This window comes from Camellia sinensis, chromosome 13 (genome assembly GCF_055761805.1).
Source record: "Camellia sinensis isolate YWXY chromosome 13, ASM5576180v1, whole genome shotgun sequence".
Lineage (NCBI taxonomy): Eukaryota > Viridiplantae > Streptophyta > Magnoliopsida > Ericales > Theaceae > Camellia > Camellia sinensis.
Window position 1 is genome coordinate 124,771,640 of NC_138973.1, and position 72,089 is coordinate 124,843,728.

At 37.1% G+C, this 72,089-nt stretch overlaps 2 protein-coding genes and 1 long non-coding RNA gene across 3 annotated transcripts in view; 2 read left to right on the plus strand and 1 right to left on the minus strand.

Annotated features, from left to right (window-relative positions):
- Window positions 1-53,583: 53,583 nt before the first annotated feature.
- LOC145806003 (uncharacterized) lies at window positions 53,584-60,245 on the plus strand. Its single transcript, XR_014348403.1, has 3 exons — window positions 53,584-53,811; window positions 54,395-54,483; window positions 60,054-60,245. It is a non-coding gene; the product is annotated as an uncharacterized LOC145806003 (long non-coding RNA).
- Window positions 60,246-61,411: 1,166 nt separating this feature from the next.
- LOC145806004 (sucrose nonfermenting 4-like protein) lies at window positions 61,412-62,729 on the plus strand. Its single transcript, XM_082901610.1, has 4 exons — window positions 61,412-61,498; window positions 61,831-61,968; window positions 62,244-62,385; window positions 62,488-62,729. The coding sequence occupies exons 1-4, from the start codon at window positions 61,460-61,462 to the stop codon at window positions 62,676-62,678; spliced, it is 510 nt and encodes a 169-aa protein (XP_082757736.1). The 5' UTR covers window positions 61,412-61,459; the 3' UTR covers window positions 62,679-62,729.
- Window positions 62,730-66,006: 3,277 nt separating this feature from the next.
- LOC145806005 (uncharacterized) overlaps window positions 66,007-72,089 on the minus strand; it is a 7,465-nt gene continuing 1,382 nt past the window's right edge. The window contains exons 3-5 of the mRNA XM_082901611.1: window positions 70,082-70,177; window positions 69,439-69,594; window positions 66,007-66,464 (exon numbers count right to left, since the gene is read on the minus strand). Coding sequence (XP_082757737.1) covers window positions 66,422-66,464; window positions 69,439-69,594; window positions 70,082-70,177 — 295 coding nt within the window. The 3' untranslated portion in view covers window positions 66,007-66,421. The remainder of the gene's footprint in view (window positions 66,465-69,438; window positions 69,595-70,081; window positions 70,178-72,089) is intronic.

The following is a 72,089-nucleotide window of genomic DNA, read 5'->3' on the forward strand; positions in this document are numbered from 1 at the left end:
CAATGTGGGCTGCGTGTTCACCATCAATCTGGGCTGTTTGTTCAGAAAATCAGAGTTTAGGGCTGCGTGTTCTACTCTCAATCAGTGTGGGCTGCGTGTTCACCTTCAATCTGGGCTGCGTGTTCAGAAAATTCAGTGTTTGGACTGCGTGTTCAACTTTCAATCAATGTGGGCTGCGTGTTCACCATCAATCTGGGCTGCGTGTTTAGAAAATCAGTGTTTGGGCTGCATGTTCAACTCTCAATCAGTGTGGGCTGCGTGTTCACCATCAATCTGGGCTGCGTGTTCGGAAAATCAGTGTTTGGGCTGCGTGTTCAACTCTCAATCAATGTGGGCTGCGTGTTCACCTTCAATCTGGACTGCGTGTTCAGAAAATCAGTGTTTGGGCTGCGTGTTCAACTCTCAATCAACGTGGGCTGCGTGTTCACCATCAGTCTGGGCTGCGTGTTCAGAAATTCAGTGTTTGGACTGCGTGTTCAACTTTCAATCAATGTGGGCTGCGTGTTCACCATCAATCTGGGCTACGTGTTTAGAAAATCAGAGTTTGGGCTGCGTGTTCAACTCTCAATCAATGTGGGCTGTGTGTTCACCCTCAATCTGGGCTGCGTGTTCAGAAAATCAGAGTTTGGGCTGCGTGTTCAACTCTCAATCAATGTGGGCTGCGTGTTCACCATCAATCTGGGCTGCGTGTTCAGAAAATCAGAGTTTAGGGCTGCGTGTTCTACTCTCAATCAGTGTGGGCTGCGTGTTCACCTTCACTCTGGGCTGCGTGTTCAGAAAATTCAGTGTTTAGACTGCGTGTTCAACTTTCAATCAATGTGGGCTGCGTGTTCACCATCAATCTGGGCTGCGTGTTCAGAAAATCAGTGTTTGGGCTGCGTGTTCAACTCTCAATCAGTGTGGGCTGTGTGTTCACCTTCAATTCAGACTGTGTGTTCAGAAAATCAGTGTTTGGACTGCGTGTTCAACTCTCAATCAGTGTGGGCTGCGTGATCACGACAAAGAGTATGAGCTGCGTGTTCAGAAATTCAAGTTCTTGAGTTGTGTGTTCAAAAATGCAAACCGAAATGAGCTGTGTGCTCGGAGTCGAGCTGTGTGCCCGAAAACGAGATGTGTGCCCAAAATAAGCTGCGTGCCCGAAATGAGCTTTGTGCCCGAAAGAGCTGTGTGCCCAGATTAAACAGAGTATTGTGTTGTGAGCTGTGTGCCAATTGAATGGAATGCTATGTCGTAAGCTGTATGCTAAGCCTTGCATTGTGCATGCATCTCCTCGCGCTATTTCGCGCACCTCAATCACACTGTCCTGTGTACTCACCTCGGTCTAGGAGACCTTAAATCCTCTAAAGGTGCAATTCCTTTGGTGTTTGTCGTGTCCGAACGACTTCCGGTGGTCTGGTATAGCCACCTGCCTGTGTTCGCGGTGAGTTCCTAGGAAACCAACTGAGACGGTGGAAATTAGAGTTCGAATGGCTTATGCCTAGAACGCAAAGGTTCGGGATTTCCGAGACTAAAGTCTGGTTTAAATACCCAGGGGTATACCCTCGGCTTGAAATCTGTATGGCAGCCCCATAGATTGAGATAGCATCTGTATGCACCTCAATTCTGGATACTGATCCAACCTAGTCTGTCACCCTGTTGGAGAATAGGGAAAGCTGCGACCATAGTCAGGGAGAAAAGTAGTACCTGTGGTTCAACCAAGAAGAAGCGAGAGATCCCCAGCACCATCAGGCACGATATTGTATGTACGGTTCATTTGAGGCTGGTGCAACCAGACGAATCGCGTAGGTATCGTATCTTCTCCGTGTGAGACGCGACGAGAATTGAACAATTCTCCGCATTCTTAACTGCATGAAATGTAGTTGTTGCTTTGCATTCTTGCTTAAAACTGTTGCATCTATTTGCGAATACTTGCTTCATTACAGCTTGCTGCATTTGCATGATCATTGCGTTACCTCCGACTCTGTGCATTTTCGGTTGTATTTTGTCCATGCCTATGGGCATGCCTACGGGCACATCTCTGTTTATCTTGTACGTTTGTCTAAGTCTTCGGCCTTGTCAAAAATGGGTCGTCTCTGGGCTTTGACATTCACTCCCGTCACTTATGACTTCCGAGTTCTGTCAAAGACGGGCAACTGTAGACACCCCATTTTTGACCGACCTTAAGACTCAGACGTCACCGATTAAGCGCTTGGTGATGTTGCATAATGTGCTCGTTCAGAAGTTTCAGAGTCGCGGCCGTAAGCCCTGCCTCCGGACTTCCGAACCCTCTTCTGTGCCTTGCCTCGGTTTGCGAACCAGACTCGGTTTTCTCTATTTCTTTTCCCGAGGGGAGGGAGAGGTCCCGTAGACCATCTCTCAGTGGCCGTGGGCTACATTTTGTGGCCGTAGGCCATTTTGCCCATTTCGGAGTCCGATTTCCGGTTTTTCGGGACCGTTGGCCGTGTGCCTCGGTTCGGGACTGCCTAACCATCTCCGTTTGTTCTGATTTTTGGCATACTTCCTTTTTACTCCCTTTTGAGGGACACTGGGGTCTGAGAAACCCACTTCGTGGCCGAATGCCACTTTCGGTGCTTAAAAGCCCGTTTTCGGGACCCCGAACTGCGTGTTTTGGTCCTCGAACTTTCGTTTTGCATCGGTTTTTGTTCATTTTTGGCGGGTACCTCTGTTTCATCACCGGGAAGGTCACTGAAGGGTGGGAGGCCAGTAATTATCTTGGCAACCAGTTATATTCCATTTTCACCCTCCGACACCCGTTTTTCTCACTTCCGAGCCAATGTTGAACACCTTGGGGCCACTTTCTTCAACCCCAAACCACATATTTGTGTTGTACACACAAGGGAGGACCCTAAAAGTTTATGGCCGGCCAAAAACTCCAATTGAACCTTTTGAACCCCTCCTAAAAATGGCTTGTTCTCTCTCCTGTTTTAGAGTTTCCAAATTCGAACCACAGGGTTGTGATGAGGGGACCTAGGAGGCCATCTTTTTGTGGTGGCCGGCCACTAACTCAACTTGACCTTTTTGACCCCTAGCCGGCCAGCTAGGGGGGGTGGCCGGCCGGCCACCTGCAGCTCCAAAAGGTGGCCGGCCATGTTGCTTGCAATACACACTTTACAGCTGTATAGCTGTATCTCCCAGAAAATATCTCAATCCGGGGGATATTTTTTGGGGGAAAACTTGCCTCATTTTCCCCCACCTTTACTCCCTCTTTTTGTTCCATATAACCAGGGGCCAACATTTGTATTAGGGGTTACAAAAAAATCCATTAAGCCTCTTGCATTATATCCCCTCTCCTTCTCTCATTTCTACCCTAAAACACCCAAGTTTCATCCCCTTTTCTTCACTACCACCTAACACCATCACCACCACTCCATTTCCAGCAGCAAGGAGGGCTTCTCAGAGGCTAAAGGTGCTGCAACTTGGTCCAAGAAGCAACCAAAGATTGGTCTACAAGAGTGAGTTGCCATTTCCTTCTTTTTAAGCCAATTTTTGCAACATTCCTTGGCCATATATGCTTGCTGTTTTGAGCTCCGGCCCTAACTGACAGTGGCCTTCTTTTGAGCTCTTTTTCACTTTTTATTAAGGGCTCAACACTGTTTGAGCCCCCCATATTGCACTTGCTTCAATATCCTTCTTAAATACCGTTATCTTGCGTAGTATTTTTAGCTTGTGTGTGATCTGTTTTGGAGCATTATGTAAACTGTAAATAGGCTTATTTTGAGCCCATCTTCAACATTGAAGAAGGGCTCAACACTGTTTGGGACCTCCATGCTATACTTGCCTTTATATTCTCTTTTGGGTCCCATTTTTGCATGTTTTGGCAGCCTATTATGCTTCGGTTTTTGGCCTTTTTACAGTACTAGAAATAGTATTATTTTGGCCCATTATTCATGTTTCATTAAGTGCCTTTCATGATTTGAGGTATATTTTATACACTTCATGTTATATCTCTCTTTTGGTCCCCATTTTTGCATGCTTTGGCAGCCCCTGATGTTGCTGTTTTTGGACTTTGGTCCGAACTGAAAACAGCCATATTTTGACCCCCTTGTCATGTTTCATTAAGGGTCTTTAGCTGTTTGTTGAATATTTTGTATGCTTTGTATTATAGCCACTTTTGAGCCTCATTTTGCATTGCATTTCTAGCATGTTTGTATACTGATTTTGGGGCTGCCATAAACTGTAAATGTGTATATTTTTGGTCCTTCTTCAGTGTTGTAGAAGGGAATTTTTCATTTTGGGTTTTACATATACCACTTGTTTCATTGCCCTCTATTTTTGCATGCCATTGTTGCCCTATCTTTGCTTGCTGTTTGGCCATGATTTGTACTGGTAAAATGATAATTTTGGGGCTGCCTTGCTACTGTCTATTCATTGCATGTCCATATTGTGCATATTTGGTATAGCTATAGGCCATTTCGGGTCCCGAAATTCATGTTTCGGGACTATTCCATGCATCGGGTGTGTTTTCGCCTCGTTCCGGGGCTGTTTTCCCCCACATTTCAGTGCTGAAATTCCATTAGCATGTTTGCATATCATTTCCATGCCATTGCATTGCATATGCCATTGCCTCGGTTTGCGTGCCTGTGTGCATGCGTTTCGAGGCACTTCATTTTCATCCATCGGCCTCTTATGTGAGTGTGGCTGAGGCTTTCTCATGTTAGTGTACGCCCATATCACATTTCCATGTCATTTACATTGCGTATGTCATTGCCTCGGTTTGCGTGCCCGTGTGCACACATTTCGAGGCACCTCTTTTTTACAGCATAGCGCATACTAGGTTGTATCATAGATCGCATTCAGTCATTGCCTCGGTTTGCGTGCCCGTGTGCACGCATTTCGAGGCACCTCTTTTTTACAGCATAGTGCATACTAGGTTGTATCTTAGATCGCATTCAGTCATTTTTCTCGATTTGCGTGCCTATGTGCACGTATTTCGAGACATCTCATTTTCATAGCATTGTGCATACTAGGCTGTATCTTATTTGCATTCATGCATATCATGCATATTGCATCGTTTTCGGGATAGGAGTTAGCCCAGGCGCGGGAAACGAGGTGCATTTCGTACTCCGAGTGACGGAATGTGTCTCAATTCCCCAGTCACCGACACTCTGGATCATCCATGATGGAGTTAGGTCTTGTTGTGTTTTCATGTGCATTCATCCCATATTAAATTGTGCAATTCGACTCCTCGGCCATCATGCATCGATATGCGTGATTGGTGGCACGAGGATTGAGGCATGCATATATTTGTGAAAATACATTGTCATGCCCCTTTCCTGCTCTCTGTTGCAGCAAAATGAAGAATCAGCAACTTTCCGAAGTTTGGCACGCTTTCTAAGAAAAATCACAAAACAGAGGCTAATCGGGGCATCCCAGTGGATTTCTGCGCAAGGCAGCCCAGACATACATCATTCATCAGAAGCAAAGCAGTCCCTGGCTTGGACGCCAGTTTTACAGTTTTCTTAGTTAATTTGTTAATTAATTAGGAATTTGTGTATTATTCGGACTGTAATATTTGGACTGTAATATTCTTTTATTCGGGACTGTATATTTATTCGGACCCTCTGCGCGAGGGCATAACTGTGATAAGTGTGCGTGTGTGTGTGTTGTATGTCTTCCAACCCCACGTCTTTCTCCCTTTTATTTATCCGCTTATGATGTTTAGATTAGGGCATATTTCAATTAGCATACAGTATGACAGCATGTTTGCATCATTCATCTGTTTTGCATGCACCGGGCTCGGCGCATCATACTAACTGCATTGTATTTTCAATTCCAAGATTGAATACATGTTAGCTGTAGCATCCCATATGTCATGTTTAGAATAGCCGAGCCTGCGATAGTTTGCATTTTTGCATGTGTTGCATTAGGCATTTCTGTATACTTAGGATTCATGCATGATTTCTAATGAGTTTTTGTTTTGGCTTGGAGTACCCGGTAAGCTTTATGCTTTAGCATCCTTGCATGCGTGTGAGTGAATGCCATGATAGCATGCTTACCATGAGGCAATATGCTTATGTGATATAACTGCCTGAATGCCTGTGGGTGAAGGTTGGGTTAGTTGGATCGGAATAAATCATCAAATGTTTTAAGCCCACTAGATAGTGGCAAAACCATCTTTTCTAAGCCCACCTGCGGGTGGCAAAATCTGCATTTTAAGCCTACTTGCGAGTAGCAAACCATCTTTCAAATAAACGAGCATGAAATGTTTTGTTCCAATTCGGGCGATCCAGTCTATACTTGTATGCTGTGCGCATCACATAGTAACCTAGGCTAATAAACCGGAATAAGAACATACAATGTTTTCAAAAATAGATATCATGGTTAGTAGAGGCCGATCTTTGATCGGGCGAGCGGGGGTGCTCACGAAGTGACCTTCCCCAATCGTACCCAAGTTTCCGAGCTGAGGCAACTTTGGTGATGACGGACACGTGGCCTTTGGCACCGAGTCAGGGTTTCCTAAATTTCCCATTAAAAAACATTTAGGTGGCGACTCTGTATCTGGCAAAGCAGTCTATGTTTGGCACTTCTTTCAAAATCTGTTTTCTCAAAACGATTTGCCGGATTTGGACTCTTTGGTTCAGACTTAGAACCGTGACAAATTTGAGAGTCCTGAGCTGTAGTGACCCCAAAATGAACGGAACGAGAGCTCGTTCCTCCCGGGGCGTTCGGGGACGTCTACAGTTACCTTTTGTCGATGAGTTGTTTGTCAAGAAAGCTTTACTTTTGGTAACGACAAATTTGTATCGACAAAATCAATTAAAAATTATTTATATTTTCTATAGGATTTATTTTATCAACGATTGATTGTGTCACTAAAAATATATAAGTCACTAACATGTATAAACTGCATATATGATAATATTTTTCTATAAAATGTTGCGCTGTGATTTGTTTTCCTTATAACCTGTATATGACATAAAAACAAATCTATATATAACAAACTATACAAACTAAACTTAATGCTATACATCGTAACAATTACTAATGTAGCCAAATTAATCTCAAATGCTTTCCAATATCAAAAATCCTAAGTTGCATTTAAATATCCAACACCAAACATAAGAATCCTAAAATGTGTCCAAATATCCAACAATCCCAAACATAATAATTCCAAAATATATTCAAATATTTAACAACCTATAAAATGAAATAAAGAAATAAAATAAATGACTACATTGTCAAACTACAAACTCTTATATCTTTAATGACCATGCCACTACCCAAATCACGAATGTCCATCACCAACTTGTCAATAAAAAGATAAGAACAAGAGTATTTTATCAATGCATTAACTTCATAAATAATATACAAATATAGTTAAAATTAATTGAATTAGTCAAACTTATTTCATTTTTAAGTGTCAAGTGTTCATACACACAAGTTTGAGATTAATTTTGAAACGAAGAGTCTTGTGCTTATTCCATGAGTTTCTACAAGTCATTTTTGTCCTTAATAAGGTGCTCAGACAAATTCCTAGGCATTTTCATAGCTATTACACAAAATTTTCCTTCGAATGCCTATTTTTAAGTCTAAGTGTTCAAAAAATACAAGTTCGAGCTTAATTTTGAAACTAGGTCTCTCATGCTTGTTTTGTGAGTTTCTATAAGTTACTATTGTCCTTACTAAAGTGTTTGAACCAATTCTTGGGTATTTCTATGGCTAATTCACAATTTTTCCCTCCGGATGCTAATTTTCAATACTAAGTGTTAAAAAAAGATGCAAATTTGAGTTTAATTTAAAATGGGAAATCCTGTGATTGTTCCGCGAGTTTCTACATTTTAATCCTTACTAAGTTGTTTGTACTGATTCCTGGGTATTTCTGTGGCTATTTTATGATTTTTCCCTTCAAATGCCTATTTTCAAGCATAAATGCTCAAAAAAATGTTTGACATTAATTTGAAAGCTGGGAGTCTCATGATTGTTCCATGAGTTACAACAAGTTACTTTTACGGTTATTAAGGTGTTCAGACTGATTTCTAGGCATTTTGTGGCGATTTCTTGATTTTTCCTTCTAAATGCCAATTTCTAAGTCTAAGTGGTTAACAAATGTAAGTTTTAGCTTAATTTTAAAATGGGAATCTTGTATTGTTCTATGAGTTTGTACAAGTTAGTTTATTTTCACTAAGGTTTTCATACTGATTCATGACCATTTTTGTGGATGTTGTATGATTTTCCCCTATAAACACTTACTTTCAAGACTAAGTGTTCAAAAAATACAAGTTTGAGCTTAATTTTAAAACTAAGAGCCATGTGCTTACTTCATGACTTTCTACAAGTTACTTTTATCCTTCATATTGATTCCCAAGTATTTCTATGGCTATTTCACAATTATGCCCTTAAAACGCCTATTTTCAAGCTTAAGGTGTTATGTTTTACAATGCTTTTAGACCCTAAACCCTGTTGCCTCTGTTTTAGAGTCAAGCTAAAAGCACCAAACAATACTTAAGATCTAAACCAACAACATCAAACCTGCTATATAAGCACCACAAATGAGCACAAAAAGACAGCAACCAAACTGACTTATTTAATTGTAGGTTGTTGACACATGTTATTCGAGTTAAATAAAATACATCAGTCTAATTAGGGATTAAATTTACCTGTATTTCAACGTATTAAATTTAAGCTACGTTGGTAGAATTCACTGCAGCTATTTCAACTGATATTCCAAAAACAATCTAAAACATTGTGCAGTCCAATGCCACCTCTAAAAATCCACTATATAAATTGGGTTTGCAGCAACAAATATATGAAAGAACACATATCATAAAAAATGGAAATAGAAAAAGATAAAAGAGCTGTTAAAAAATCTTGAGTTGTTTGTTCCCTTCATCATTTGGAGTTGCTTGGTGAAGAGACCAATAAGAGTAGTTGAATAAAAAATAGCTTTATATTTTTGAGGTTCTACATTATTGACCATTGGAAGTTATTGTAGAAGACAATTACAAACATGTAAAGTTTATAGGCACATCTACATAATGTTAATTTTAGAGCTCAATTCAAATCCCAAACAAGTGAGAACCATTTACTTGTGCATCAGAAAGTGTAAGACCAATAATGTCATTTCGAGTAATTGAGGTGGCAGGCATTGGAATAGATTTTTCTAGCATATGAAGCAACAAGAGCAAGATTTGATAATTGTAGAGTTGATTCTATAATCTTGACAATACATGCAAGTGTACTATCAATCTGCATTTGTATAGACACGTGTAATTTCATAAATAAAATTCAGGACAAAAGAACGAGAAAGATTGACAAATATTGTTAGAGACATAGATTGGTTACATCGATTTGACACCAGAAGTTTGCATCTAGCTTGTAATATTTTGAAGTCTAAGAAACATACCAGTGAATCAATGATAAAGTTTGTCTTTTCCACAAAATGCTAACACTTTCTATCTTCATTGCATACTCTTTCACACTATCAACTTGTTCATTTACTGACATCAAGTCTTGCTTGGCATGGTGGCACTTTTCTATCTTATTGAATTACAGGCAAACTCATAATCATTATTTCCTTGCTTCCCTAGGTCGTCACTTTTTTAAGAACTTCCCACATAAAAAATGCAACTCCCCTAGTTTTCTAGGTTATTTATTTTTTTATATTGCTCCAACTACCCAACAAATACTGAAGGCAAAAGATGAACATGGAGCAAGTGCAATGGGCATGCAATTTGTGAATGAACCCAGATGGAAAAAAATTGATCGAGAAAAGTTCAAAAACATTTTGTGACTCATTTAAGCTGAGTCTGGATGCTCCCCACTCCCCCTCCAACCCCCCCCCCCCCACACACACACACATTAAATGAGAATACATGAAGGAACATCACTAATGAAAATAAATATAACTTTAAAGCAAACCACCACATAAAATAGGCCCTGTTCTATGCACCAAATTTACAAAAATTAAATCTAGGGTTTCTCATGTCAAACAGAGTTGCGAAGTTGTCACAAAGTTCATTTGTTAAAACAATGCACGTAGAACCAACTGTTTACTATTACATCTCTATGCATATGCATGAAAAGAATGTACTCTACTGAATCTAAAGGCTCCTTGCATGCTAAAGGCAGGACAAACATAAATTTTTTTGTAAAAGAACTTACCCACATGGGAGTTAAATACAACGATAGCTCATCAAAAAAGGGCAAGAAAGAGGCCTTGAAAGTTTTGATCAAAGTGCCCAAGCAATCACCAACTTGGATCATATAATGACATATGATGTAAAACCAGATAACACTAGTATGTATTTACATAACAAACAAAGTAGTCAAAGTGTAAAGGGTAAATGTCTCCAGTAGATATGCTCCAATAGCATACTTGATTAAAAAGTTCCTCTTCTTGCTCATTTTCCCATGTTTTACCATGTTTAAGGTTTGATTTGTGTTGTTTTGGTCATACATGCATTGCTTTGTATAGCCATGGTTCATTCTAGCTCATTAGCCTTGAGTTTCCAAGCCACTAGCATGCATTACTTGGGCTATTCACATGATTTGGCATCATTTGTTATGTGGTTTCAGAGCATGTTTCATTGCCATGCCCTCACATTTGTCACTCTTTCCATGCTTTGAGGAGTTGGTTCTTTATGCCTTAAGAATGAGCCATTGCGTATGCCATTTCGCCTAAGCTTGTAAGCTGCCATATCAGTGTGTATTTGGTCTCATTTTGCCATGATATAACTCTGATTTTTGTTGTTGAAGTCACCTCATGCTTGGTTTTGATAGGTGTAGTGTAATACTCCTTATTAGCCATGCAAGTTCATGCTTCATGCCCTTCATGTTAGCTTGTTTTGGTGATGCTCCATGCATGTTTTAGACTCATTTTGGCATGATCTAGGACTATTTTGGGTTTCCTTGGCTATATGTTTCATGTATTGCATAGCTATGGTGTAACTCCTTCGGCTAGCTTTGAGCCCACTAGCATCATTTGTTGTTTGTGCATGATTTAGCCTCATTTGGAATGTGATTTTAGAGCATGCTTCATTGCCACACTCTCATATTTGTCACTTCTTCATCGTGTTTGAGGGTTGTGTTCCTGTGCCTAGTTGAGGAGCCATTACATGAGCATGTGTCCTTGGCCCCCTTTTGTGCCTAAATTTTGGTATGTTGGCCACTGTTTTGGACCCTCTTAGGTCTGTCCATATGCGGTTTGGTCCATTGAATATTGCATTACATAATCCTTACCATTGCATGTTTGTTTGCATATTATTGCATGACATTGTTATTTGCATGTTGTTGCATTTTCATGATGCTTAGCATGTTAATTAGATGGCATGTTGTTGCATGCTTGTTCCATTGTATTGTTGTTGCATGCTTGTTGCATTACATGTTGTCGCATGCTTGTCGTTTTGCATGATTTTTGCATGCTTGTTGCATTGCATTATGTGTGCATGCCTTGCATTGCATTGTGTTTGGATAGGGTGTTAGTCCAAACACGAGGAACGAGGGACGTTTCATACTTGAAGTGATGAAAGGTGCCTCATTTCTCGATCGCCGACCCTCTTGATCAAGCGTGATAGAGGTTAAGGCATTTTTGTGTCTTTTGTGCATTCATATGATATTGATTTGTGTAACTCGGCCTCTTTGGCCATCATGCATTGAAATGCGTGATTGATGGCTCGAGAGCCGAGCACTACACTCCTTTGAGCTTTAAACATGATAAGGAGTGTGGTTGCACACACATTTTCTTGCAAATATACTGCCATGCCTCTATTAGTGCTCTGTTACAGCAAAAAGAGAAGTTTGCAGGAAGAAGTGGCCGATTGGCTATCAAGTGTGCCGATCGGCTATCAATAATTGGCCGATAGCATCGAATTTGGCCGATGACCATTATTCTTTGGCCAATGGCCACACATTTTGGCCGACTACCCCTCAGATGGTTCCTAAAGTAGGTCAAAAGCATCATGGAAGTTAGCACAATTTTCAGAGGTGCAGAAGTGTGCAAATAGAGGCAACATGAGGCATGGTAACGGATTTCCGAGCGAAGCGATCGAGCATGCATCTTCGAACTCCTAGAACTGAGCTGAGGCTTTGTAATTTCTAATTAACTTTACTTGATTAGTTAGCTTTTGAATTTGTAATTAAACTACCTAATTTGTTAATTAGTTAACGTGTTGTAATAATTAGCTTAGTGTTAGCTAGTTATTCAATTTGATTATGTAATAATTAGTTTAATTAGCTTAAACTAGCTAGTTAGCTTCTTATTCGGACCCTCCATCGAGAGGGACAACTATTATAATAAGTGTGCGTATGTGTGATGCATGTCTTCTAATCCCCATTTCTTTCTCCCTTTTACTTAACCACTTACGATGGTTAGTTTTAGGGCATATTTCAAATAGCATCCTTATGCTAGCATGTTTGCATTCATTCATCTGTTTTGCATGGACCGGGCTCGGCGCATCATACAAACTGTATTGTATTTCAATTCCTATTTGAATACATGTATCAAGTGTTGCACTCATATGCCATCTTAGAATAGCCGAGCCTATCTTAGTTGCATTTTGCATGTGTTGCATTAGCCATCTTAATATGAACTAGGATCATGCATGATTTCTAACTAGTTCTCTTTTTTGGCTCGGAGTGCACTGTGAGTGTTCATGCTTTAGCATCTTTACATGTGTGTAAGTGACTGCCATGTCTAGCATGCTTTCCATGAGGCTATGTGCTTAAGTGATTAACTACATGAATGCTTGTGGATGAATGCTTCATTACTTGAATTTGAACAATTCATCGAAATGCGAGTTTTAAGCCCACTTGAAATGGCAAAACATCATGTTTTTCTAAAGCCCACTTAAGGGTGGCAAAATCCGCGTCTTAGCTTACTTGCAAGTAGCACCTTTAAACCATTTTCAAACAAACAAACATGAGATGTTTTGTTCCAATTTAGGTGATTTAGTCTATACTTGTATGTTGTGCGCATCATGTTGTAAGCTAGTCTAATAATCGGAATAAGAGCGTATATGTTTCCAAAAACAAAATATCATGTTAGTAAAGGCCGATCATTGATCGGGCAAGCGGGGTGCTCATTGCATGACCTTTCCCTCTCGTACCCAAGTTCCCGAGCTGAGGCAACTTTGGTGATGACGGACACGTGGCCTTCGGCACGAGTCAGGATTTCCTAAATTTTCCAAAGTAAAAACATTTAGGTGACGACTCTGTATCTGGAAAAGCAGTTCATGTTTAACACTTCTTTATTAAAAATCAGTTTTCCAAAATGATTTGTCAGATTTGGACTCTTTGGTGATTTATCAGTCTTGCATTGCACTTTACGAGATTAGATTCAGAACCGTGACATGAGTTCGAACTGTAGTAGCTAAGAACAAAACGATTCGCGCCCTCGCGTGCAGAGAGCGGAGTTCCGGGGCGGTCTACAGATGCACACAAGCAAGTATAAAGTAAAATCTCAAGAATTGGAACATTTCAACTCATGTTTGCTTTCGAAAATAGTTTGAATTTGCCACCCTCAAGTGGGATAAAATGCGGATTTGCCACCAAACATAGTGGGCTTAAAACATGATTTGCCACTTCGCAAAGTGGGCTTAAAACATTCACTTGTTGAATCATTCCAATTCAAACAATTTAGCCTTCATCCACAGGCATTCATGCAGTCTATCAAGTAAGCACATAGCCTCATGGCAAGCATGTGAAACATGGCAATATGGCGATCACACTCATCCAAGCATGCTAAAGCGTAAAAGCTTACCGAGTACTCCATGCCAAAACAAAAGCTAGTTAGATAATAATGCATGATCCTAATTATACAAGATGCCTAATGCAACACATGCAATGATGCAACTAAATAGGCTCGGCTACCTAATCATCGTATTTGCAACACTTTGATAGCGTACTTTGAAACACGTATTCAAAGAAGTACTGAAATTACAATGAAGTTTGAATGATGCGCTGAGCCTCGGTGCATGCAAGACAAATGAATGATGGAAACATGCAAGCATAAGGTATGCTAAATGAAATATGTCCCTAATCTAACCATCGAAAGCGATTAAATAAAAAGGGAGAAAGACGTGGGGTTGGAAGACATGCACACACACACAAGCGCTAATTACAACATTACGCCTTCGCGAAGGAGGGTCCGAATGGATAAGCTAACTAGCTACACTATTTAAGCTAACTATTATAACACAAAACTAATTAACTATTCTAGCTAATTATTACAACAATTGAAATAAATTAACTAACTATTCTAAGCTAGCTAAAATATTACAAAACGAATTAAACTAATTAATTACAACACTTGTATGAATGAAATAGCTAACTTATTCTAAGTTAACAAAAGCGACTAAATGGCCTCGAGGGCGAGGGATGCATGCATGCTCGGTTGATCCATCCGAAAATGTCATTGCCTTGTCATTGGATGCCTTTGCTTACACTCGTTTTGATCACTAAAAATTCTACCAACTCCCAAGATGCCTCTGCTTCAACTCAAGAGCACATTTGTGCGAAAATTCACTAGTGGCCGGTCGGCTACAAAAAGTGGCTATCGGCTACTACAACTGGCCGGTCGGCCACTAAAACTAGCCGGTCAGCCACCCCTTCCCTAGACTTCTCCTTTTACTGCAACAGAGAGCAAACAGAGGCAAAGCAATGTATTTTTAAGGAATGTGTGTACTGTTGCCCTCCTTATCATCACACAAGCTCAAAGGGGGGTAAATCTTGGCCTTCAAACCATTAATCAAGCATTTTCAATGCATGATGGCTAGAGAACCAATTTTGTACAAGGTTAATGAGTGAACAAACAAGACCAAAATAACCACCACCCTATCATGCATGATCGAGGGTGACTGTGACCAAGAAAAGTGACACATTTCATCACTTTGAGTATGAAACGTCCCAATTTTCTCATGTTCGGATTAACGTCCGATCCGAACACATGCAATGCAACACAAAGATGCCTAATCTTGCCTCTTTTACTTTGTTCATTTTGTTTACTCATTTTAGATTACCAATCCATTCTTTAATTGATTAGTCCAAAGGGTGAGTGTCCTCTAATGGAAAGAGGGCTTAAACCACAAGTACCTTGAGCATGAAAGAGGCCTCATGCTGTTGGTAATGAACTCCCGAAGGAATTAAACCATTAGGCATGAGGGTCTCAATTCCACACTCAAGCCAACAATGGGTTCGAAATCACTTTCAAAACAAATGAAAGAGTGAATAATAGAGGGGGATTGCAGAGATTTTAGTGCTGAAATGGAGTGCAAAAACACACTAAAACATGCAAGCAACTCATGTAAGTCATGTTAAAAAGCCTAACACATTAAGCTAATGAAAGAGGTTGCACCACAACCACACAATACAAGCCTCCAAGGGCCAAACTAGCTCAAAATAGAGCTAAGACCAGTTAAAACAATGACTAAAACATGCTGAGATTGAGGTACAAAATGCTAGAAAAACATGCTCACATGTTAGCTTGCAAACAAGACTCAAGAACAACTCTAAAAAAAAGCAAAGAAAGAGTAAAACAAATGAGCATGTGACAGAGCTATATATGCTGAAATTACATGTAAAAAGACACTACAACATGCAATCAACTCAAGCAAAGCATCTTTAAAGGCCTAAAACACCAAACTAGTGAAGCCATTTGCACTACAACTATGCAAAACAAGACTCATATGGCTAAAACAGCCCAAAACAAAGCTAAATCATTCCAAATCAGAGGCAAACATATGCTGAAAATAAGCTAAGTTGGGCTACAAAAACATGTTACCATGTGATGCTAACTAGGCATGCAAGTGAGACACAAGGAGGGGAGGCTAACCCCTCCCATTTTGGACTTCAAAACATGCTTTCCACTACTGAAATAACTCTGAATTTCAGTGGTTTAAAGGTCCAAAAAGTTTGATTTGAAAGCCTTGAAAGATGGCACAAAAAGCTTCACAATTAGGCAACAAGAAGGGTAGACTACCCCTTTACACAAAATGACCTCAAACCATCATGTTAAGGCTCAAAAATCAGAGTTTTTTGTAGTTGAAAACCAGGCCAAAAATAGTACAAAAAGGTAGCAAAGAAAGTAATCAAAACAAAGCCTACAAGGTAAATCTTATACCTCTTGAAGCACAGCATAAAACAGGCACAAATTCCAGCTCAAACCTCCCTCAAGAGTTCAAACCAAACCTCAAAGAACCTCAGCTCCAAGGTGAGAATGTTTGGTTAAGGGTCCTTGTGCAAAAGTGTAGAGAAATCTAACTATAAGGCACAAAATGAGGGGAGAGAGAGAGAGAGAGAGAGAGAGAGAGAGAGAGAGAGAGAGAATTCTAGAGAGAGAGAGGAAATTTCGATCCAAAATCTCCAACCTCCCCAAAAGGGGGAGAGCATCCCCTATATATAGAAAATCAAGAATAAGGCTTTTATTCATCCCTCCATACACGTGTATGGAGATGCACTTCAGTGAACAATAGCTGGCACAACTGGCAAACAAATATCTGAAAAAGGAAACAAATGGTCGTCGGCCACTCTAAGTAGCCAACCGACCACTCTAAGTAGCCGACCGGCCACTTCAAGTGGTCGACAAGAACAAAAAGTGGCCGACAAGGCCAAAAAGTGGCCAACAAGGCCCCTCCCCCTTCCAGGCAAGAGGTAACAAGGTTTGGTCTAAAAACAAGCACAAAACAAAATGGGTTTAGAGGCTCAAAGGCAAGGCGTTCCGCCGAGAACTTCGAGCGCTCAAAACAGGCACAAACAAGCACAATCATCGAGTGCACAAACGATGACGTTCAAGTCTTGAGATCGGTCAAAAATAGGGTGTCTACAATGGCGAGGCGCTAGAAGCCAATAGGGGGCGCTGAGATTTGCCCGATGTCCCTTCCATGGTTGATCTCAACCCTTAAAGAAGAAATCCTCACGGGAACGCGCAAGAAAAGCGTGTTTTTAACCCTCGCCGTTCTCGAAGCCCCAATGGGCAAATGTAAAGAACTATGGACACCTAGGGCTTGGAAAATAGAGTGAAGGAGGAAGACGAAATAATTGGGAGGATGACAGCGGATATAAAGATTTTGAAGTGCTAGATGAAGGGCAAAAGAGTCGGTAGGGTGGAAACTCGTAGTGAGCTCACCAAATCCCATCATTCTGGAAACCAAATTGTGCGTTACGTACCTTTTGGAAGTAGAAGCCTCTAGACAGGCAATTCTCAGTCAAGGTCATTGTGATCTTGATTGCATAGTTCTAGGTCTGAAAGAACGAGCTCGGAGAGATCATATTTAGAGGGAAGCAGCTATTGCCCTTCATATACTCATCAGATATCTTCTTATTATTCGGAGTTGCCCATATCAGAGGACTTGCGGACTATTCTCATTGAAAGGGCACAAAGGAGAAAGGTTGCCTGGGCGAACAACCCACAAAGGGTGCCAGCCTTGCACAGGTTGACTTTAAGGACACATGGAAGCATTGAGGTGGTAATGCCAATGCCACGATTTGCTTATGAGCCAAAAGATAGAGCATTGATGAGGTTGCAAAATGTGTCATTCTCATTGGAGATCAAGAATGCGCCTTTGCCAGTAGGCTTTAACCAACCAACGTTCACAATCTACGACGGGAAGTCAAATCCTTAATTACATGCATCTTAGCCACTTTTGACAAGTCATGGCTATATACATGAAGAAAGATACCTTGATATGCATCTTGTTTCCATCAAGTCTAGGGGATTTGGGCTTGATGTGGTTTGAGAAGTTGTCTGAAGGCAGCATAACTTCCTGAGTGCAACTTGTAGAGGCGTTTGTTACCCAGTTCAAAACAAACACCAAGACGCTTGTAGAGGTTAATCACTTGCGAGCAATTAATATGGGCCATAGAAAACATTGAAATCATACAACAACAGATATTGTGAGACATTCAATGAAATTGGTGAATGTCCTACTAACCTAGCAATCGCTCAATACAAACGAGGTCAACCAATCGGACATAGACTACGGAACTTGATGACCATGACGCCCCCTTAACCATGGAGGCTCTGATGGAAAGAATCCACCAGCATATAAGGGTGGAAGAAGATGTTACTCAACAAAGGCGAAGCCCAGCACAACAGCGGCGTTGGACAAAAAAGCATTAGCCAAAGTTAACTCGATCGGCAAGAATGTGAAGCAAGGCTGCAGGAACCGTGATAACAACCGAGTTGATTCACTTCGTAATAGTGAAGTAAATAAAGCGAGGAAGCTGAAAGTTTGCACTGCCATCACTACGGTGTTCAAGAAACCCATCTACCATATACTTAGCGAAATTTGTGACGAGCCATTTATTCGATGGCTAGGTAAGTTAGGCAAAGTACAAAAAGGTTATGAGGAAAGGTACCACTGTACCTACCATAATGAGAAGGGGCACCAGACAGATGATTGGCTGCCACTTAAGCAACACTTAGAAGAGTTGGTAATAGTAAGACATTTCGACAAATACATTGAGGGTAGAGTTGGGCCAAGCCCTCAAGATAAAGACATGCCAAACGGATCACCCCCAGACACCCCACCTCAAGGGGTGATCACTGTGATCCATGAGATCATCTAGCCTGAGCGAGTTTGTAAGCTTAGAGGAATGATAAAGAAGGCTGAGCACATGAAGGAGGTACTCATTGTTTAGCTAACTTTCAAGAAGGGGAAGATAGAGGTGAGGAATGTGATTTCCTTCTCTGACAGAGATTTGGCAAGATTGTAGAATCCTCATAACGATGCGCTGGTGGTTACTTTGCATCAAGAATTTTGATATCAAGAAGGTCTTGATCGACGAAGGTAGCTTGATCGAGATCATGTACTACAATATCTCAAGAAGCTTAAGCTAGATGAAAGAGATTTGGCACCTACAATGTCTCCCTTGGTAGGCTTCAATTCAATGCCTGAATGGCCGGTTGACAAGATTATTCTACTTGTCAAACCGAGCTCATTGGTCAAAGAGATGGAGTTTTGGGTATTAAAAGTCACATCCACTTACAACATCATCATAGGAAGAGCATGGTTGCATGCTATGCAAGCCATAACATCAACATACGACCAAGTAGTGTGTTTCCCAAATGAAGTTGGGATAATTGAGAAGGTCTTGGGAGATCAGATCATGTCAAAATAGTGCTTTGTCACAATAAATGGCAGTCGCGCCACGAAAGGATTGTTGAAAATGATTGAAGAGCCAGATGACAAAGAGGCCTAGGATGATGTGGGTAAGGAGGCTAGGTAAAAGGCTATGGAAGAGCTTGTAGAAGTAAGAGTTGATGAGAATGACCTAGAAAAGTTCTTTTTGCTCGGTTCATCGTTGTCAAGTAGCGAAAGGAATGAGATCATGAAGTTTTTGATCTCCAACATTGAAGTGTTTGCTTGGACGCCATATGACATGACTGGCATTGATCCAAGCTTTATCTGCCATCAGCTCAATCTCAATTCACATGTTAGACCGGTTATATAGAGAACTCACAGGTCAACTATGTACCATGTGAAAGTTGTGGTCGAGGAAATAAAGAACTTTTTGGAAGTAAGGGCAATCAGAGAAGTCTATTACCCAAAGGGGATCTCAAATACTGTTGTTGTGCCCAAAAAAAAATGATAAATGGCACGTTTGCATCGATTATAAAATGGTTAACAAAATGTGCCCATAAGATAGCTTTCCTTTGCCAAGGATTGATCAATTGGTAGATTCAATGGCGAGGTACAACCAGCTTAGCTTTCTGGATGCATATCGTAGATATTATCACATCGATATCTATGAACTTGACCAAGAGATCACTTTCTTCACAGCTCTAAAGAGGTTGTACTGTTACATGGTCATGGCCTTTGGCCTGAAGAATGCAAGGGCAACATTTTAAAGGATGGTCACCAAAGTGTTTGCTCCATTTCTTGACAAAACAATAGAGGCATATATTGATGATATGGTGATCAAGAGAAAAAAAAATGAGTCTAACCATCTCAGCGACCTTTCAAAGATGTTTCAAATTTTGAAGACTCACAAGTTGCATTTGAATGCATCCAAGTGTGCATTCGGTATGGAATTAGGAAAATTTCTATGATCCTTGGTGACTAACTATGGAATAAAAGCAGATCGCTCACAAATTAAGGTAATTCAAGAGTTAGAGAGACCAAATACTCCTAAAGGAATACAACATCTAGCAGCATTGGCAATCGCGTTGAACAAATTTATCACCCGGTCTTCAAATCGTTGCAAGCCATTCTTCCAGGCGTTAAAGTCTAAGTTCAGTTGAGATGAGGAGTGTTATCACGCTCTAAAGGAATTGAAAATTGAAATAGTACCTATCTTCTCCACCACTATTGGTGACCCTAATATCCTAAGAAGAACTATATCTATACCTAGTAGTTTATTAGCATGCTGTTAGTGCAGTGTTTGTGGGTGCAAAAGGAATACAACACTTGCTAATTTTTTATGTGAGCAAAACTATGCTTGGTGTTGAGACAAGGTACCTTCCATTGGAGAAACTCACCTTGGCTTTAATGATGGCATCCAGAAAGTTGCCGCACTACTTCCACGTGCATACAATTGTGGTATTGACTAAATTTCCATTAAAAGCTTTGTTTGAAAGAGAGAATTTTTCTAGAAAAATTTTAAAGTGGGCAGTGGAGTTGGGAAAATTTGACATCAAGTTCCAACCTGGAACGGTAATAATAGCCCAAGTTTTAGTAGATTTCATTACAAAGTTCTTTCCAGGAACTCATTCTATTTACCCAATTGATCTCACTGAAGAAAACGAGTAAGGGGGTAGGTACAATGGGAATTGCTCAGTTTCCCTGCCACCTTGCAACAAATTGAAGCTCTATCTCAAATGGATGAACCTGACAACACGCCATTGAGTGTGGCAATATTGGCATCTTCAACTAGACCCGATGATGTACTATAGGCAGTAAAGAGGTAGACTGAGCTACAGAGGATTCAATTCGCAATCTCATGCCTGAAAGGGATATGGTAGGGCAACCAAGGAAATATAATGAGAATCAAGTACATCACTGTTACCTGACGACGCAGTTGAAGAAGTCATTATGATCCTAGATCCAAAAACATCTTTAGATCCATCAGTGTGTTGAAAAATGTTTATTGGGGAGATGTCGAAGCTATTCGTGGATGGAGCTTCTAACAAACATGGAGTTGGGCTTGGAATCATCATTATTTCACCTGATGGTTTGACTATTGAGCAAGCAATCAGACTTGGGTTTCCAGGATCTAATAACGAAGTGGAGTACGAAGCGCTCAGTGGGTCTAAAATATGGCCTCGGCATTAAGGCTACTGAGCTAATGGTATATAGTGACTCTCAATTTGTGGTCAACCAAATCTCTGGTGGATATGAAGCGAAGGATGATAGAATGACTAAATACCAAGCGCTAGTTAGAGAAGAAATCAAGAAGTTTGATGCCATCAGAGTAGAGTAGATTGGAAGAGATGAGAATAGCAAGGCAGATGAACTAGCTAATTTTGTAACCAAGTCAGACACATCATTTCCCAACCCTTTGTTGATTGACTTCTTACCAAGGCCAAACATTAAAGAGCATAAAGCAGTAGAGGTATTCTATGTCAAGCTAGGACCTTCATAGATAGACCCCATTATGAAATGGATTTTTCTTGATGACAAGAAAGAAGCAAACAAAATTCGTACAACTCTCCATCTAGAGCGCTTTACAAGAAGTCTTTAACCAGGCCATATTTACAGTGTGTCCATCCTAGGAAAGTTGAAGCTTTTTTGTTCAAGATACATGAAGAAATGTGTTGGAGTCAGTGGATGGAAGATCATTGGCCTACCGAGCTATCTCTCAAGGGTATTGGTGGCCATACAAGTGGATGCGCAAAAGTATGTCAGAAAGTGTAAGAAGTGCTAGAAGTTTGTACATCAAAGTCACCAACCGGCTAGAGAACTTTTACCTTTGACGAGTCCTTGGTCTTTTGCTCTATGGGGTTTGGATATTGTAGGGCCACTTCCAACAGTACCGAGCAATTGAAAGTTCTTTATCGCAGTAATAGACTATTTCACCAAATGGGTTGAAGTAGAAACACTGGTATCTATAAAGGAAAGGGATGTGAAGAAGTTTTTTTGGAAAAATATTACTACCTAGTTTGGAGTTCCTAATGCCTTAATCTCAGACAACGGTACACAGTTTGGTGGAAGAATTTTCAAAGGATCTTAGATTGAATTCTACAACTCTACGCCGGCTTATCCTCAATCCAATGGTCAGGAAAAAACTTCAAACAAAGTTATCCTGGATGGCTTGAAGAAAAGACTTGAGAAGGTTAAAGGGAAATGGATTGAGAAATTACACCATGTCTTGTGGGCTTATCAAACAACCCTAAGATGGTCGACCGGAGAAATGCCTTTCGCTTTGACATATGGCATGGAAGTTTCTATCCCATTAGAGATCGGTCTTCCTATAATTAGAAGTGATAATTTTGATCCTGACTTGAATGGAGAAGTAATAACATTGAAACTCGACTTTATTGAAGAAATAAGGGAGAAGGCACTGATTCATATCGCTAGTTATCAACAAGAGCTATCTAAGAAATATTAAAAAAAATGTGCACCCAAGACAATTCAAGGTGGGAGATTAGGTATTATGCAAAATCATCGGTAACACTTCAGTATCTAGTGATGGCAAGTTAGGACTAAACTAGGAAGGACCTTACAAGATTGTTAGGTTGGTTGGAAAAAGGACATCTAACTTGGAAGATGTAGATGGCCAAGCTGTTTCAAGACTATGAAATACTGCCAATCTGAAGTTATTCTATTTTTAGCTTATATGCTTGTAATTTTTTAATTTTTCATCAATAAAATGAACACATGGTTTTCCTTCATTGCTTTGTTGTTGTTAGTATGCTAACGTAACGTACTTTAATTTCTCCAAGAAGACTTACCAAGCAGTTTTAGCATGGTCCAGGGGCAACTAATTTGGTTTGGAAATTGAAAATCTTTGCTGAGCTGCATTTTGCTCGACAAAGTAGGCAGGAGGGTTTTTTCCAACTTTGAAAATCTTTGTCGGGAAAATTTTTCTCTACAAAGTTGGTTGGGAGGTTTTTCCAACATCAAAAATCTTTGCCGGACGGTTTTTGTTTGGCAAAGTAGGTTAGAAGGTAACTTCAAAATCTTTGCCGGGAAATTTTTGCTCGGTGGAATAACAAGCTGAAAAATCAAACAAGTGATGAGGCAATACTTGAAAAAAAGTTTTTAAGCATTTCATTCATGTGAATGGAGATTACAAAAGAAGGGGCCATCATCCTAGTTACATCATTTCATTACAAGAAAAAAAGAAAAGAAAAGAGGGTTAAGTTCTTCATCAGCAACATTCTCCTAGCCAGCCACAATATTCTCTTTGTCACTGGGCTGGTTCTATACAGCACCATCTTCACCTTCCTCATATTCTTCCTCCAAGAGTAGAGCTTTGAAGATCTTATCAGCATAAGCTTCTATGTAGTCTAATAAGAAGTAAAGGGTGTTGTGGTGAATATCTCGGTATCACGGCCATATCCCAGTTTCTCTCACGTTTTCTTCTAGATGGACTGAAAGAAGACATCTTTGGTGGTATCAATTTGGTTTCCATAGCTTTCCTTAGCCTCATGGAAACCTTTGTCTTTTGCAGCTTTTTTCTCTTTCAACTTCTCCAGCTCAGCCAATGCTACATCCCATACTTTCTCAACATTAGCCACGTAGCTGAGTAGCTTTGTGTTGTCAACATTGGCCATCTCTAAGGAAGACTGGGATCACCCTATCTCAATTTCAAGCTATTTCATGCTCTCGGTGGTGTGGTGCACGTTTTGCCTCAATTTCACCGCACGTTCCATAACTAGATGGGATTGTTAAATGGCCTACAATAAAAGCAAGCGTTAGTAAATGATGCCAAGTAAGAAACTGTAAGCATGGTCAATTAAGAGAATTACCCTTGTCATGGACTTCACTGCATATTTGATAACCCCCGGACGTGGCTGCATTTTTGCTTGTTTGTTGGCAAGAGAAAGGCCTTTAAAAGGTTGCAACCAAGCAAGTGTTCCTTGTTCTCGTTAACAAAGTAGGCTTCAATGATGACTTTTCCCCTATGTATCAAGGCTGGTTTCTCGATTGGGTAAGAGTGACGATTTCAACCCTTTGCTCGGTGTTGAGCTCAGTGGTTACATTTACAGAAGGATCAGAAGATTGAGCTCTCTTTGAAGTTAGCGTGATTCCCTGCTTGTTTCTTGCACCCTGGTTGTCTCAAGGGCTAGCACGGTTCCTACAGTTTGCCTAATAGATTTATCTGGTGAAACAGTGGAAGCGGTGTCTTTTTCCTTGGAGGAAGCAAGCATTAGATTCTTGATTTTGTTCCATTTAGCCATGTCTTCTTCCTTGATTAGGTGAATAAATGGAACGTCTAAGAGAGTTGGGTCTGGTGGAAGGAAAGGTTCAGATAAGAAGTTAGAAACTTTACTCTTGTGTGAAGCGAAATAACAATAGTTTGGTCCATAACCCAGGAGCTCATGGTAGTCGCGTTGCTTGCACCTCAGCACAACCTTGATTGCACCTTCATTTGGGCGTGAATATTAAGCTTGAAGTTGGTTTAGATCTGCAAAAGAGATAATAGCTAGTACGGTGTAATGATTACGAGAGGATGTTTGCCCAAGTTATTTATCTTACCTGCTTTGCCTATGTCATTGTTTATCTACCAACTGGGCATATTTGCGGTTTCATAGTTGCTAGACACCTAGAGGAAGTCATCATTGTGCCTTGTTTGGAGTGCTTGTCACTAGACGTTCACGACTCCTCTTGATTTTAAGGTACCAGCAGAACCCATCGTCAGTGTGGCCAATGATGTATTAGCGAAATATCTCGGCTAAACCAAGATTCAAATCCAACCTACGATTTAGCTCAGCTACTCCATTTATTATTCGGTATATGTTCATGGAAACTTGTATGGGGCAAAGTCTTGTTTGTCTTAGAAATTCAATGGTTGAACCGGGAAACAGAGGCCCCCCTTACATAATTGACAGCATGGTAAAGGAAAAAACACCCAGTTTGCCCTAGGGTAAGGTTCCTTCTTCGACCAATTTAAAGTGGACGTCAAACAAAATGTTGTAATCTTTTCAGAATTCATCTATAGCTATTGGGTAGCTCTACCAGGAAGTGATAACAGCTCAGTTTAAACAATAACTTAAAAGAAATTTTTAGCGCGCCTTTAGTTCAGCAGCGTTAGCTGGACTTGTTGTGAGCGGCGTTTGCACAGTCTTCGAGTATTGCTCAGAGTGTTGGTGTGCCTGGTCAAGCCTAGGATTCTGTACGTTGAAAAATTGAATTTAAGTGCATGAGCAAGGTTTTAGCTCAGCCAAATGCCTAAGCAAGGTTTTAGCTCTGTCATGTGTTCAAGCAAGCTTATTAGTTCGGTCTTGTGTATGATGAGCTATGTTGTAGCTCTGTTAAGGGATTGAGCTGGGTTTTAGCTCGATTCTTTCTTGATTTGTCAATTTAGCGCGTAAACAATTGGTTTTTAGCTTAGTTTGTTTCTCAGAGATGTTACGAACATGAAGTTTGCTCGATTGATGTGTATTTTCAAATCAAAAACTATATTTTTTTTCTCAATTTTTTTCCAAATTCTTCAATGTTTATCTCTGAAATTGGACTGTGCACTAGGAAATGGGAGATTAATGGCTGCTTAACCCCTCTATTCAATTTAAGTCTTTACTTTACCCAAGTTTTAGTTGTTATTTGGATCATATCTTAAGTTTTGTGTGTGGCTTATGAGATTTAGGCTCAAGAACACCAAGAGCACGATGAATAGAAATGGAAAAAGATTAAAAGAGTGAAGAATTTACGATCTAAGGCGCTGAACTGGTTTCTAATTAGTAGGAATGTTCCAGTGTTGAGGACGATCTGGTTAATGTGAATAGAATTTCAAGATTTGGGGTTGGAAAGTAAGAAATCGTTGAAGAACTCTTTAGTTTCTAGGGTTTGATAGGGTTTGAGGTTGAGAAGATGATGAATAATGAAGACATTTGAGGTGTATGTATTGGTTATATATACAGAAGGTAAAAGGGCACAAGGATTCAAATTTTTGTGAGGCGTGCATGGCGGTTGTAGTAATTGCACATAATCAATGGGTGTATGCCATGTGTCCTAGACGTGACGGTTTATCAGTTGAATATAAGGTGGGAATTTAATCAACTATGAGAGTAAAACTGGGCAAATACGATAACTGGGTTGTGAGTTAGCTCAGTTTAGGAAGAGTAATCCCAGTCATGCTGAAACAGATGAAATTAAAAGGCAATTGAGAGGGTAATTTGCATCATCCAACCACACAAATAGGTCGAGCTAGGGTTTCATAGACCCTTGGATTTGGGCATAGCTAGGTGTTGTTAGGGCTCGGATATGGGCTGGGGTTGGGCTAGCTTGGTTGTCTACCAGTGGTGCTCAGGCGAGGTAGGTTAGACCAAGATATCCTTAGATGATCGGTCAAGCATAATTAAGTGCAGGGCGATGGTTGAGCTAGTTAAGTGCCACACAATATTAGTATGGTGGTGTGCTGCACTAGGTTTGCGTGGTGTTGCGCGTTGTTTGGTTGTCTCAAGAACCAATAGGGTAAAGGTAGTACGGTTGTTCGGTTGAATGCAATGCAAAGAGTTGTGCCATCTCATTTGGCTTGTAGTGATTAGGGTGCGAAAGGATAAGTCATATCTTTTTAAGAATGTGATTCCTAATAGGACTCTGCGAAGGGGAATTAGAGTCCTACTAGGATTTTGCCATGCAAAACTTATAAAAACTCAAAACCAACCTAATATCAGGTATTGTAATCTTAGTCCTCGAATTCATAGAGTTTTTCTTCCTTGTTGTTCCTAATTGTTGACTTAGACATCAGAGGGGTTTTCCGGCACACACCCACGAGTAATGTAACACCTTAAAATAACAACAACAACCCATCTCATGATATTCAATGGAAAACAAAAATTTACATAACATTAACCTTTCATTGATTCTATTCTAGTGTACAAAAGATGACATATGCATGTATATATTCATAAATTCTAGATCCAAAATCTATATCATATGATATGCATGAATGAACTTGAACAAAAGAAGGCACAAATAAGTTAATGTCTTAATAGCTACATATTTCCAAGTCAATGCTTGGGAACAACAAAATGATTTAAAATCCATATATATCCAGCCCAATGCTTGTAGAACAAATATTTACATAAAAGAACAAAAGAAACTCTCAGCTCCAAGATCCTCCCAAGCTACTTCCTTAGTGGAGGCATATCATTAGCACCTGGAAGTTATTTTCCACATATGGTGAGCTAAAGCACAGTAGAGATACTTGAACACAATGTATGAAGCTTAACAAAGTCACGTGGTGAATGCATATTCATGACATTTATCAAAACGTTACACTTTCTCTTTAAAAACAATGCAATGCCAATATTATATATTAATTCATAAAATAATATTTTTAAATTAAAAAAAAGGGCAAATTACATATACACCCCTCGAGGTTTGGCTAAATTACAGATACCCCCCTGAGGTTTCGAAAATTACATCCCGCCCCCTGAGGTTTGTATTTTCATAACAATTTGCCCCCTGAGGTTTATATTTCATAACAAATTACCCCCTAATTTCTTATGCAAATATAGCATTCAGGGGTGAATTCATAATTTCTCAAACCTCAGGGGGGCATCTGTAATTTAGCCAAACCTCGAGGGGTGTATATGTAATTTGCCCTAAAAAAAAAATAGGGCAATCTATACAAAACATTGAAAATATCTAGGTACATGTCTGCCAGTAGGCTATTCAAGCACTACCAAAGTCATTTTACCAGTACTAATCAGAAGGATCGATACCTAACTATGCGGGTTTCTGGACTTTTACCAAGGACACACAAGCCAACATAGAAATACCACAACCACACCCCTTAACTAGATTCACCACGGTATTTATAATGGCGTGGGTTAGACCCAACCATTTCATGTTCTTAGATCTGCGATCCGATACTCTTTATCACTATCTATGCTCCTTCTTATCTTGTTATTGTTAAGTTTGGAGTTATTGGTAGTGCTGTAAACAGGTTGATAGTTCATCTTTTTAAAGGAAATCATGTCTGTTTTTCTTTAGGTTCACTCAAGCGGTCTTTCCTACACTCGAGCGATCTTCTGCAGTCTATAAAACTTCCAGGAGGGATCATTGTGCACTGGAGCGGTGTTCTCAGTCACTTGAGCAGTGTCACTTATTGTGTCCGATGCTCGAGCAGTGTTTTGGTCCCTCAAGCAGTCTATGCATGTAGACACCCCATTTTTTACCACCCGCAAGACTCAGGCGCTTTTTCCTGTGCACTCGATGATGAAAGTTACATTGTGTATAATTTGACTTCTCAACGAAGGAATTTAAGCTCAAGCTCTAAGACAATCCCAAAACCTTGATATTTACACTATTCTTATTGTGCCACCCTACACTGAGCCTAAAACAAAAGAACAGGGAACCACATCGGGGCCCAGCCGTGCTTCATTGGGAGCCGACTGTAGCCATTTCGGGTCAGCCGTGCCTTTTTGGCCAGAAATACTATTCTAGGCGGCAATCAGCCAATTTTCTATTTTTGAAGATATTTGTGGCCTATTTTGCTCAAATTCTATAAATACGAGCTGATCCCATTGTGTTGAGGGTTAGAAAAATTTCAAAAGAAGCAAAACTCCCTTGAGAGCTCCTTCTTCTTATGCAAGCTAGCTTTGAGATATTTTATCATCCTTGAACTATATCTATACATTATATACACCCTTGGAGCTGAACCTTAGGACCTTGGTTGAGACTTGTGAATCATAATTTAACCTTGAGAGTGTGCTAGGATCAAATTTGGTTTACAACCAAAGCTTGCTCTCTTCAAGAGGTATAAGCTTGTCACATTTTCTCTTGCTTTCATTTCTATCTCTATCCATCTATTTCTTGTGTCTTTGTGTTGTTTTGAATCCATTTCAAATGTTAGAACTTGGGGTTAAATAGCTACCACAGGTAAAGAGGGTTAACACCCTTTCTTGCACCTTACTTCATAGCTCATCTCCTTAGTTTTACCACTATTTTTCTTGGCTTTCAAATTGATTTTCAGAGTTTAAAAGAGTTGAAAAACATGGTTTAGAAGTCCCAAAAATGGAGGGGTTAGCCACCTCTCCTTGCTCTTGTTTACTAGCCTTGTGATTCCTTGTTATTTCCTATCTTTTTGTGCTCTTAAACATAATTTTTAGCCATTGTTTTTTACATATTAGGGGCTGTTTAGGCTTTTTTTAATTCATTCAATTAGTTTATGCTTTGACTACTTTGCTTGTTTTGTTGTACGTCCTCATGGCTTCGAGTGTTTAGGCTTTAGACACCGAGTCATTCGAGTTGATAGCTTTTCTTTACTACTTGGTTATGTGAAGAGTCTCATTCTAATAACCAATCTCGCATAATCATTTCTGCACCCTCCCTCCTTTCTTGTTTTTTCTTTGTTTGAGAGTAATTTCAAGCGATTGATTGTTATTCAAGGCATGAGAAAGAGACCTATGTTCAATGGCTTAATCTCTACAGAGGTTCATTGCTAAGGTGTAGTCTCTCTTTCATGCTATGGATCACTTCTTGTTTGACATGTCTTCTCATTTAAGGGACTTAGCTCTCTTTATTGGACAAAGTGATTAAGTAATAGAAAGGACTGATAAAATTAGCTTAAAATCAATGAAATTGACATAAAGAAAATTCTTAAAATCGGTTGGATTCGGCCGGACGTTATGCCGAGTCCATCGCTTTGAGCATTGTCACTTATCAATCCATGATATTTTTATAAAACTTGAGGCGTATCTATCTCCCTCTTTAAGCCTCCATGATGAGTGGGAGGGGTGGTTATCTTCATTGCATTTATTAATTGTTTTGTCCAAATTGCGTTCGAAATCATCAAGACATTAACTTGCGCCTATTGATGGTTTCGGACTTGAATTCACTCTTCTCTTGAGTTTCATGATAGAGGAGAGCAGAAAGGACAGACATGGCTTAAAGTTGCTCTGTCTGCACTATTTTCACCCCAGAGCACAAAAATAGATTTTTGCAAGAAATTAGGGCACAACTGGCCTTATTTGGACTTAGCTGGGCCTCATTAGGGGCCAGCCGAGCTCCAATGTTTGGTAAATAGAGTATTTTGGCAGAAACAAGGAGGCAGTGGCTAGGAGTGAAACAGGGCAGATTCCTAGGAAGGCAGACAAAATAGCTTCTGCAGACTGTCCGCATGAATGTGCATCCAATTCTTATGCATTATTAATGTCGTTCGCATTATTTATATTGTTGTAATTAGTGTTATAATTATTATTGTTATAATATACTTGTTGTAATAAATTAGATAGCTTGCTATTTATTTATTTTTCATTCGAATTTGTAATAGTTAGTTTAATTCGGACACTTGGGCGCTTATTCGGACCCTCTTGCATGAGGGCAAATATGTAATAATTGTGTATGTCTTCTAACGCCCATTTCTTTCTCCCTTTTATTTACCCACTTATAATGGAAGCATCATATTTACTTAGCATCTTCCATGACTTGTATCCATTCGTCTTACACACATAAGAGTTCGGCTCATCATTCTAATCAATATCAATTTCGAATTTCTTATTCGAATACGTGTTTTGTCGCATGCCTTGGATTAACTCACATGCCATGTGTAGACGCGCTCCAGAGAACTCCTGAGGGAATCTCGTTTTGTTCTCTAGCATACTACAATTTGGACTCAATGTCACGGTTCTGGATCTAATCCCGCAAAGTGCAATGCAAGACCGATAAATCATCAAAAAGTCCAAATCCGGCAAATCATTTTGGAAAATTGATTTTTATAAAGAAGTGCCAAACATGGACTGCTTTGCCAGATACAGAGTCGCCACCTAAATGTTTTTGTTTTGGGAGATTTAGGAAACCCTGACTCGTTGCCTAAGGCCACGTGTCCGTCATCACCAAAGTTGTCTCGGCTCGGGAACTTGGGTACGAGAGGGGAAGGTCATGCAATGAGCACCCCCACTCGCCCGATCAAAAGATCGGTCTTTACTAACATAATATTTTGTTTTTGAAAACACATGCGTTCTTATTCCGGTTATTAGCTAGAATTACTATGTGATGCGCACAACACACAAGTATAGACTAGATCGCCTAATTTGGAGCAAAGCATTGCATATTTGTTGTTTGAAAAACGGTTTGAAGTTTGCTACTTGCAAGTAGGCTAAATCGAGGATTCAATGAATTGTTCCAATTCAAGCAATCCAACTTTCACCCACCGACATTCAGGTAGTTACATCACATAAGTAAATAGCCTCATGGCAAGCATGCTATCATGGCAACACTTACACACATGTAAGATGCTAAAGCATAAACACTCACAGTGTACTTCGAGCCAAAACAATTACTAGTTAGTAATCAATGCATGATCCTAGTTCATGTTGAGATGGCTAATGCAACACATGTAAAATGCAACTAGAAATAAGCTCGGCTATTCTAAGATGGCATATGAGATGCGACAACTCGATACATGTATTCAAGTAGGAATTGAAATACAATGCAGTTAGTATGATGCACCGATCCCGGTGCATGCAATACAGATGAATGATGCCAATATGCATAGCATGAGGATGCTAAATGAAATATGACCTAGAACTAACCACTGAAAGCAGGTAAGTAAAAGGGAGAAAGACGGGGTTGGAAGACATTCACACACTCATGCACACTTATTACAAAATTCGCCCTCTCGATGGAGGGTCTGAATAAATAATACAAACCAACTAATTAATCAACTACCCTAGCTAATTAATTATTACAAAACTCTTAACTAATTAAACAAATCAACTAAGTTACAAAATAGTTAAAGTGGCCTTGGGAGGAGGGACAAATGCATGCTCGATCGGCTTCGATCGGAAATCCGTTGCCATGCCTCATGTTGCCTTTGTTTGCACTATTCTGCACTTCTAAAAACTGTGAAAATCTCTATGATACTTCTGAACTACTTCATGGCCATGCTGAGAGGCCATTGGCCAAAATATAGGGCCATCGGCTAAGGTAAAATGGTCATCGACCAATTGTGAGCCCATCGGCCAAAAATTGTTAGTCGATCGGCACTGCAGATAGCCGATCGGCTATCTCTTCCTGCAAACTACTCCTTTTGCTGCAGCAGAGGACAAACAAGGGCATGGCAATACATTTGCAAGGCAATGTGTGTGCAACTACATCCCTTATCATGTCTAAAGCTCAAAGGAGTGTAGTGCTCGGCTCTCGAGCCATTAATCACGCATCTCAATGCATGATGGCCAAAAAAGCCAAATTGCACAAGGTCAATAAATGCATGACAAATAAGACACTTGGACCATCACCTTATCATGGATAATCAAAGGTAATGGAGACAAAAGGGATCGGCCCATTTTCATCACTTCAAGTATGAATGGACCAATTCACTTGGTGTTCAACATAACGTCCGATTAAACACAATGCAATGCACACATGCAACATGCTTATCTTGGTACATTTTACTTGATTGATTTTGTTTACATATTTTAACATTACCAATCCATTTATTAATCAACTTGGTCAAATATGAGAATCCTCTAATGAGAGAGAGGTCTATCAAACGAATGGTTTAAGGCATAGGAGAAACCATGCCTTTGACTAGGAGGAACCCTCAAAAGAGAGAGTTAAAGCCATTTAAGCACAAGTCTCAATCCCTTGCATTAAACTCAAACTCAAGACTAACTAATCCTCAAAACAAATCAAAAGTGAAGAAATGAGGAGGATGGCAGATTTTTCAATGCTAAAGTGGCATGATATACAAGACTCTAACATGCAAACACTACAAGTAAAACATGCTAGAAGGCTTAAACATTGAAACTAGTGAAGGACACAACACTAGAACCATGCAATACAATGCTCAAATGATTAAACCAGCCCAAAATAGAGTTATAGCAGGCCAAAACAGTGGCTAAAATGATCTGAAATGATAGCACGAAAGGCAAAAAATGCATGCTCATGCAATGGCCCACAAACAAAGCATAAAGGTGCAACTCTTAAACACAATTAAAGAGTGATAAACATGAGAGTTTAGCAAAGACAAAAGCTCTGAAATTACATTCCAAATGATGCTAAGGCATGCAAACATCACAAGTATAGCATGGTAGGGGGCTCAAAACTCAAGACTAGTCAAGGCATTTGCACTATAGCTATACAAAACATGAGTCATATGACCAAGGCAGTCCAAAACAGTCCTAAAACAACCCAAAATAATGCTAAAACATGTATGGAGTATAGCCAAAATAAGCTATCATGATTGGCCAAAACATCAAGCATGTTAGACTAGTAAGCATGGATTACACTACAAGTGCATAGAGCATGCAAGAGGCTATCAAACCAACTTTAGATAGAGTTATGACATGATAAATAATGACCAAAAACATGCTGAAATGGAGCCCATACATGCTTAACAAACATGTTGCTTCATGAGGCATATAAGGCTAGTTTGCAAGAATTACACTACAAGTGTATAAGCATGCATAAGGTGACCAAACTAGCCATGGACAGAGTTAAGGCAGGTCCTAAAAGTCACAAAAAAGTGCCTGAACTAAGCCTCAAAATGGTACAAACACATGCTCATTTGATAGGCCAATAACACATGTAAAAACGAGAAGAGGAGGGGGGACAACCCCCACCTATTTGGGACCTCAAAACCCCCTTTTCACCACTAAAATTCCTCTAAAATTCAGTGGTTTAAAGGCCAAAAAAAGTTGGTTTGAAAGGTGGTGAAAGATGGCTCAAAAGGCCTCACAAGCCAAGGAGCAAAAGAGAGAGACAACCCCCTAGCCAAACAAGGCTTAAACCATCATTTAGAACCTCAAAAATCAGAGTTTTTTATGATTCAAAACCAGCCCCAAAATAGTCCAAAACAATGGGAAAAGGATGGTGAAGCAAGTGTGAAAGACAAGCTTAAAGGGTGAAAGTTTTACCTCTTGGAGGGAAGCACACTTTGAGGAACAAAACCAAGTCAAAACCTCCTTAATGAGCTCCAAGAAGACCTTCTAGCAACCTCAGCCCAATGATCAACAACTCTTGTTAAGGGTTGATAGGTTGAAGATGGATGTGTGCAAGCTTCTAGCACAAAACTCTTAGAGAGAGAGGAATCTAGAGAGTGGATTGAGAGAGAGAGGCTCCCAAAGCTTTTTGCCAAAATTGTTCTAATCTATCCTCTAATGTTCTCACCCTTGAAAATGAAATACAAGGCTTCATTATATAGAAAAATATCACCTTTGGTCGAAATATCTGAGCTAGGACAGGTGGCATCAGCTGGAAACAGCTAGAGGAGAAATATCTGTCAGTTCTGGGCTTTCTGGACATTTTTGGCTGATCGGCCAACATTTTTGGCTGATAAGGTTCACTTTTGGCCGACATATAGCTGCTGAGGTCAAATTGTGGCCGATGGACCTCCATAGAGGCCGATGGAAAAAATCAGCCCTAGTCCCTGACTTGAAGCAAGCCTAAGTCCTTCATCTGGATTCCTTTTCAGGTCATTATTGAGCCTAAACTGTAGCCCCGGAAGTATTCTTTCCAAATTTGAAAGCCTCACCTCAAAATTCCATGTGTGCTAAGAGATATCCCTCTTTTAGTGAAGGCTTCTCAGTTTCGGTCCAACGAGAATGATGTCCAACTTCAGCCAATCATATCTCCCCCATCCGGACTCGGATTTAGGAGATTCTTAAGTAAAAAATGAAGCCTTGGAAGTCTTCTTTCCAACGGTGATAGCTTCATATCTTAAATCTAAGTGCATAGACAGATAAGCCTGATTTAGCGAGGACCGCTCGACTCTCTCTTAGCGATTAATACCTAACTTCTTCTCCAACTTGGTTTCTTCCCTCTTCTCCTTTTTTGTTCAACTCCAAACCCCTAAACAAGGTGTTTTGAAAGATTTTCCAAATATTTCATCTCTCTTTCATTCATTTCCACTTTGCCCTTGCTTAGTTTACCGAAAAGCGCAACATTTAACAAAATGCGAGCCTCAGAGCATCGTAGAAATTTTATTTCAAAAATATTTTGAAAGAGAGGGTTTTAAGGTCTAAAAACCATTCAAAATAGCTTTGGTACAAAATGGGGTGTGAGGTTAGGATTTGACTCTCCTCTTGCCGAAGAAATCGAACCTTTGCCCTGCACATCTTTCACCACCAAGTAAACCATCAGTAGTGCCCAAGTCTTAAGGGCGGTCAAAAATAGGGTGTCTACACCATCCTAGTAGCCGAGCCTAGTAGTTGCATTGTGTATGTGTTGCATTAGTCAATTACAGATTAGAGCATGCATTTTTTTAATTGTTTTATTTCTTTTTGACTTGCCTCGGAGTAATAGGTAAGCATTTCCTACTTTAGCATATTGCATGAATGTTAGTGTTTTCATATCAAGCATAATTACCATGATGATATACCTATTTGAATGCCTGTGAATGAAGGCTTTTTGCTTAAGTTGGGATAATTTGGTTAATATACATATGAGATCACTTTTTCAAGTGGTACATATTCAAATACTTTTCAAAACGAACATGAAATCAAGGCATTCCAACTTTTGTGAATTGGTCTATATTTGTTTGACAAACGATAGCATAATAATTGGAATAAGAGCATATAATGTAAATAAAAATCACATCATGATTAGTGGGGGCCGATTTTTTATCAGAAGAGTGGGGTGCTCAGTTCATGACCTTCCTCTCTCATACTTAAGTTCCCGAGCTGAGACATTTTGGTGATGGCGGACTAATGGCCTTTGGCACGAGTCACGGGTTTTCTAAATTTTTCAAAAATATTTAGGTGGCGACTCTAAAATCTAGCAATGTAGTCCATTTTTGGCTTTTTTTTATTCAAAATTGATTTTTCAAAAGATTTGCCAGATTTGGACTCATTTATCTTTATCTATTTCACATTGCAATTGTGGAATCAGATTCAGAATCACGGGAGTCCGAACTGTAGCGCTAATTGTATCCAAAAGGAGCACGAAAAACAAGCTAAAGTGGTATATCAGATCGGGGAGAAGGGTTTTTTGTCGCTTTTTCATCTTCTCTCTCTCTCTCTCTCTCTATCTAAAACTCTAAACCTAATTTCTTCCTCCTCTATCTCTCTAGTTCTTACTTAAAATCCTCACATACACCCTAATCCATTTATTTCACCATCATAGTGCTTTGGAGTAAAATGAAGAGCTTGGTAAGGGCTTCCATTTAATCTAAGTGGATCGTCGTTTCGTTGCCGGTGACTTTTGGATTGTCTCATCTTTCCTTCAAGAGGTAGGGATTTTTTGCTCCATTTATCTATTCAGAGGTTATCTTTGGTCATCAGTGGCAGATGGCATTGTTGTTGTTTAGTAAATGATGTGTATGTATTACACTTGTACGATATTATGTAGTTTTGCATGCTGTGCTATTTTTTTGTTATTGTTTGGGGGTCCGTTTGCCTCCGGGTGAGGCCGGTAAAGCGTGGTGCTTTGACAAAGGTTTCTCGTCCCTTCTGGTTTGCACCTGGTAAAGTGTGAAAGGAGGTCTGCTTCTCTCCATATTGAGCCGGTAAAGTGTGGCACCTTGTAATAGGCTTCTCTCCCTTCCAGTTGCGCCTGGTAAAGTGTGACCTTAGGGTCGTTCCCCTTCGGGGTGAGGCTAGTAAAGTGTTATCGGTTAAGTGGGATGTATCATTTGCCATCCATGCTGTAGATTGGTGGAAATGGAAGTATATATTACGTTCAGTTATTTATATTTAGAAATATATGTTTCTTGGTATCCTATTATGAGTGTTCCTTGCCCTTGATCCTATGGTCAAAGAAAATAGTATATGTGTTATTACATAAGTATGTGTGGTGGGTTGAGCTATGGGATTGGATTATGACTTCTATATGCTTTAAAAACAAAAGTGGAGACATAATTCTTTTATATTAACGTAGAGATTTAAAGAACTAAGATTGTGTTGTGAATGAGGACTTTTGGAACTAGACTGGATAAATGGGGAAGAAAACAAATGGTTTTACACCTTGTGGTGTTCAAATGGATATTTTTGGAGAAAATGTACTTATATAAGTGTATTTTGAATATTTAACTGTCACATTATTTATATTGTACGTCACGGTGCATTCATGATCATAGATATCTATATGTCATTATTGTTTAGGATTATATTGGGATCTAATGGACTTTATGTTCATCCCACGTTGCTAATCATTTGTCAGGTACAAGTTGAGAGATGGTTCAAGATCGGTGATCTTCCTTTAATTGTTGGCCATGAGGCCTATACTTGTTGGCAGAATGCCATTATTGTAAAAGGGTTAAATCCTTACCTTTAATGTAAATATGTAAGCCTTCGGCATTTTGTTCAATTGTAATTCCTGTTGCATTCCATATATGTATGATTGAGAGGACTTTTATTTATATTATGAATGTAATGTATGTATGGTTCCGCTTGTTCTTAATGGAAAATGGATTTATGATAATGGATATGGTAATGTTATTCGGGTAATAAAAAGTGGAGCGTGACAACTTGGTATCAGAGGTAACTAGGTTTGAATATCTTGGGCTCGTGGAAAGTGATTTTTTTTTTTTTTTACCACAATGGGTTTATTGTGCTTGGTGAGGATGTTTGCATATAGTTAGGATAAATGTTAGGACTTTATGTGTTGCATCTATGTAAGCATGGGATTAAGTTTCGTGGATAGTGCTAGTAGTCGGCGAACTTGTGTAGACACCCCATTTTGACCGGTCTTAAGACTTGGGTGCTTTCTTTTGATTATCCAATGATGACAACCAGAATGTGTTTCTCACAGAATCCTCAGTAAAAGAGATGGAATTTGAACTTTAATCCCGACCTTCACACATTGGCCAAATTATTTTTCATCCAAAATTCGCCTATCTCCATTACCAAAAGAATCTTGGCTCTTCAATCTCCACTACCAAAATTCCTACACATCAATCCCCCCTCACCATTCACTTTCATAATCACACCCCACAATCCCCACTCATCATCCATTTTCCTAATCATACCCCACCATCCCCACTTACCATCCAGTTTCCTAATCACATACTATCATCACCATTCACCATCCACCTCCATTATACATTGTCTCCCATTAGCTCCATTAATGCCGCATTAGTGCCTCATTAGCTCCATTATCTTTCCTAAATGCTCTATTTTGTTCTCCACTTTGTCTTCCACCATTGCCCACTTATATTGCTTATATAATGGGAGCTATTGTCTTGAGTTTGAGGGGATGAATTTGAGAGGAAAAGTGTAGAGAGAATGCTAAATTTGAGTTAGAATTTGAGGGAAAAGAATGTCTTGAAAACAAGAGTGTTGCCTTGCCAAACTAGAGAAGTTGTCTAGCCTTCATATATCTCATCTTTCCTTTCCAAAACTACTCAAGAAACTCCTTAAAACCAAGTCCTAAAGCCTTGATCAAAGAGAGTAATCCTTGCCAAGTCTAAGGTGATCAAAAAGTGATCAACACACTTGTCCAAAACCATCATTCTAGCTTAAATTTCAAGCTCTTGAATTGAGGATTGAGAACACAATTCAATACCTTAAGGGTGATCAAAAAGAAGTTTGGAAATCATGAAGTTCATTCTTTCTTTGAAGGCGAATTTTCAATCTCTTTCATTTTATTGCATTTTCTATTTTCTCTTTTTTTTATTGGTTTAATTTCGTATTAGTTTTGTTGTAAGCTAACCGAAAGTGGTTAGTTGAGCCACCTATATATTCCTTGTTTGTTTCTTTTCTCAGTGTTGCAAGAAGACAGGTTTTGCTAAGCCTAGTTGGTCAACCAATTAGCTTCTTTCAGACGAAATGGAGTAATCTTCCAGTGTTGAGCATACCAATTTTTGGTGGTCTCCCAGGTGCATGAAGCTTCTATTTTGTTTTCATTTGAGTGTTTTGTGAGTTTTTTTTTAATTTAATTTTATTTTGTTGTATTATTTTCCTCATTCCTCTCTCATTCAGTTTGTAATTATTTATTCAAAGTGTTGTAATAATTTCCCGCCCCGCTTCTCTTTATCCCATTCTTTACTTGCTTTCCTTTGTGAATATGCATCATATTTTGTTTTTCATGATACCATGCTTTGCATCCATATTTCATGCATCTTAATTCGGCTAAATTTCCATTTGCGGAGTTAATCAATTTATGTGTGATTATGTGCATTACCTTATGTTCTTGAGATGATTCACATGTCACATCTTAGAAGCCGAATCTTTAGTTACATTTCATGAGTAAATTGCATTAGGATTTTGTATATAAGATAATGCATATTTCACTGACTTTGTTTTGTAGGTGTTCGCGGGACATCAGTAAATATATATGTTTTTATGCTTTAACATCCCGCTTGTATGTGTTTTTCTTACTATGTTTTGCATCCTACCAGGAAGTTACTTGCTTACTTGATATAACTGTATGAATGTCGATGGATGGAGGTTGTGTCGCTTAATTTGGAATGATGTTGATTTTTCATGTTTGTAAACTCAATTTCTTTGGGTTGTACATCTTCAAAACTCTTTCAAAACACATGAAATCATATTGTTCCAAATTAAATGACATAGTCTATACTTGTATGCTTCACATAGTAAATTGTAGGATTTATTTAAGAATTGGAACATGAACATATAAAGAAAATAAAACTCATATCATGGTTTAGTAGAGGCGATCTTTGATCGGGTGAGCGAGGGTGCTCAATTAATGACCTTCCCCCTCACACCTAAGTTTCTGAGCCAAGCATCTTTGTTTATAACAAATAGTAGCCTTGGCATGAGTCACGAGTTTCCTAATTTTTCTAAAAATATTAGGTGACGACTCTAAGATCTGGTGATGTAGTCCATTCTTGACAAAGATTTTGTATAATGAATATTTCATAAAATTTTCCAAATCTAGACTCTCATCTATGTTTCACATTGCACTCATGAGACTATATTAAAGAAGTCGAGAGTCCGAACTGTTAATGCGCGTGGGTACCCGCCGAGCATGTTACAACTTGTTTTGAGATCTTATTGGAAATATGCTTGATCAACGGGATTTCTAATAAGAATTCCTTGAGAGTTCCAAGATGAGTAGCTATCTTTGTGAACTTGATTTGATTATATGATTAAATGTTTAACTGTTTATGTGAATAGGATTGTGTGATTTTGGTGTTTGGTGTGTCTTGTAGCTTAGTGGTGGGAATGTGCACCTCGGGGAAGGTCGTTGTGTTGTTCACTAAGTTTGGTTTATAGGATGTCTATGCGAGGGAGTAGAAGTGTCGTGTTGGGAGTAGAAGTGTCGGTAAGGGCACAACAGTTTCGTTAGCACCTGGCTTTGCAGCATCGGCTGTGGGCGCGGAAGTTACACGCAAGATTGTAAAAGTAGTGAGAGATGCTCTAGCTCACAATGAGGGGGACCATGGCCATACCCTCAAGCTTACCAAGGAGCTTCTCTATTCCAATCCACCTGTGTTTTTTGGAGAGCCTAAACCATGGGAGGTTGATGATTGGTTAGAGCAGATTACCAAGACTCTTAATATGCTCAAAGTTGAGGATGAGGAGTTGAGGGTTGTTTTAGCTGATTTCCAACTGAAGGGAGACATCGATTTTTGGTGGAAGTCTGTGAAAACTTCTTTGGACACCAATTGGGTGGCATTCATTGAGGCTTTTTGGGCTAAGTATTTTCCTCCTTCCACTCGGGAAAGATTGAGGAACCAATTTGTTGAGTTACGCCAAGAGCATGCTCCTTCGGCATAGTTTGAGACGAGGTTCGCTAGTTTGTCGAGGTTTGCTCCAAAGTTGGCTGCAGCAGAGGAACGACGTTTTGAGTTTGAGGGAAGGTTTGTGATAATATCTGGGAAAGGTTATTGGGGCTATGTATAGAGATTATCATACCTTGGTAGAGGCAGCAGCTCAAGTGGAAGCCGTTAATCTTAGTATTGATCAAGATGGGGAGGAAGAGACCATATCGGCAATTCCGACTGTTCAAGGACGGGGTAGACCTAGTAAGAATTAGAGACGAGCGAGATCTCAGGCACAGGCACAGTTGTTGCCTCAACCTACTTTTGGTTCTTCTGACTCATCCTTTGAAAGGTCCAGTCAGACTCAGGCTTTATCGAGTTAGTCACAAAATAGGGGACCACCTATTTGTTCTAGGTGTGGTTGGACAGGCCATGTTCAGTGTCGTTGCCCTTTGCAGGAGTAGAGCCAGTTTCAGTAATCCCAGTAGGGACAATAGTGATGTTCTAGTGTAGAGGAGTTTTATTATTGTATGTCTACGGATGTTGTTTATGCGTGTATATGAGTTGTTATAAACCCAAATGATGTGGGTATGTAATTAATCTTGAATTCACTTGTAATGTGTTACAGAATGTTGTAAGAATTAGAAATTCTAGTTGTATTATGTTGCGTTATTTTCCTAGGTGGAGGGTGAGTTGACTTGTGATGCCTTAGGTTGATTTAGTATTACTTGTTAAGAAGCAGGGGTTTGTTTATTATTATGTCTAGTCTTGATGTGGCAAGAATGAGGTTGTATAGTGTTGAATGTGTTGTTTTGGGCTGGTGTGATGTTTTAGAATCTGTGAGGTTGGTAAAAGTTACTAGTAGATTGTGAAAGTGTGTTGAGAGAATATAAGACTTGCATTTTTAATGGTGAGAGTTGTGCTTGTATTTGTGGGGTGTTAGAATGTGACACCCCGTATTTTTGAAGTATTAATATTTAGTGAGTGGTATTGGTGGTTTATTATGATAATTTAAGGGTGAGATTTTTAGATAAGAATCTAATTTTAAATTATTTATTTGTATTTATCTCATCCCTTTTATATCTATCATATTGTTATTTATTCAGATATAATAATAAATTAATTTTCCCCACAATTCCCCATCACGTGGAAAAAGAAACAAAAAAAAAGAAAAAAAAAAGAAAAGACAAAACCGTGGGCAACCCACAGTTCTTTGACATGACATACCAAACCCACCATTCCATCACTTCATCATTCCATTTACTTTTAATTTTTTAATCTTTTCTTTCTCTCCTTTATTCCTCTATAAATCAGCAGAGTGAGAGGAGCTCTTCACAATCCTTCCTTCATTCAGCTCTCCCCTCTCATAAATTGTGTAGAGTAGAAATATTAAGTTTAGATATGAGAGTTAGTAATTTTACAGGAGATCAGAATTATTTTAGAGATCCATGGAGCAATTTCAGATTTATGGTGATGGAATTAATTATTTTGAGGTAAATTCGGGTTGTATACAATATGCTCTATTTAAATCTCTTTGCAAAGAGTTCTATATTTTTAATCATCCTCAATTTGTAATCCACTTGATTAATGTGGTTATTAATAGATTTCGTAAAATCGTTCGTTGTTGAATCTTTGATATCCTGATCGTTTGGTAAAATTCTCTACAAATATTTCTGTGTTAAATGGTGATTTGTCTGGCTGAATGACATGGAAGTACTCCGTACATGGATCAAGTGAATCTTATTAATTGTTTACACCAAAATGACCGGATAAGCATGGAGCTTGGGTGAGGTGGGTGAATAAATAAATTTATTCACTGGTCATGTACTGAGTAGGACCGAGTATTTGGTCCTAGATAAATTATAGTTGATTTGTTGTGCAATTTGGTAAATTGTTTGATTATCGTATCGTTGATTTAATGTCATAAATTGTTGGATTCCTGTTAATTTATTCTGTATCTGAGCCTTGTATTTCTGTCGTATTGTATACTTCCCGAATTAATTTATTTTTTAGGTGCGGAGCAGATTTTAGTGGAGCTCAAAATTGAGATTAAAAAGATTTATTAATATAAAGATTTGGGACCCACCACTGTAATTATTAAATTTGGAGATGGATGTAACATTGTTTATTTTGGAGATAATTGTGCTATAGAATATTTGGAGGATATTATACCATTTGGAGACGATTTTGTAGTTATTATTTTTGGGAGCAAAACTTGTATTTTTTTTTAAGGCTATCTTAGTGTATTTAACGACCCGGGAGTGGGGCATCACATAGAAATTGGTGGTTTACAGGAAATTATAATTTGGTTCGCGATGTTTAAATGTTAGGTGGTGTGTTAGGAGTGTGTTGTACTGCTGTTTTACATATATGGGATTTGATGGATGCCTGCTAACCCTATCGGTCTTGAGTTGTGATGAGAAGGGTCTATTTGCCATATAGGCCTATGAATGGTGGTTTGTTCGAGGAGCAAGAGTGTTGTGATCCAATATTAAGGAATCCGGTGTGAGTCAAGAAATATGTGGGTATGGGGGGTTTGTGTGTGAAACTCCATCATGGAGCAAACAGTGCTGGGTGGCATGTCGGTGTTTGGTGCTAAGTGTTAAGGGTTGTTGAGTTGGTTAGTTGGTTGGTTATTGTCGGAAGTGGGTTAACATATAGTCACCTCGAGAGTAGCTTGGAATTGAACATAAGGTTTATAAGGTTGAGCAACGCTATGGTGTGGACTTGCGAGTGTTAAGTCTCATGTAGGAAAATGTGTAGTTGGTGTGAGCTGGGGGTAACCACGTTGGGGTTACATGTTGAGGCCTTCGTGTTGTGAGCGCTTTTGTGCCGTTGTGTGATTGATAGATGGTGATGGGATGAGGCTCCCAAGAATATGTAAACTTTATTTGTGTTTTCCTATATTATTAGCACAGTTGTTATTTCTATTAATTTGTTATTATAGAAATGTTGGTTTTGGTGTTGTGGCATCGCTATAACAGTGATGGGTGTTGTTGGATGATGGTTGGGGTTCACCAGTTGCTTTATGTTGAGAAACAAACTTGGAAAATGAATTTTTCCTTGTGTTGTAGCCTCAGATGGTAGCGTTGAACTATAATGTTGTGGATTTAATCTAAGTGGTAATAAAAGATTTCGATGCTTAGTTTATTTAATTTAATAAAGCTAAATCTAACAAATCATGAGAATGTAAATGATCATGTGTTCAACGTAACTCGTTATTTTATTTTTGAAGGATGGTTGCAAAATTTTAAGTTTTACGTAGAAATCGAAAACATATTTTGGTTGTGGGCAATACAAGTTTAAGTACCATTTTAGAAAGAAAAAAAAATTATATATACAAAAGTGAGATTTTCAAAGAAAATGAGAAAATGACGATTTTTTTTTTTTTTTAAACATGGATGTGTTATGAATTATGTCACCTTTCATGGTTGGTTTGTGTAGTGATTTAGCTTAGATTGCTAGTCGCATGTTTAGGTGTTTTGTTTTGAAAAGGGTTTGGCATTGTTGGGGCTTGTTGTGCTGGAGTGTTGTCTTTTGGGCCATCTTTTCGTGGTAAGTCCCTTTTTTTTCCTTTTTTCTTTTTTCTTTTTTCTTTTTTTTGTGAGAATTGACCATGAGTTTTGTTGTGAGGGTGGTTTTCTTTTCCTTAATACTTGGGTGTTGAGTGCTCAGTGATGGTTGACATCTTTGGGGTACACGTAGAGTCCATTGTTTGTTTTCCCATCTTATAGACCCCCAACGACTTGTGTAGGTCGAAAAATCAATTATGACCTCTTTCTTGTGTTCTTGTTGTCCGAGTGTTTTTTGGGGCCCGAGGTGTTGGACCGAGATCTGGGAAATCATCCTAAGTATGGATCTAGGCTTGGATTGGTGATCGTATTTATTTTTGTGGTTGGTTTTCCTTGTGTCGGAGAGTATTCTTAAATTTCAATGACAAAATTTCTTAAGGGAGGAGATTATAACGACTTGGGTTGACCTGACCTTTATGTTCTTGGATCCACAATCCGATACTCTTTATCGTTGTTTATACTTCTTGTCTTATTGTTGTTGAGTTTGGAATTGTTGGTGGTGTTGTAAACAGGTTAGTAGTTCATCTTTTTAAAGGAAATCATGTTTGTTTTTCTTTAGGTTTGCTCAAGCGGTCTTTCCTGCACTCGAGCAGTCTTCTGCAGTCTGCAAAATTTCTGGAAGGGGGTCATTATGCACTCGAGCGGTGTTCTTAGTTGCTTGAGCGGTGTCACTTATTGTGTCCAATGTTCAAGCAATCTGTGAGTATATCAGATCAGGGAGAAAGGTTTTTTGTCATTTTTTCATCTTCTCTTTCTCTCTCTAAAACATTTCTAGACCTAATTTCTTCCCTCTCTTTCTCTAATTCTTGCTTAAAACCCTCCCATACACCTTAATCCATTGATTTCACCACCATAGTGCTTTGGAGTAAAATGAAGAGCTCGGCAATGGCTTACATTTGATCTGAGCGGATCATCGTTTTGTCGCCAATGATTTTTTGTTTGTCTTCTCTTCGCTTCAAGAGGTTTCTTTGCTCATTTTCAATATCTTCTTATAGATATACATGTGGTAGTTCATATATATATATATATATATACACACCATTTAAAAACAAGTTTGTTAAGAAATTTTACAAAATCATGATAGGGGTTTGGAGTTTGGATTTCGGGAGTTGGAATTGGATGAGTTGTGCGTGTTTTAGTTAATTGAGAGGTAGTTGGGCATGTTCGTGTTGAGAGTGGGGAAAAAAACCCTAATTTATCATTATAGACTTAATTAATCCTAAAGGGGTAAAGATGTGTAATATCCAAGTTATGTGTTAAAAAATTAGAATAGTGATTTAGTTATTAAAATGGAACTTAATTGGGTTTAATAGTGGTTTTGATGAACTTTGTATTGTAGTTATATTTTATGAATTGGATTGGTTTAAGAAAAAATGTGAAGTTTTGGCCAAGGGTGGACATAGTTGATGGCTTTGAAACAACAGATTCGATTTAGGAAATAAAATGGTGTGTGTAACTCTTTTATGAAATAAAATGAGAAATGGTTGATTTGAAAAGGTGGAATTAGTTATGGATTTATATTATATGAGTCTTGTATCTATTTATCTGTTTAGAGGTTTTGTCATTGGTCATCGATGGAGGATGGAATTGATGTTGTTAAGTATATGATGTGTATGTATTACACTTGTATGGTATTATGTAGTTTAGCATGTTTTGCTATTTTTGTGTTATTGTTTGGGGGTCCGTTTGCCTCTGAGTGAGGCCAGTAAATCGTGGTGTCTTAACAGAGGTTCCTCGTCCTTTCTGGTTTACGCCCGATAAATTGTGAAATGAGGTTCGCTTCTCTTTGTATTAAGCTGGTAAAGCATAGCGCCTTGTGATAGGTTCCTCTCCCTTCCGGTTTGCACCTGGTAAAGTGTGACCTTGGGGTCGTTCCCCTCCGAGTGAGGCAAGTAAAGCGTTATGTGTTAGGTGGGATGTATCATTTGCCATCCGTGCTGTAGGTCGGTGGAAATGAAAGTATGTATTACATTTAGTTATTTATATTTAGAAATATATGTTTCTTGGTATCCTGTTATGGGTGTTCATTGCCCTTACGTCTATGATCAGGGAAGATAGTAGATGTGTTATTGCATAAGTTTGTGTAATGGGTTGAGTTATGAGATTGGATTATAACTCGTATACGTGAATGTGCTTTAAAAACAAAAGTGGAGACATAATGCTTTTATATTAACGTAGAGGTTTAAAGAAACAAGATTGTGTTATGAATGAGGGCGTTTGGAACTAGACTAGATAAACGGGAAAGAAAACAAATGGTTTTACACCTTGTGGTGTTCAAATAGATGTTTTTGGAGAAAATACACTTATATAAGTTTATTGTGAATATTTAACTGTCGCATTATTTATATTGTATGTTATAGTGCATTCTTGATCATAGATATTTTTGTATGTCGTTATTGTTAATGATCATATTGGATCTCTGCTGGACTTTATGTTCATCCCACGTTGGTAATCAATTTTCAGGTGCAAGTTGAGAGATGATTCAAGATCGATGATCTTCCTTTAATTGTTGGCCACGGGGCCTATTCTTGTTGGCGAAATGCCATTATTGTAAAAGGGTTAAACCCTTTTACTGTAAAGATGTGAGCCTACGGGCATTTTGTTCAATTGTAATTCCTATTGCATTCCATATATGTACGATTGAGAGGACTTTTATTTATTTATGAATGTAATGTATATATGGTTCTGCATGTTCTTAATGGCAAATGGATTTATGATAGAAAACAATGTTCAATGCAAAATGTAGGAGTAAATGGTTTTCATTTAGGCCCCGTTTGTTTTCCTCTTTCACAGTACGGAGTGGACTGTGAATGATGAACAGTAAACATACCTCCTGTTTGTCAGACGAATAGATTAACAATCCCTCATCGGACTTGGTATTGAAAAAAGAAGCCCCGTTGGGATTATAATGTAAATGACCATACTATCCACCACATCATCAAACAAAAAAACAGATCTCTCCTCCAAATTTTTAACTGCACTCATAAACAATCAATAATTTTCAACCAAAAAAAAAAAAATCAACTGCTTATAAATTTTTTAACAAATTTCCAAAATCACAAATATCAAAAAATAATAACAAAAAAATCAACAAATTCCCAAACATATTACAAATATCATCCAATAAGTTCTCAAAATCAACAAAATAATAAAAAAAAAATCAACAAAATCATAACAAGATCACTAAGAGAGAAGACTGATCTAGCACTCTGGTCTTCATCGAGCTCACCTCACCTTGAATTTGAAGGTCAACATCGTTGTTGACAAATTTGAAGGTTGAGATCGTCATTGATAAAGCTCCAATCAGCTTCAACTTGTGGTCATCAATGGCAAAGCTTGAGCAAGAAAGAGACAAGTGAGGTAGAAAAAGAGAGAGCTGAAAGAGACATGTGAGCAAGAGAGAGAGAAGAGAGAGACATGTGAGGATAAACCTTTTCAAAACCATGGGCTGGTTTGGAGAAACCATTGGTTGGTTTTTTTTTTTTAATAATAATAATAATAAAATAGATTAATAGTTAAATACTTTATTATTTTCAATTATGTAATTTTAATTTTAATTTTAGTTTTTAAATAGTTTAATTGGGTAATGCATTTATTAGTTGGTATAAGTTCAAATTTGATACTAACACAAGAAGGGTATTTATGTAATTTTACATGGTTAATCCTACTCATCTCTTTCAAAACAAACATGAACTATTACTAGTCCACTGGTTATCAAACAAACACAATTTTTCTTAATCCCCTCACTAGCAGTCCCCTCACTAACAATCCCCTCCATTCTATCTCTAAAAACAAACGGACCCTTAACCTATTTCTCGTACAATTTATACAACAATCAAAGTTATCCTCTACTAATAGCCCAAAATAAATATCTCTATACAAAAAGCTAAATTTCCATCAACAATTATATTTTCATAATTTTCAAAATGGGAGTGCTAATACATATTCAACTCCACTCTTCTCATCAACAGATACATTCGTTTTATCTTTTCAAAACTCAAAATCTTCCCCTTTCACTCATAGGTCAAACACTAAAGATTTCCAATAAAAATCATTTTCCTTTCAAAAACCCGTTTTTAGGAGAAATTTCCAATATTTCTACAGAACTCAACAATATACTCATTTCCACAACATTTCTTAAGAACTTATTTAAAAATCTCTCTTTTACATTTCAAAAACCAAACCCTAACTCAAACCCCCAACTTCCAAATCACAATACTTTACAATAAGCACATAACGAAGCCAACAATCACACAAGGAGGTTGAAGAAGTCTCTGTCTCAAAAGTAGAAAAAGAAGAGAGCAAGACCCAATTCTAGACGGAGTCAAAAATGGAAGTTTCACCAATTAAATGCTCTCTTTTAGGAGCTCTACACTTTACTCCAAAGCACTAGGGCAGTGAAATCAACGGATTTTGGTGTATTTGAGTATTTTGGTAAGAACTAGAGAGGGAGAGTTAGTTTTAGAGTGTTTTAGAGAGAAAAAGAAAGTAAAAAGTGATATAAAAAGACATTTCCTCGATCTGATATAAGCACAGACTACTCGAGCAACTAAACCACTGCTCGAGCGTCAAACATAAGTAAGTGACACCACTCAAGTGACCAAAACACAGCTCGAGTGCACAATGATCCCCTCCTAGAAGTTTCGCAGACTGGAGAAGACCATTCGAGCAAAAAAAGGATTGTTCGAGTGAAGATCACCATACTCTCAGTAGTTTTGCAGACCTACAAAAGTACTAAGAGAACCCAAAGATCGCTCGAGTGAAGGAAAGATCGCTCGAGCAAACCTGAAGAAAAATAGACATGAACTCCTTTGAAAAATGAACTACCAACTTGTTCATAACACAACTAATAACACCAAACAACCAAACTCAACAACAACAAGACAAGAAAGAGTACAGACAACAACAAAAAGTATTGGATCCCAGATTTAAGAACATGAAAAGGTCAGGTCAAACCCAAGCCATTAGAGGTAAGCTCACATTTTTTGTGATTTCAAGCCATATGACAACATTTGGAGAAGCGAAAGTTTGATCAACAAGATTATACAAGTGACGAATATTTTGTGTTCGTACATTTTGTATTTTGTCCTTATTATGATTGTGGTTGAACGAACTTCATTGTAAAATGATACATTAATCCTAAAAAGAAAAAAAGAAAGGAAAAAGAAAAGGAAAGTGCACATTCATGAGACTCTAGTACCAATCAAATTGGCATTCCATTTCCATTCGGAAGAGTTAATAATAGTTCGAGGTGGTTTTGAATAAAATGAATGAATGTTTTACTATTCAACAAAAACAATGGGAGGTTCACATAGAAACCGCTACATCAATATCAAGCATAGGACCACCCAAACAAAAAAAACAATCAAAGTATAAGACACCAATCACAACTATTTAGATTCAGATGCACATTTAGTTTGCACCGGTTACTTTATGAGTAATGCAAATTGGACACCAATATCAAGTATAGGACACCAATCAATATCAAGTATAGGACTATTACCAAAATATATATATATATATATCAAATATATCACATCAATCACACAATTAGAAAAAAAGTGCATCTTCATGAAGGGCTAGGGATCAATTTGTCATTCCATTTTGAATATTTGATAACTTAATTGGCCACTATAATTCTTTGAAGGGGTTAGTCTCAAAGGAGAGGTCATGAGTTCAATTTTCACTTATGCTATATTTGATTGGGAAATTTAGGAAGGGATTTAAAATTGGAAAGAGAAAGGAAAAAAGTAAGTGAAATATGAATAAAATATACCTACATTTCATCTAATTTCACACACATTTTTCCTTTTCTTTTTTCAAATCCCTTTCCAAATCACTCAACCAAACACAGTATTAGAGGAAGTTGAATTAAGGAGGCAAGTACTTGGTGCTTTGCAAAAATGAGGAGACTAGCTTTTATAGGTACTAATCTAACAACTAATAATTAACAACTTTCACCGATTAAAAATAAAAAATAAAAAAAAAAATGAGTTTGATTGGTTTCATTTTTGGAAATTGTGTTTTGACTTCTTGTATTTCATTTTTTTTTTTTAGTGAGTTTTTTTTTCATATTTTAGCTAATTTTTTTAAGTAAATCTAACATGTATTTTAAAAAATAGATACCTAAACAAATTTGATTAAAATATGTAATAAATTTATTAAAGAAAACCAATATATATCATCATATTTTCATGTTATTTTGTCTTTAATGAACCTTCTTGTTTTCAAATTTCTTTATATATAACTTACTTTTTATATGTATCTAAATTAAGTGCATCTGTTCAGGTTTTAAAAAAATAAATAAATAAATTTAATTGAAATATCAAAAAAAAAAATCACTAAAAATCATGAAAACCAAGAATTAAGAAAATAATTTTTAAAACTGAAACACAACAATGGGAACTACACATAAAAATCATGACACCAAATTCTTTGTTCTAAAATTTTTACTCTCTTATTTCAAATTACTTGCCGTTGTTTACACAAGACTATAAAATAGAGAAATTTAAGAATAGAGAATTCTTGACTAAAACCAATACATCAATCTCAAGCAGGATACAATCTCACAAGTGATCAGATTCAGATGAACATTCAGTTTGTAAGAGTTGGAGACATTTCTACAAAACATCAAGTTGGAAGAGAATAATAGTACCAATGAGTTGGAGGGAGGTTTTTAAGTCTAGTGGATGGGAAAAGAGCCAAAACATAAATTAATTTCCTATATATGTGCTTAGACATTGAGCTGATGAAACTAGGAGGTTATGTCCCTTTCCAACAAGTGGCTACTTTTATTTGTCTTTCGTTACCACTTTTTTATTTTTTTATTTTTTTATTTTTATCCTCTCTCCAACTCTTGAGGTACAAATGATCTCTTGAGAGACACATAGGGGTGTTTGGTGAGATTTTTTTTAGCCAATTTATGACTTCTGGCTTTTAAAAAGTTATTGTTTGGTTAAACTTATTTCAAACAGTTTCTGATTATAACAACTTATTTTAAGTCAAAAAAGCTGATTCTGAGAAGCTATTCACCCATTGCTTTTGATTATCAGCTTCCGCTGTGGACATGTTAATTTACAGTTATACTCTTAGATTTTTTTATTTTTTATTTTTTAAAAAATAGAAAAAGACCTAAATGGACTATAGAATATTATTATTTTTTTTTATGAGAAATGTAAACAAATAGTGAATAATAAAAAATAAAAATTAATTGAAAAAGCTAGTTCACAGCTTATTTAACAAACACTACTCAGCAACTTAAATCTATAATCCAACAGTTACACCAAACAGATTAACAACTTCTGATTAAAATCATAATTTATAATCTATTAAACTATAATTTATAATCTATTTTAACAGTTACACCAAACAGGACCATAATAGAGAGTTAAAGTCCCTTAAAAAATAAAGTTGTGCAGTATTTTATAAAGGACAACAACTTGTCCAGTCCATTAAAAGGACTAAATGGTCCAGTTCAGGGATGATTCAATTTGTAAATTTTTTAATAAAATAAAAAAGACATATTAATTCAATAATTATAAGGGATATTCATTCATAAATCTATTTTTACTTATTTATATTTCATTTAGTCTAAATTATTTTGTTATATTATAATAAGTTCAATGAGTAACATAATTACCAAAATATCTCTAATAATAATATGGTAAAACACTCATTAATATTTACATTAAGGACTTCTCTCATGTGTGCCTTGCATATGGTATGCAAGGCACTTACACCTTTTTATTTTATATTTACACATTTATATGTATTGGGTTATATAAAAATATTTGAAAACTTATACATTGGTGACCTGCTAAGTAGGTCACTTTCCAGGTAAATTAATAAAATAATATATTATATAACTAAAGGTGTAGATGGTCACAAAAAAGGTATAAATTTTCACGAAAGGCATATATTTTCACGAAAGACATAAGTAATTTCAGAAAAAGGCGTAACTGATTTATGAAAACTTACATTTTTTGTGAAAATTTACGCCTTTTGTAAAAACTTATACCTTTTCTGAAAACTTACACCTTTTTCTGAAAACTTACGCCTTCTGTGAAATTATTTACACCTTTTATGAACACTTACTCCTTTTGTGAGTTGACTTACCAAAGGTGTAAACAAACGAAAACTTACACATTTTGCTTAAACTTACACCTTTTCGTGAAAATACTTACACCATTTTTGAAAAGTTACTCCTTTTGTGTAAGAATTTTTGGCATAACATTTATACTTTTTTTTCGAACTTACACCTTTTGTGGAAGCCCAACTTAAAGCTTTTTCGGAAGTCACTTATACCTTTTGTGAAAAAATAAATTCATCAAATTTATACCTTTTGCTTAAGCTTATACCTTTTCGTGGAAGTGCTTATATTTTTTTTGAAAAATTACTCCTTTTGTGTAAGAATTTTTGGCATAACATTTATACTTTTTCTTCGAACTTACACCTTTTGTTTTTTCACAAAAGGTATAAGTGACTTCCAAAAAAACTTTAAGTTGGGCTTCCACAAAAGGTATAAGTTCGAAGAAAAAATATAAATGTTATGCCAAAAATTCTTACACAAAAGGAGTAACTTTTCAAAAAAAATATAAGTACTTTCACGAAAAGGTATAAGCTTAAGCAAAATGTATAAATTTGATAAATTTATTTTTTCACAAAAGGCATAAGTGACTTCCGAAAAAGTTTTAAGTTGGGCTTCCACAAAAGGTGTAAGTTCAAAGAAAAAGTATAAATGTTATGCCAAAAATTCTTACACAAAAGGAGTAACTTTTCAAAAAAAATATAAGCACTTCCACGAAAATGTATAAGCTTAAGCAAAAGGTATAAATTTGATGAATTTATTTTTTCACAAAAGGTATAAGTGACTTCCGAAAAAGTTTTAAGTTGGGCTTCCATAAAAGGTGTAAGTTCGAAGAAAAAGTATAAATGTTATGTCAAAAATTCTTACACAAAATGAGTAACTTTTCAAAAATAGTGTAAGTTATTTCAAAAAAGATGTAAATAACTTCACAAAATGTGTAAGTTTTATTTTTACAAAACGTATAAGTTTCACTAATCATAAAAGGAGTAAGTCTTCATTTCAAGATTCATAAACACAAAAGGAGTAAGTCTTCATTTCAAGATTCATAAACACAAAAGGAGTAAACATTTTGGGACAACCACTGAACAGTTACCACCAACATAATCATAAAAGGAGTAAGTCTTCATTTCAAGGTTCATAAACACAAAAGGAGTAAACATTTTGGGACAACCACTGAACAGTTACCACCAACATAACCATAAAAGGAGTAAGTCTTCATTTCAAGGTTCATAAACACAAAAGGAGTAAATATTTTGGGACAACCACTACCACCAACGTAACCATAAAAAGGAGGAAGTCTTCATTTCAAGGTTCATAAACACAGAAGGAGTAAACATTTTGGGACAACCACTTAACAGTTACCACCAACGGTTTCTCTGTTCTGTCTCTCACCCACACACACAGAACAGTTACCACCAAACCTCACTCCCGCTCACCACCCAACCATCGCTGGCCACCGTCGCACGCCACCGCCGCAAATCACCACTGCCGCTGTTGCAGGTTTTTTTCTCTCTCTCTCTCGTTCTTGGTCTCTCTCTGTCGATCTGTGTCTCTTCTCTGTCGATCTCCGTCGATCTCGGTCTATCTCTGTCGATCTGTCTCTTCTCTGTCGATGTCTGTCGATCTCGGTCTATCTCTGTCGATCTGTCTCTTCTCTGTCGATCTCGGTGTCTCTCTGTCGATCTCCGTCGACCTCGGTCTCTCTCTGTCGATCTCCGTCGATTTCGGTCTCTCTCTCTCTGCCGATCTCTCTGTCGATCCGTCTATCTCGGTCTCTCCGTCTCTGTCGATCTCGGTCTCTCTCTCTCTCCCTTCCTCTATATTAAAAACAGGTCCTCTTTTACCTTGAGATACCTGGTTGGATTTGGACTTGGATTGGTTAATCCAAGGCTGTCTTACTGCCATTACAAACCCCTAAAATCTTATAGCAATTTACCACTAACATTTCGCCAATCCAAATGCTAAAATTCCTGGAAGATCATTTTCTTTTCTCATAATTAATCAGAAAAGAACCACTTTCACAAACCGACGATCGAAACCCTCACTCACTCTTAACAGTTTCTATTTTCTTCTTCTGATTCAGAAAGAGTGAGATCGTGGAGTGGTGGAGATGGGATCTGGAGCTGGAAGCTTCCTCAAGGTCGTTGCTAACAACTTCGATGTTCTCGCTGGGTATCTCTCTCTATCTCTCTATCTACTTTACCCAAATTCTATTGATACAGAGACAGTCGGACAGAAATCAATTTCAATGCCCTTCTCTCTTGTTCTTTACTTCGCAGCTATGCTCTTGTTCTCTTTTTGTTTTCTCAAATATGAATTTTCTACACTTTACTCAAACCAACCCTGAATACGTTATTTTATTTTAAATTTTTTCCAATTTTGAGTAAAAATAGTTTGCTTTCTAGGTCTACATCCTAAAAATTTAAAAAGAAAAACTGGAACAAGTTTGAAAAGAAAAAAAAAAAAAAAATTTGTAAGTACAATTTACCACTAACATTTTTTCTTTTTTACTTTCCTTGTTTCCTTCTCTATAATTTGTTGATGTTTCTAAGAGACAAGAGCATAACTGGTAGCCATTTGCAGTATTTTTCTTTGCATATGATTGGAAACATGCCTTTTTTTCACCTCGTTGTTGCTTGCTCTATCATTTGAATTAGCAAGTCAATGGAGAAATTATGCTTGCCATTATACTTTGCTGCCATTAAGTTAAGGCATTACATGTTCCCCTTAGAAGTATTTGTGGTGGCACAAACTAATGTGGTCAAGTACATGTTGTCTAAACCCATAATGAGGGGAAGACAAGACAAATGGTTGTTGGCTCTAATAGAGTATTGTTTCAAGTATGTCCCTCAAAAAGTCGTAAAAGGCCAAACTTTGGTTGATTTCTTAGCTAAACACCCTTGTTCATCTATTAATGAGGACTTATTTGAAATTAATTGTATACAAAACACCCCTTGTAGACTAATGTTTGATGACTCTAGAACTAAGGAAGGGGTTGGAGCTGGTGTTGTGTTTGTTGCCCCTAATGAGCAAGTACATCAATTTTCTTACTAGTTAGATGAACGACATGTCTTATCAAATAATCAAGCTAGGTATGAGGCCTTGATTATAGGTTTAGAATTGGCTATAGAATTCATAATCACTAGTTTGCAAGTTTTTGGTGATTCACATTTGGTTATCAAGCAAGTTAAAGGTGAATACAAGTGCACTAACAAGGCCTTAGAAGAGTATTTAGTTGAGGTTCAATGGTTGGTGAGTTTCTTCAGCCATGTGACATTTTAGCACATGTTTCGATTGGAGAATAATGAGGCTAATGAAATGGCTCAAGTGGCTTCTTGTTTAAAGATTCCTAAAGGATTCCAATAAAGAATAATTAGGATCCAAAAGAGAAATTTTGTGACAGTAATGAATTTGGAAGTGGCAAAAGAGGATTGGAGACATCCTTTGATAAAATATTTTATAAATGCCAATGAGAAGGTTAGTAGGCAGATTAAGTATCAAACCTTGAATTATGTCATCATGGGATATGACTTATTCAATAGAGCCCATGATGGTATGACCTTATTATACATTAGCCAAAATGAACAGATGAAAGTAATGGATGAAGTGTATGAAAGCATATGTGGTGCCTATCAAGCTAGAGAAAAAATGAGGTGAATGATCAACAGGTATGGTTTATTTTGGCCTACAGTAAGGAAGGGTTGTATGGCCTATGCTAAGAGATGTCAGGCATGCCAAAAGCATGATAGCCTTCAAAGAGTCCTTGCAATTGGTTTGCATTCAGTGATAAAGCCATAGCCTTTCAAAGGATGGGCAATGGACTTGATTGGGCAAATTTTTTCTCCTTCTTCAAAACAGCATTCTTACCTTTTGGTGGTAGCTAATTGCTTCACCAAGTAGGTGGAAGCAGTGCCGTTGATGGTAGCAACCCAAGGGCATGTAATTGACTTGGTGAAAAAGCATATAATCCATACATTTGGTCTACTCCAATCGATTACTGTTGATCAGGAAACTATGTTTAATGGGGAAGAGATTAGTGAATCTGCCAAGGAATATGACATTTCAATCCTCAATTCATCACCTTATTATGCTCAGCCTAATGGGCAAGCTGAGTAATAGAATAATAAAGAATAATTTGGAAAGGGTGATTGAGGAGAACCCTAGATATTGGCACAATTTATTGTCTAATGTATTGTGGGCCTATTGAAATTCCAAGAGAAACAGTACTGGTACTACACCTTATGAATTGGTATATGGCCATGATGCAATGTTGCCTTGAGAGGTGATTGTCCAATCTAGTTGAGTGGCCTTACACTATGATATTCCAATTGATGAATATACTGAGGCCATGATGGTTGAGTTACAAGATTTAGAGGAAAAAGAGTTATGGCTTATAGCTATCTTGTTGCCCAAAAAAGAAGAGTGGAGAGAGTCTACAATATGAGGATAAAAGTTAAGATACTTTCAGAGGGGGATTTGGTGTGGAAGACTATCTTACCTATAGGCAGTAAGGATCCAAAATTTGGAAAGTGGTCCCCAAATTGGGAAAGACCATTTAAGGTTTTTAAGGTCCTTAGAGGAGGAGCCTATCACCTTGCATCCTTGGAAGGGGTCCCACATAGGAAAGTTATAAATAGTAAATATTTAAATAAATATTATCCAACCATGTAGGAAAATGTTAGACAAGCATAAAGTAAGAAGACATGCATAAAAAATTTTTCTTTTCGTTATAAAATTTAAACACAAAAAAAGTTCTAATGTCTATTCTAAAAAAGAGAAAAAATAAATACAAAAATCTCAGTCCCTTTGAAGAACAATTACAAAGCTAGCCCAAGCTGAGAGGATTGCCCTTCTTTTGGCCTTCACTTGGACATCTCTAAGGGCAGTGGGGCCATCTTTTGCCAACAACTGGTCCATTTGTTGATTAATATTACTCTGCTCCTTCATTAAGAGAGTTTGCTAGGTATCAGCTACAGTAAGTTCTGCTTGCAACTGTTGTATTTGTGCAATATTGGAAGCCTTCTTCTCATTGATGAAGGCACTTTCTTTGCAAAGCAGCAGCACTGGCCAATGTGTGAGAAACTTGCCTTACAAAGGCCATTTGTGCATTAGCAGCCTCAATCTGAACTTTAAATTATGTCATGAAAGAAAGGTATTGGAGAAGTTGACCCATGAAGTCTTGGAGGATTTGAAGCTGGTCAAGATCTAAAATTCTTGCTGCTAGTGGTAGAAAACTTTGAAAGCTGCCAGAAAGTTTTCAACCCTGGTGAGGGCAAGATCTTCAAAAAAATGACTAAGCAGTAGGAATAATTGGTCGATTTCTTGTTGTTTAGAAGAGGTTAGTTGGTCGAACCCTTCTTCATAGGTAGTACTGGCTATTGACAACTAAAAGGCACTGGTCTTTTTTAGCAAATATGGAGTTAAGTCCATTGGAGAACTCCTGGCTTGGTCACATTAATGTAGAGATTAATGCATAATAATGGAAGTCTAGAATTAAAAATAAAAAAAAATAAAATAAAAAAAGGTTACCTCAGTGGTAGTAGCAGGAAAAGAAGAGGTGCTCTTGATAAGACTTGCTTGAGAAGTCTGAATGTCAACCTCAGTGGTAGGAGTTACAATGACGGTGGTGCTAACCATGTCTATTGGAGGAGTTGATGGTTCATCCATTGTTAGGGGAATATAAATCAGTTGTAGCGCTTGAGAAATATTAGAAGGCCCAAAAAATGATAACCTTAGTTCAGAAATAGAAGAAGGGGAGTCTGAAGAAGCTAGTAGGGGAAGTACAGAAGAAGGGATATGACCTAAAAAGTTTCTAGGGTCATATGGAACTGAAAAAGGATAAGCAAAAAAAAGAAAAAAAAAAGTAAATGGTACCTTCTGTGATAGGGTCACTCTCAAGGGCATGATTATGATCAGAATGTTTTGGGAGTATGTGGCCCAGATGAGGCCCAAGAAAAGTTCTATCGACTAGTTCAGAAATGGCCTTACAAATGGTTACTGCATACATGATTAGGAAAACAGAAGAATAAAAGGAGATACAGCAAGAAAATAAAACAAGGAGACTTACCCTGAGGTGGCAAGGTGTGTTCTAAAGGGAGTTGGCTATCAGACACTTGATGTAACCCAGTAGGTTTTGGGTCGATCAAGGGGTTTGTTTCCTCAGCTTCAAGACTTTGCCTCTTCATATTGGAGATGGTTTCTTCAAGCCTAACACCAGGTTCTTGCTCTTTCATCCTTTGTTCTGTTGTTTTAGCAGTTTGGGTTTCAGGCTTTGAGGAAGCTTAAGGCCTAACATCAGGCTTTTGCTTTTCCATCCTTTGTTCTTCTGATTCAGTAGTTTGGGTTTCAGGATTTGAGGAACAAGCACCATCTTTTCAACGGAATCTCTTTCGATTGAGCTAGAGTTATGAACTACTGCTACTTAAAGATTCAGAGCTAGAATAGTGATAGGCCCTGACTTCATCATTTCCAGGGAGGATAGATTGCAAAGGTGTGACAAGAACAACAATTACAACATAGTGAGGAAGCTTAGCAACTATCTCTGCTATGGATGGAACAAAGGCATTTTCTTCTGCCATGTCCTTATCAGCAGCATGTTGAGATACTTTTTGAGGATTTGTTGCGACTGTTTCCAGTTGCATCTTCACCAAAATCTGCGTCCTTAAGTTTTCCTACATCAGTATCATACTACCAGGTATGTCCTTCAGCACATAAGGTTGTCTTTCAAATTTGATACATGCTAGGTTGCATGATAAATTGGATATCTGTTTTTCTTTGAAATTCGTGGAACTTAATACAAGTTTTCTTTGTAATTCCTCTTTTGTATGTTTGAAATAGTTCTTCTTTTCTTGTCATCGTGGAATTTATTAGCCATGAGTTGCTGATAAAAAAATTAAAAATTTAAATAATAGCTATGACTATGAGTTGGTGCATAGTGAAAAAAAAAATTTAAAAAAATAAAAACCTTCTTAGTTGACCAATCAAATCATCTTATTTGCTAAAATATCATCGGAAGTGGATGGTCTAAAGAACTAGATCTCTATCACCTTTTGTGCTGGAAGGGGTGGCTATCAATCAAATTTTGAATAAGATTACAGACGCTCTATTTTCTACCGTTTACTCACAATGGGAGTGGGGCTCACATCTTCAATTGGTGTGGGCCCCAATCCACCCATTTTGCCATTTATGTTTATGAGATGTTGATTGGCATGACGATTTGTAAATTTAAACCATTAATATAGAGCGTGATGATACGGCTTCTTTATTATCGCAATTGTAGCAACTTCAAGCACATTTTAGTTGACCACCACTTAATACAGGAGAATCTCATAACTGGAACATTTTCTCTGAAGGACAGGATATTAACTTGCAGAAAGGGGAACCATATTTGGATTGGTTGCTAATTTACATCTCTGGTTCATTTTTTATGATGGTTTCTCGATATGTTTTATGAGTCTTTCATATGTTCTCTGCACAAACACTAATAACTAATAAGAGTGCAAATTCATTGAAATTGTGTTACTGCCTGTTTATGCTATCTGAGAAGAAACTTTTGGTCCTATACCCTTTTTTTGTGTGATGATGAATAGTTTTCGAATGACAGAGGCATGTCCATATGTTCAATTTGCGATATGGTACGAGATTAGATTTTATCATAATCGTGCCTTGGTGATGCCTGCCTAGTAATTTATGTTTAGCCCCTACAAGTAAATTACTCTTAACAGTTTTCTTTTCCTCTATAGGAAGCTTCTGAGGCTGTCACAACTTATAAAACACGTGAACAAAGGCTTGTTGATTACATCTCTTTCAGAATACCCGAGGATTCATTCTCAAATATCAGAATTTGCATAGGCATCGCTAGGGGTTTTATGCATGATTTGAGCAGTGTAAAGAAGGGAAATGCCTCACTGGGAGCTGTCTTGTTATCCGTTCCTTCTTAGGTGGGTATTTAAAATAGTTATTGCTGGTTACTCTATAATATGTTTACATATTTCTTTTGCTACCAATATGAATCATTATTTTTTTCCCAATCCCATTTAGTAGATTCTAAGATATCATTTTGGGGGCCATATTATGTGGAAGCTTGTTGATCTTCTTTGAGCATGCCTACTTTGTCCTAGAAGTCTGTTGCTTTTGAATTTTGTATATCTTGAATACATACGACTTGAAGGTCCTGACACTCTGTACCCAGCATGCCCCTGTATGTTAGATCTGTGCAGTGGAAAATGGTTTTTCTCTTCAGCATACCTTTTATTTAGTCTTCACACCAACCACAAAGGAAGGGATCAAAATTAGCTAGTTTAAGAATCTAAGCAGGAGACCATTGTTATTTAGATGAAGTTTGTGTTGTCCAAAATGTAGACAACTTGATCATTTGATAATTTATGGTGGAAAATGTATTGATTAGAAAGAAACAACACTGGATTGGCTAGAGATCAAGCTAGGCATGCCTCTCGCTTCATGGTTCCACCCATACCATTACCAAATTGATTCAAAATCACAGAGAATTTATCTTGTTCTGCTTTGACTTAGATCTAAGAGAGACGATATCTGGAAAATGCAATTTTAAGACTGTACAGATCTTGTTGTCTTCAAAGTTTTTAGATTCTTCTCCTCAGGTGCATTAGAAAAGAAAAGAAGTATTGCTTCTGAAGCTTGTGAAAAGGGACGATTACAGACCTTCAACTACTATCCTTGCGAAATTATCTGCTGATCTCTGCAACACCCAACTTAATCCAAGAATAGAGGCATTTAATACAAGAGAAGTCACCAAACAGCTAATGAAATATTGTACATACAACGTGTCTATAATTATCCATGTACTAGTAATCGATGGATGGTCACTGGCAAGCAAATCCACCCGGAGGTGTCAGAATGCTCATTATCCTCGATTTGAAATATGTTTGGCAGTTACTGAATTTAGTACAATATTTGACCCAACTATAGGGTATATAAGGTTATATATGTGCTCTCTTTCCTTTTCTTTTTTCTTCTCCCTCAAGGAATTCAACTTGTTTGCATCAATTCTTTCATTTTTCTTTTATGTTAACCATGTTGATTATTTCTTCTTTCTTTTTTTTTTTTCTTTTTTCCCCAGGGACTTGCTGTTGTGCCAATCTGGGATAGCAATCGCAGACAAATTTCGGGGATGCTGACTGCTTCTGATTTCATTTTGATATTGATGGAGGTATTAATGCATGTTCTTATCTGCTAGCCAGAATTAGGTGCTTATTCTAGCATAAACCTGTAAGTTGCAGACAGCTTTTACACTGCACATTGTTTCTGTGGGCTCCCATCTTTCTTGATGGTGCATGCATTTGGTTAGCTGGTCAATAGTTCAATTTTGACAATTTGACTTCTATAATCAGTTACTAGCAACTCATTGCTTATCTTTTGGAGATATGACTTGGTTATTATGTTGTTGTTTGCATCCCTTGTAATTCAATGTATGTCATGCTCTCTTCTTGAGATGTTTGTTTTTTGGATAATCAATTTATGTTTGCTTGTTAATTTCTGCAGCTTCATAGAAATCGTGCAACACTGACTGATGAACAGCTGGAAGTGCATACAATATCTGCCTGGAAAGAAGGGAAATCCCAACAATATGAAGAAGCGTTTAGGGCTGCACAGCTGATGTTTGGTAGGCCTTTAATATGGGTGAGTGCTCTTGCCCACATAGAATATTCAGGGGATTTGGGCCTTTTTGCTTTTATTCATGTTCCCATCATCTAATCCCCCCTCCCCCCATCTTTTTGCAAAACACACACATGAAACTTGGTAAAGGAAACTTGAATTTCTTGGTGGTAGATTTCTTAATAAATGTTTCAGTTTTTCATTTTTTCAATTGATGAGATATATGGTTATATTCTCATATGGTAGCGTTTCATAGATTTTAATATTGTAGTTCTTTGCCCTTTTACTGTAACCCACAGGCTGGTCCCGATGAGTCTCTAAAAGATGTGGCTCTGATGATTTTGCGAAATAAGATATCAACTGTTCCCATTATATACTCAACAATAGAGGAATCTTGCCCACTGTTGTTACACATAGCATGCCTCGGTGGAATACTAAAATGTGGGCGGCTTTGTCAAGTTATTTAAAGATCCATTCTCTAGTAATATTGTGTATGTTGTTAATAGCTTACCTTCTCTTCTCTCTTTTTCTCGTAAAACTTAGATATATGCAGGCACTTTAAAAACCATCTTGATTGTCTACCTATTCTACGACAACCGGTCGGTAGCCTCCCTTTAGGTAAATGGAAAAGTGAAGTTGGAGAAGCACATGGTCATTTGTTAGCATTACGTCCCAATGAAACTCTTAGTTATGCTCTTAATATATTGATAGAAGGTGCGCATCAACTTTTCTAATATTTCAGCCTAAAGTTTTACTTTTATGTATACCTGACTTGCACCCCACACACGAACAATTTCTATAATAAAAAATGTGCCTGCATGCTCTCTCTCTCTCTCTCTCTTAGTGTGACATTGCAGTATAATCGATTTCTGTTATTGAACGAACACATTTTTTCACTCAATTTATTTTTTTTACATGAAATTGCTGGTTCTGCAAAATGTTCCTTTTAGGCCGCTACTTTATGCATTGCCATATTTTAAAAACATTTAATGATCCAATATCATCATTCTTCAGTTGAATTGGTGTTACCATCTATTAGTTTGATTGCTAATTAGTCAAACATTATATCTAGATGGGTTGTAAAAGCCAAACTTTGATTTTTATGTTTTTGTCTGTTTTTTTATTCTACAAATCTCTTATCTGAAATTTTTAGTTAAGTTATTGCGTGGGCGAGTAATTTATCTAAATTTTGGTCAACTATGTGGGGTGCATATACAGTTTTATATTACCGATTTCACCCATCTTCCTTTTCTATTTTCCAGCTCAAATAAGTTCAATTCCAATTGTCGATGGTAAAGGCTCCCTTATAAATGTATATTCCAGAAGGTAATTTCTTGGTTTTAGGCCATTTTAAAATTTTCATGTTTGTCTCCAATACATATTCAGTTTTACATCGTTTTAAAGTTGGTTTCAACTTAATTTTTTATATTTAGTGATATCACCTCTTTGGCAAAAGATAGTCTGTATACTCGTATTCAGCTTTGGATAACGAAATTATTCCTTCACGGGTTTGTCCACCTTGTTTTTTATTTCTAAGTTGGGATCATCGTAATAAATTTGAGATTCTTCAATTATTCAATTATAAGATAATTCTATATCGCAAGTAGTTGTGAAAAGTTTGAGAAATCTTTTTAATAACAATGCAAGGTATGCTTAGAAATTTTAAAAACATGAGTTCTCCTTCCATAAATATTCTGAATATTTCAAGAAACTCGGAAAAATACAGGAATTATTTGTATTATTCAGGTTATTTGGGAAAAAATACCAGTTAATGGAATATACTGGAGTGTTCCAGGATTCACTTGTTTGAGAGATTCTAAAAAGACTAGAGAATTTTGTTATCATGGTTGGGATTAGGGTTACGAGATAGGATTCTCAGCTATTGGTTTAACACAATTCATTGTTTTAGCAGTTTAGTTGGGATGCTGATGTAGGACAGCTTGTTGGATTTTCGTAATAGAGGTTATTTGATGGCCTAAACAGTGAGTAATTTAGGATTGTAATGGTTAAATTAGAGGCTTATAAGTAGGAGAAGGGATTAGGGTTGATTTGGGGGTGATTGAATAGGGCTTTGGGGCTGTAGCATGTTTATAAATGGTTTGACTAACCAAACACTAAATCAGATTTGTGATTACCAGATGGTCATTCCTGTCACGTGGTCAGAGCTTTTATGTTCCTTCCAACATTTCTTGCTTCTGTTAGAAGTTACAAAAAATAGAGTATTTCTTTTAGTTTTTGGCATGTATTCTACATTGATTTTTGGTTTATGGAAATAGGAGGGCAGGTGAAGTTTACACCAACAATTATCTAATTTTCTTTATTTAACTGCTGCAACACTTCACAATAAATACATTTACCCTGATATTTCATGTCTGCCCTATTTGTATTTGAAATATGTGTTTTTTTCTTCTTCTTCTTTCCCTTTTGTTTTTGTTTTATTTTCTTGGACAGAGAACTCTGTCCTCTTTGGAGTTGCCTAGGGCTGTTGTTGGTAACGGGCTATCCTCATCAGTCTCAGCTGATGATTTGGGGGTGATTGATAATTCAGAGAGGACTGATGGAGGTGCCATTGATGGAAGTGGCAGTCATATACAAAACAATGGGAGGCGGATGCAAAAGGTTCAGGATCCTGCTCGAGATCTTTCAATGCAAGTATTGGAGAAATTCTCTCATGTGACTAGATTTGCTCGAGAAACTACTTCCCAGATTTTCCGGGAAAGTCATAGTGATAGTTTTGGCACTAATGAGAGGAGGACAGAATAAATTTTTGGTGTGGTATAGATTTCCTTTTGATATTAAATTTGGTTAATCCTCTATTATGTATGGAATTAAATTATTGGGGTTGAATTATACTTGGTTCGTATGGAATTTGTATTACATTTAAAATTGGACGTTGAATATAAATTTTTTGGATGGTTGGAAGTGAAATGTGTGCACGTTGTTGAATGGTTGATAATATATTAAGTATTGATGGATTATATTGTTTATACAGGGTATAGGTTGCACTAATAATGGATACAAGTGGTTCAGTATTGATGGATTATATTGTTTATACAGGGTATAAAACATACATAATTGTTATAGTCTGTTAATTTTTGAAAGGGTAATATGTTATAATCTATTGTTAATTTTTGAATAATCTATTGTAATGAAACATACAAGAGCTTACATCATTGAAAGGGTGACTGGTATAATTTGTTATTGAAAGGGTAAGTGGTAATGAAATAGGTTATTCTTTTATTCTATTATTCTATTAAATAGGTTATTCTATTGTAATGAAACAGGTTATTCTATAAATCTATTAAATCATTGATTTCATATGGTATTTTTGAATGAGCAGAAATGGAGATTGGTTCGAACAGTGGTGACTTCTTTTTGAATGAGCAGAAATGGAGATTGGTTTGAATCAAATTTATGGAGTGCAACCGTGTGAAAAAATCTGTCTTCAAAGCTCTGTTCAAAAACCTGTGTGAAAAAATCTGTCTTCAAATCTGTCTGCAAAAACCTCTGATAAAAGCTGTCTTCAAAACTGTGTTCAAAACCTGTGCAAAAAAATCAATCTTCAAAACTGTGTTGAAAAAATCTGTCTTCAAATCTGTCTGCAAAAACCTGTGTCATAAAATCTGTCTTCAAAATTGTGCTAAAAAACCTGTGAAAAAAAATGTCTTCAAAAACCTGTGTGAAAAAATCTGTCTTCAAAATTGTGTTAAAAAAATCAGTCATCAAATCTGTCTCTAAAAACCTGTGTAAAAAAATCTGTCCTCAAAACTGTGCTAAAAAACCTGAGTGAAAAAATCTGTCTTCAAAAACCTGTGTGAAAAAATCTGTCTTGAACAAGCTATGTGAAAAATCTCTCTTCAAAATCTGTGTTAAAAAACTAGTGTTCAAATTCTGTGTTTAAAATATCTGTGCAGAAAACTGTGTCGGAAAACCAGTGCAATCATTCTTCAAACAAAAAACCTATGCAATCATTCTTCAAACAAACACATATAACAACCTGTGTCAAAATATTCTTCAAACAAACAAGCATTCGTTAAACATGTAACAACCTGTGTTGAAACATTCCTCAAACAAACAAACATATAACAACCCGTGTTCAAGCATTCCTCCAACAAACAAACATAATTTTAACAACCTGTGTTCAAACATTCTTCAAACAAACAAACAAACAGATAACAGATTACATGTTTATACTCCTCCAAAATAACTGTCATATATCATAAATTTTCATACATATCATCTATTTCAACTTCTAACTGTTATTTAAATTATTACATATTCGTAACTAATACAACAATAATTAAAAGGAAGCAAAAGATCTCATAAATGCAACACCAACTTCGATTTAAGTCTGTCTGCAATTTTTGCATCTGCATGCTTTGAATTTGAAGTTGTTCGCTTTGAAATTGCAAGTGTTCACCCATACTTCGAAGTTGTTCGGTGACGGTTGGTATGTTGTCCATTTACACTTTGTTCTTCAAATGATCTGAGGTACTGCCGCTAGCATTTGAAGTTGACATCTACAAAAATATGAAGCCAAATCTCAATCAGTTAGTGTATTAGTCTGAGAACTATTTAAAAAGTAGGAAAGGTTTGAATTAAATGGAAGCAAACAAGAGCTACACTTTGGTATTATACCATCCCAACATGAACAACAAATGGTTTATGATATTACACCAACATCAACAAAAGCAAAATAACTCAGTTGAAATAGCAGAATATTGAACATCTGATATTATACCATCATGATAACTAGCAGCCTGACTAATGAAGTTTGAACAAGCATACCCAGTCTGAAAAGCAGGGCCATATAATTCTATCAAAAAAAAAAAAAAAAAAAACAGTATACAACTCTAGTCCAGGAAAAGGCACCTACAGCATGGGGACACTCAATTGTCTAAGGTTTCACCATGGTGAAGTTCTTTCTGTATCTAATATACATACAGACACGTAGACTTTTGTTTACAAATATCTAAGCAATTACTGAGCTGTAATAAATAAATTAGTAGAACTACCAGCTTGGAATTGGAACAATACTAAGAGAAGGAAATATATGAAATGGACTCTAAGTTCAATTCTCATGGGAGGCCAAAGATTGTCTACGGAAAGAGTTAATGCAGCTGATATTGTGATATTAATCAGTAATTTTAGTGTTCCAACAGGGTTAAGAGTGGCAGAAGCTGCCATTTCAAATCAACAAGCATGATATTTTTCTGACTCTGTGCCTATATAAGTTGAACCTCCATTCTTTGTTGTTCCTGATCACTCTTCATTAATTTAAATTTAGGGACGATGTTGATTTGAATTGTAGACAGAATTTATTCCCGAGTGCAGAGCCGTGGTTTTTCCTATGGTGAAACATCCATTTGTGGTGGTTTTTTGGTTGCTGAACTTCCTAAGATGGAATTTGAAAGGGAAGAGCATGATATAAAACACTGCCCTTTGCCTGAGGAATCTTATGCTTTGCCTCCATATATGGATATGAAATCATGGGAAGTTCAAGCATTCAAGGATAACCAATTGGAAATGTACAGGTTCACTGCTGAGCAGAGATTAAATGCTATAAACATTTCTCGGTCTCTTGCAATGGCATATGTTATGGATCAGGTGGATTACAGTTCTTTTTCAGCACGTCTATGTTATGGATCAGGTGGGCTCAGGAGTTCAAAAAAGTAACATTTTGTTTCCATCTTTAATGAAGTAGCTTATATAACCTAACTACAGTTTGATCCGAAACTGATTTTCATTTGTACTATTAATAATGCTTAGACTGGACCTCAACCTCAACAACAAGAAGAAGGTTTTCAGAATGCTCATACCCTTTTCAGTATATATCAACAACAACAGCAACAGCAACAACAACAACAACAACAACATATTATTATTATTATTTTATTTTATTTTATTTTTTGCTTCAAAAGAAAATTAAATAGAATCCCTAAATCAATCTCTAAGTCATATATACACACAAACCCTAAATCAATTTCTAAATTACATATAAGTTATACTGTTATATATACAAACCCTAATTAATTTCTATATTACAAATCCTAAATCAGACCACTAAGTTATACTGTTACTAGCGTATGCCCGTGCCTAAAGGCACGGTGTAAATAATATTAGGATTATAATATAATTATAATCGCAACACTATTTAAATTTAAGATTAAAATGCAATTATAAAAATATATTTGATATTCGAATAATTAAAAGTTGCTCCTCATAACTTGATTGGACTCTATTGCCTAAAGGGAATCATAGTTTAACCAATTTCATAGGCCAATGTAATTAATTGCATGCTTCCGACATATTAAGGAAATAAGAGTGCATACTTCTCTGCTGAAGAGCATTCACAGTCATATTATTTTGACCCTCCATCTCCAATTAGGATATTTTCACAACTCCTGCGGACAGGCAATGCTTGCTTTTTCTGAAGCAAAGCAAGGTACAACAGCCTAATGCACCTGGCAAAATCCACCATTTGATTTGGCACCATTCCCCCACCCCCCCCCCTCCCCAAAAAAAAAAAATTTACATTGATTAAAAAAAAAGTACAGAATTTTAGACTAAAAGTCAAGAGTAAAGCAGATAAACATGAGCAATAATTATCTTCGCTTAGACAAATTAATCATCTACCCAAAAACCTAATCAAACCAAACTAAGCCTTATGTTACAATCAATTGGGATTGGCTACGTGAATCGATTTCGTTTTTTCGATCCTGCTCTGTCAAGTTATAATTTAATTTACAACCCCAAGTGACCAGTTCATCTTCTTCAAATGATACATTGACACTGCATCATCAGAGCGACGATACTACAGCAAAGGACTCTAAAACCCATAAAATTAATCTCAACCCATTAGCAACTAAACAAAGAAGAATCCATATCATGTCACGCACCCAAGAAATCTCGATAAATAAATGAGTAATATTGTCAACACAACGCAGGTATTCAACCCAAAGGCACAACAAATCACTAAAAATAAAGGGGGATGTGCAGAAAGGCTAAATAAAATTACCCCTCTCTAAAACAATTAAGCCTTTAAATGAATTGGTCCCAAATAACTTCACATGGTATCATAGCAGACAACATTTAGTTTTAATTGATTAAATGTTATGATATACTACATTGATTAAATGTTTAATAATATCTCAATACCTAACATTTAATTTATAACACATGGGTGAAACTATAACGGATAATATTGCCACTTTTGCTGCAGCAACTGCACTTCAGAAATTTTTGGAACTCCAAAAGATCAACTTGGATTGTTCTTCTCGGGTCTCCTATCAAAGCCTAATATAGTGACATGTTATATAAAGAGCATAATAAAATGGCGCTTAAGAATTTATAACATGTCATTGGAGTTTGGACTACAGCATTGTTTAAATGAACTTTTGTTTTGAGAAAGAGGATATATGAACTTTATTAACATTGTTTAAATGAGAACTTTATTTAGATTCTGGAAGTAAAAGAAGGAATAAATGACCAAACCTTTGAGCCTTGAACCCTTTCATAACTTCAAGAAACTCATTATATTTATCCCTTTTATCTTGAAATATGTCCTTAACTGCCTTGAGATATGCCAATGCATCATTGGTAGTTAGTTTCTGTGTGCTCGCTCCACCCATCATCTGGGATTGCCCAGAGCTTCATTACCCACACCAAATAAAAAAATAAAAAAAAATCAATATACTAATTTAATCAGGTGAGAGCTTTCATTAAACATTATACTTAGGTCAAAATATATTCTTTCAACAAAGATGGGTCTTAATTCCTATTTTTAGCTTCAACCCTAGATATATAATCAAACTTCAAACAGATTTTATAAAGAAAAATTCAACAAAAATCAGATCTTTGTTCTCCTTGAAGGAACAACATACTGAGTAAAAGAATGAAAAACAAAAATACTGAAGTTTAAAATCCGAAGCCAAACAAAATACCTAATCAATAAATAACTAACAGACTCGCACTCAACAATTTCAAACATGATTCACCAAATTTTTAGAAAATTTACTTGCTTATAATTTTTTATTAAATAAAGAAGCACTCATAATTACAGCTTACAATATCACAATATTAGAAAAATGAGAGTTAAAAAAAAACAAACTAAGAGAGAGATAGAGAAAGGACTCACAGTTCGGCGCGAGAGGAGACGATGGGGCGTTTGAGTTGAGAAGCCATGTACATATCATCTCTAGCCCTCTTCATCTTCGTAATCAAAACTCTCAATCTTCAAAAAAAACTCTGATGGAATGCCACATATTGAATAATCGAAGTGCTTAAGTATAACATTATTGTTGATTAAAATATTACAGGGTACAACAAATCATATTATTGGCATCATATCTATAATTTTTCATAGTCAAATTACAGCAATTTATAATGACCTGGTACGACCATTGGTTGCAATGAGGATATTTTGCTGCTCGGAAAATAAATTATACCCTTCTTGGCATGTAGTAAGTTGGAAGGAAAAAGAGAAAAAGAAAACTAAGAAATAGTTTCAAAATCTGATAAAACTCATCCCAAACCTAGATGAAAACGACAGGGGAAAATGGAAATTTACAACCAGTAAAAAGGTCCAACTAAATGTTCAGGCCCAATTTAATATAGGACCTGAATAAAGAAAAATAATTGAAATGTTAGCATGCAATTCAACATCATCTTAGTCCTATATATATATATATAAATGCATAAAATACATCCATAAAATACACACAAATCTATATATATATCAGTTCATCAAAGCCCACACAAATGCATATATAGTCAAGATTTTGAAGAACCTCACCAATTTGCTATGTATGAGTGATGTGAAATTTTATAAAAGTGTTCCCTAACTATTTTCTAATTATATTTTTGGTAATAACAGCCACATGCATCCACATACATTCACTTCAACTTGCCTCATTCAAAAATTTAAAATTATGCTGGAAATTTGTGTTAATGTATATAATATGATAGTGGTGTTGGTGAAGAATAGTGGCATGTATAGAATATGATAGTGGTGTTGGTGGTAGATAGTGGCATGTATATAATATGATAGTGGTGTTGGTGAAGGATAGTGGCATGTATAGAATATGATAGTGGTGTTGGTGGTAGATAGTGGCATGTATATAATATGATAGTGGTAGATAGTGGTAATATATAATATGTAAGTGGCATATAATGGGTTATAATGATGTTTGTAATATCTCCTATATAAAGAGTGTCATTTGGTCTTGTAAGATAAGAAGTTTTGAATATAACAGAAATATATTCCTTCTTCCTCATATTTTCTAAGTAATTACACATCACAAACAAGAAGAAACGAAATTTAGCATATATTCTAAAAGAAACTATTTAACATAGATTTTTTTTTTTTTAATTTTCTTAAAGAATATATTGTATAAATTGATAAAATGTTTAACTATTGTTTTTTTTTTTTTAAATTGTATTAAAGACTCCTATATATAAATCCACAACAATTGACAAATTAATGTTTATAAATTATAAATCCAGAATGGTACACCAAAAGTTAGTGGTATGCTCATGATAACTAACTGATACACAGCTACTTCACCTAAAATTCCGATCGAATATGAGAAACTTAACCTTCTAGGTTGGAGAAAATTCGGAAGAGACATACAAAAAAAAAATGTAGCTCAGATTTTGACCTACATAACTCTAGGAACTTCTTTTGATTCCAGATGATAACCAACAAAAATGTAAACTTGAAAAAAGCTTTGCATGCCGTCAACATCAAGAACATCAATGCATTAATGAAATAAAATTTGACAGCAGAAGAAATACACATACAAGAATGATTTAGACAGACATACACGCAAACACAACTATGTTTCCCTTGCTTCTAACAAAATTCATCTGTGCAATGATAGGGAAAATGACCCTAAGCCTTCAGTGGCACACACTGTTGAGCATGCAGTTCAGTGCATCCTATCAATGGAATTTTATCATATGTTATATATGAATATTTCATTCAGAGACTTAACATCACTTCTTAAAATCTAAAGGAGTAAGGATTAATATGTATAAATCTCTCTTGTTTTTCTTTATCATTAAATCCCAAGTTACTTTCATCAAACTTGTAAGGTGTTTCATAGTGATGGATGAGTGTGTTCCCCAAGTGTCCAAAGCGTGTC

What these genes read in the sequence shown, in the direction of transcription:
- LOC145806004 (XM_082901610.1), top strand. Translation starts at nt 61,460, where the DNA reads ATGCTGACTGCTTCTGATTTCATTTTGATATTGATGGAG. An exon ending in TTGGTAGGCCTTTAATATGG is followed by an intron (nt 61,969 to 62,243) that starts GTGAGTGCTCTT and finishes TGTAACCCACAG; the next exon opens with GCTGGTCCCGATGAGTCTCT. An exon ending in CCTCGGTGGAATACTAAAAT is followed by an intron (nt 62,386 to 62,487) that starts GTGGGCGGCTTT and finishes CGTAAAACTTAG; the next exon opens with ATATATGCAGGCACTTTAAA.